Raw genomic sequence first — 72,089 nt, 5'->3', positions numbered from 1 at the left:
GCTGAGTGCAGGGGTTTAGTAGTTATAAGGTGGCTAGCCTGGGATTCAGTGGGAAAGGCTTTGCTACTTATTCCCTGGTTGGTCTTAAGCAAACTGTTTAACTTCTATCTCAATTTTCTCATCTGTCAAGTGGGGCTACCAATAGAACCAACCTCAAAGTTGTTGAGAGGACTAATGAGGGCATGTAGGCAGTGCCTCACCTGATGAGCTATACAGCTGAATAAAGCAGAATTTTTGTGTTTGTTTTTAAATAATGGTGATGAATAAAACTATGTTATAGTCTATCTAGAAGAGAAAAAAACTAGATTAAAATCACCATTACAAAGCGCAGTTGACATTTAGCTGTTTAGGAGCTAATGATCAAGTTGGTGAAAATAGGGTCAAGTATGCCTGAGGGTAAGCAATGATTCTTAATAGAGTGCACCTCAAACCCACTGTGTTCAAAAACATCAGTCTAACCTCGTCCCTGCCACCCCCATCCTGTTGAACTGTAATCTCTAGTGAGGAGGTATCTGCATTTAGAGAAAGAAAAAGAAAGACTTCCTATGATAAGAATCAAGTGAGAGCACTTGTAGAAATTACATGTTTCCCGACCTCTCCTGGAGATTTTGCTTCAGGGCATTGAGGATGGGTTGTGGAATTTGCATTTTTTAAACCGGGGCTTCTGTTTAAAGCAAGTTTGACCTTCTCTAGCAGAGAGAATTTTGGGGTCATCTGACTAGTCTGGAGTCTCTTCCTTTACTACCCACATTGTGATGGTCCCACCCCCAGCCAGGACTCCAGCAACACTGTTTGTGGAGTGGAGACCTAAGAGTTGTCTGGAGGTTACAAATCAAAAACCTAAGTGCAAGTATGTGTTTATAGAAACTAGTGCACACTCACACACACTTAGGAAAACTACCTAAGGAAACTACCTTAGGAAAACTACCTTTTTCTACCTACATTAGAAAAAGGAATTGGCTAAAATCATTGAATTAGGGCACAGAGACTGTGCTCAGATGAATATTATGTCTAATAAATGAAAACAAAAGGATGAAGGGATATTCTTATGGATAGTTGGGGAGAATTTGGGTCTCAGTCCTGAATGGAGGCTCTTGCCACTGAAACCCAATAGTCCCCACTTCTGTCACCTACCAAGATAGTGCAGCTTCACAGACTGTTCCCACCTGGGAATTCTGGGAGGGCTAACACCTGTGTGCTTTATGCCTAGAAAATACTAGAACCAGTCCTGCTAATGGTGGAACAAGGAAAGTCTTCCTAGCCAACCTCTCAGTGAGACATGAGCCAGGAGAGGCTAAGGCTCTTGCTCCCTTCTTCCCCATTGTAGAGGCCACTTTTAGGCAACAGGCTTGAGCAATAGAAACTAGCAAAGCAAAAGGGCCAACAGTGACCACTGAGCTGAATGCAAACAGGTTCACTGAGTGACCCACCTTGAAATAGCCATAGGCCCTAACTAACCAATGGGCTACTTATAACTAGGCACAGACCCTAAGATTACCATAAAATGAAAATTCCATACGTCCCCATACTTCCTCACTCTGCCCTAAAACTGTGGCCCCTCACCACCGACTCGTGGCAGACAGTCTCTCCTTTGCTGTCCTGCCTGCTGCTCCCGTGCAGTGTATTCACTAAACTTCTAACTCTTTTGTTCTGCCTTGGGTGAATTCTTTTACAGCCTGAACCCCCGCCTCTGGCAGGCCCCCACCCACCTGACTGGAACTTCCTACACCCACCTCTAAGGAACACTCTTCCCTGGGGAGCTATATGTGAGATTCCTCAGGCACTCCTGGCTGCCCAAGAACAAAGGAAAGGGGAAAACAACTGGTTGAAACTAATGGTCTTCATCAGTTTACTACCTTACTTATTTACTATCTTACTGTTATTGCTTTGCTAGAGGGAAAAACAACCTCACCTTGACAATAGCTAGGCCTCCAGTAATCTGTAAACCCTCTTTAGCATATGGAAATCCCTTTAAGAAACTTCCTCTTGGGGCGCCTGGGTGGCGCAGTCGGTTAAGCGTCCGACTTCAGCCAGGTCACGATCTCGCGGTCCGTGAGTTCGAGCCCCGCGTCGGGCTCTGGGCTGATGGCTCAGAGCCTGGAGCCTGTTTCCGATTCTGTGTCTCCCTCTCTCTCTGCCCCTCCCCCGTTCATGCTCTGTCTCTCTCTGTCCCAAAAATAAATAAATGCTGAAAAAAAAAAAATTTGAAAAAAAAAAAATAATAAAATAAAATCTTTAAAAAGAAACTTCCTCTTGACTTTACCTCCCCCAGCTCTACAGTATTTAAGCAACCACTCCTCACCGCCCCCCCCCCCCCCCCCACCGCGGTTCTCACTGCTCACAGGTCCTGTCCTCTGTGCTTTAACAAAATCACTTTTTTGCACCAAAGACATCCTCAAGAATTCTTTCTTGGCCGTTGGTTCTGAACCCCAAAGCCTCTTCAGTAGGGTTCGTAGTATCTGCATTTCACACATGAGAAAACTGAAGCACAGTTTCAGGAAACTGCCCAAAGTCACTCAGCTGGTAAATGGCTGGCCACAGTTCAGCCTCAGGTTCTAAACTTTGTTGCACATTGGAAACATCTGGAGAGCCTTGTAATTCACTGGTGCCTGGTTCCTGTCCCTGGAGGTTCTAATTTTATTGATTTGGGGTGTGGCCTGAGCATCAGACTTTTTTTGGTTTTGTTTATAGCACACCAGGTGATTTTTTAATTTTATTTTATTTTAGGATACAAGTGGGGTAGAGGGGCAGAGAGAGAGAGAGAGACAGAGACAGAGACAGAGAATCATAAGCAGGCCCACATTCAGCACGGAGCCCCACATGGGGCTTGATCCCACCACCCTGGGATCATGACCTGAGCAGAAATTAAGAGCCGGACCCTCAACCGACTGAGCCGCCCAGGTGCCCCTATAGCACACCAGGTGATTCTAATAAGAACCTATCTCCAGAGTCTAAGGTCTACAAGATCAAGGCTGTTCACTCCTTGCAGGCACCACGCCCATGGCTTGGGCAGCTGTTACTGATAGTATGGCTGAATTCCTCCATTTGGGGTGAATACAGGGAAGAATACGAGTTTCAGGACAGTGACCATGTTTGCAGGCTCTGCATGATTTGTCAGGCTTTGTTTGATCCTTGACCTTTGTTAGCATCCCCTCCCCACAGCTGAAGACCATGATCTCACCCTGAAGTCCAGCCCCACTCTACCCCAAGCCCTCGGCCCTAGTCTGGGCCCTAGGTGGGGCGGGCAACTCTTCAGTTCAAGAGTGTGTATCAACAACAAGAATTCGTGATTGTTAACCCACCTAACCGTGTGCTAAGTTCCTATGAGCAGCTTCTGGACTCTGTCCCTGGTCTGCCCTTATAACCTAGTTAAGGCAACTGTGCATCTGCCCAGCTTCCTGCAAATGAATTCTGTGTTCCCTTATATATATGTGGCCTTTGCATTTCACCTAGCAAGAAGCAGGTCTCTCTTCAGCCTTTGACCCCGTAGCTGGCCCCTTTGCAATTACAGTCCTGAGTCCCTATCCTGTCTCCATTCCTGAGTGGATCTCCCTCTGTCTACTTTTGTGCTGGCTTCCTTCGGAGTCCTGGCAGGCAGCTGCCTAGGAAGTCGTCCTTTTTTTTTTTTTTTAATGTTTATTTTTGAGAGAGAGACAGACAGAGCACAAACAGGGGAGGGGTGGAGAGAGAGAGGGAGACACAGAATCCGAAGCAGGCTCCAGGCTCTGAGCTGTCAGCACAGAACCTGATGTGGGGCTCAAACTCACTGTGAGATCATGACTTGAGCCGAAGTTGGACGCTCAACCTACTGAGCCACCCAGGTGCCCCTGAAATGGTCCTCTTAAAGACCCACACATTTGCCCAGGATTTACATTTTCAATTGTTTATCAATCTGCCCTTCAAAAATAGAGATGTAGAGCCCTCTAAAGTTAGTATGGAAATTAAGTTAGAAACACATGATGAAATACTCGAGAAGACCAAGTGGGAAAGGAGCCTCAGAAAATGGTGACCCACCTCAGGACTTCTCTGCCCAGAGTGGGGTGGGGGACTCCTCCCCACCCCAACCCCATGCCTGGACTGGCCCTGGCTGCAGGAGGGGCAGTTTCCCTACCCAGCCCTCCAAACTCAAGGTGACTTCCTGCCCACCTTTACCATTAGAAGGCAGCTGCTGCAAGGAAACTGAGTCTCTAAATTTGACATGTTCAGCAGGAAACCTGCTGAACTCAACTGAAAAATGTGAGACCTGGGGCACCTGGGTGGCTCAGTAGGTTGAGCGTCTGACTTCAGCTCAGGTCATGATCTCTCCGTCTGTGAGTTTGAGCTCTGCGTTGGGCTCTGTGCTGACAGCTCAGAGCCTGGAGCCTGCTTTGGATTCTGTGTCTCCCTCTCTCCCTGCCCCTCCCCCACTCATGCTCTGTCTCTCTCTCTCTCTCTCTGTCAAAAATAAATAAACATTAAAAAAATTAAAAAAGAAAAGAAAAATGTGAGACCCTTGACTCTTATTGTTACTCTTTGTCCTGAATATGGACCCTCTTGTGGTCAACCACATGATGCTCTGACAGGCCAGCTCTACGTCTTCTCACTGCTGAGCTCCCTCTCTCGGCTTTCAGGTTTGACTTTTAGAAACACTTCCTTAATGACACCCCACCCCCTCATGGCTTCTAGCTCTTTGCAGAACCTCCCTCCCCCTCCTCCTCACTTCAGCTAAGGAACACAACTGCCTAGAGCTCTTGTGAGTGGAGGCTGTTTGTTCTCACACCTCCAATTTACATTAGGCCTCGAAGCCACTGTTGACATTCTTGTAACTTCTTATTGCTGTTTATAGGCAAATAAGGTTCCGTCCTTTGAGAACTATGCCATCCTCCTACACCATCTGTAATATTTAGGCTTAGTTCTTCTGCTGACAGAAAACTAAAGTAGCAGTGTCTCAAACACATAAGACTTTATTTTTTAAGTTAGAGAAGTCTCAAAGGTAGATAGCCCAGAGCAATTAAGTTGGCTTCGTGAGGTCCTCAGGGAACCGGTCTTCTTCCTGCTCACTTCTCTGCCATTCCTAGTTTGAGACCCTCGTCCTCATGGCCCAAGACACAGCTCAAGCTTCAGTTGTTACACAGGACATCCAGGTTGGCCACGGAGGGAAAGAGATAAGAAGGCTTATAGAAGTACCAGAGAGCAGTCACCTGGCCACCCCAAGATGCCAGCTAGGTTGGGAAATGTGCTTTTAAAGAGCCTGGGTGATGGTGGTTCCAGCCAAAAATCAAACTCCTTATTGCAGAGGAAGAAAGGTCAGGTGGGTATTTGGCAGCAACTTTCAGTCTCTTCCATGCTCTTCTCTGCCATCCTTGTTGTGTCCTCCAGCTACTGCTTGGTTCTTCTTCACAAGCTCTGAGGACTTTAGTGCTTGCATCATCCTGGGAGACCTCAGCACCCCTGTCAACGACCGACTCTTTGACCTTCCTGTGCCAACAATCATTACCTCCATCCAGCCTTTCATCCCCATGGCCACAGCGTGGAGCTAGTTGCCCCACCTCAGAGAGGGGTGGGGTGTTGTCTGACCACAACCGCTTATCCTTCAAGCTCCCTCCTCCCTCCTACTGAGGGATTCTGTTCTGAGACCTTCTTAGATCTTGAGTTCCTTGACTCCTGCATTTAGCATCCTCAGTTCACTCCCCAGGGCACATGATGTCCTGCCAGTCTCTTCCCCACACCCCCAGCTCCCTCCCTCCCTGACTAACCCAGCCCATGCCTCTATCTGCAAAGCCCACTCCTACAGATGCCATACAGCCCAGACTCATGGTGTCCAATGGCAGCTGCCTCCACACACTACTTTTAATGTCTCTTACGTGGACTTTGTCAGCTCCTTCTCCCAATTCTCTCTGCAGAGATTTCAAACCCTAATGCCTCCCTTAAGCCCTCCCTGCCCCCCAGTAATGACCCTGCTTCTGCTTTAGCAAAAGGGTCCTCCACCTCCTTCCCCCCACTTGCAAGCTTCTTCAGTTTAGCCTTTTCCTTCTGCCCCTACCTCCAAGGAGGATCGGTCTCCTCACTGTGCCAAGGTTGAACCAGCTTCAGGCAATTATGCTTCTACTCTTCCTTTGAGTAGTCCCTCAATTCTTCTGTTCCTTCAACCTGTCTTCCTTGGCTTCTTCCTGTCTGAATAAGAATATGAAAAAGGCCTCGTGGGGGCTCCTGGCTGGCTCAGTCGGTTATGATCTCACGGTTCATGGGTTTGAGCCCGGCATGGGGCCCTGTGCTGACAGCTCAGAGCCTGGAGCCTGCTTTGGATTCTGTGTCTCTCTCTGTCCTTCCTTGGCTCACGTTCTCTGTCTCTCTCTCAAAATAAATAAACACTGAAAAAAAAAAAAAAAAAGCCCTCATGGATCTCACTCAATTGGCCTATAGAGATCCTTTCAGCCCAGTTTGCAGAAGAGTTGCCTACCTTCCCTTTCTCCACTTTCTCACCCCCTTCAGACTTCCACTCTTTCCTGTCTGGCTCCTACTCTTACTATTTGCTGGAAACTGGGCCAAGGTGCCTCTTCTTGGTGAGTCCCCTGGGGCAGGACTATCAGCCACTCCCTCCCTCCTTGGAAGTTCTCAGTCCCCTCACAGCTTTCCTGGCAACACCTTCTCTAGTTACCCTTTAAGGATCTCCTGTGTCAACTCCTTTTCCTCTGGCGTAGATAGGAGTAATTCATACACCCTGTGATATGGAGGCTGCCCCCATGGCCTGAACCACATCACAAATCTAAATCAGCCCAACTGATGGAAATGCCTCACTGTTAAGAAGAGCTAACATGGACCAATCACAATCCTCTAACTCAGCTTTAGCTTACCTTTCCCTAGAAAATCGGACCTGATGGCCTTATAGGGAAATTCCTGACTTTGGCAATCACACTCTGTTCCCCAGTTGCTGCTTCTAAAGCTCTATATAACTTGCTATTGCCCAAACATCTCTCTGGAAGAGCGCTCCACTGCTTGAGGGGTACTGTATTCCCCATTCCACGGATTGTTTTCCCTTGCACAAAGGACATCAGGCTCCTGTTTTTGTCACCCGACAGAGTCTTGAGATGGTTGGGTTCTCCCCCCGTTCCTCAGGCCCACTGCTCTTCTCAGGGTCCATATCCCCTGTGATCTCCTTCTTACCTGCATCCTGGCAGGACTCTCTGGTTTGAACTGAACTAAGTCCCCTGGCTCTCAGGCATGTTTGGGCATGTCTGGAGGCCAGTTGGATGGGATTGGCCCAGGTCTGTTGAGTACTTCCTCCATCACAGATCAACAGATTGATCACAGAGTTAATCCAGTACACATTAACACTCATCTAGACACTGGCGGAGGGCACTGGGGGCTGGTCAGCAGGGAACAAAAAAGACAAAATCTTGTCTTCACGGAGACAGGCATAAACAGCAAAATAAGGAAGATACATTGTGAGAAGTGCTAAGGAGAATAATTACACAAGGTGAAGGGATAGGAAGGGATAGGTGAAAGGATCGGAAGTGTGTGTGTACGTGTGTGTGTGCGCGTGCATGTGTCGGCATTTGATATAGCATACTGAGATGGTGAGCCAAGACTGAAGGGGCAATGTGTGGCTGTATGAAGGGAGAGTACTCCAGGTGGAGGGAACAGGAAGTATGAACGTCCTGAGAGGACAGAAAAGGTCCTTTGCTTGAAGACCAAAGGGAGCCAAGTGAATAAGGAAGAGCAGCTTAGAGATCAGGTCAGAACATTATGAGATGTGTGTGTGTGCGCGTGGTGGTGGGGCAGAAGGGGGCTGTGTTCAGGGCTTTGTAAACACTTGGGTTTTATTTTGAGGTGAGAGGACAGGGGACGGTTTTGAGCAGAGGAGCTACATGGTCTGATGGGTTTAAAAGTTCACTCAGATTGCCGTGTTAGGAATGGGTTAAAGGGCAGAAACAGGAAGACTAGTGAGGAGGCTGTTGCAATAATCCAAGTAAGACATAATGGTGTCTGGGTCTGGGCTGAGAACAATGGAGGTGGTTAAGTGGTTAGAATTTGGGTAGGCTTTGAGAGTAGTGCCGACAGAATTTGCTAATGGTGGACCCATAGACGATATTTAAGAATGAACAATCCAGACTCTGGGTTACTGATTATGGCCCACATGGACTATGCCTTCGGATTACACCATGTGAATGGGGTTAGGGATTTTTTTTTTCCCCCTGAAGCAAATTGATGTTTCCAACATCGATCATTGTGGAAAGGTGCCAATCCTGGGGTGGGAAGGAAGCCAGGCTTGGACTGGGGCCAGGCTGTGGAGATGCTAGGAGCATTCCTAGTGATGGTGGTGGTGGCAGTGTGCGCTGAGTTAGTCCTGACCTAGGTGGGACCTGGCCTGCTAAGGGACTAGGGTATAATTGGGTTCTGTTGGTTTTCAGAGTAGCCACTTACAACAATGGTCATACTTGATTTACTTGTTGCACATTTGTTCCTTTTTTTTCTTTCTTTTTTTCTCTTTTTCTTTTGGTTTTTGTTTTTGTTTGAGAGACAGAGAGAGAGCGAGAGGGAGAGAGAGAGAGAGAGAGAGCACGTGAGCAGGCATATGTTCTAGCAGGGGAGGGGCAGGGAAGAGAATTTTAAAATGGCTCTGCACCTAGCGCTAGAGCTCACAGCGGGCCTTGTTCTCAAGACTGTGAGATCATGACCTGAGCTGAAATCAAGAGTTGGATGCTTAACTGACTGAACCACCCAGGAGCCCCTCATTGGTTCCTTTTCATTGTAGACATCAGGGCCCTGGATGGAGGACACTGGCTCCAGCTGGGTCACGGCTAGTGTCATGGCTCTTAGAGAGCACTGGGCCCTAGGCATGGCTGAGCCCAGGTGGCCCTCAGTGAGCAGAACAGGGCAGGGGATGGGGGGAAACCATGGCTACCATGTGGCAGCAGAGGACTAGTTCATGAAGTAAGTTCATGTAACATACACCCTCTTCACACAGCCAGAGGTCCCCAGATTTCCCTGGGATGTGTGTGAGAGGGGCTGGACTTTCCTAGGAGCAGGAGGAGATCCAGGCACAGAAAGACCATATTGGGTGACTCACTGTCATGCTATTTTCCATGCCAGGCTTCTGTTGTCTGGGAAATGTGCCTTCTCCTAGCTGGCTGACTCCTGGTCTCTGGGTCCAGGCTTGCTTTCTCTCCTGGTATCCATACCTCCCGGGCATCTTGGCTCTGGATATTCAGGAGCTCAAGCCCAACATGTCCCATAGTGAGCTCTTCTTCCTCTGCCAACCTCTCTCTGTCCTTTCAGTCTCCAGAACAATACCATCACCCAGCCAGCTGCTGGCCAGACCCTGGAGTGAAACTTGACTCCCTCTTTCCTTTTGTCTGTCACACCCAATTAATCATCTGGCTCTATGTGCCACCTCCCAAACACCTCGATTCCCTCTCCTTGTTTCCATCCTTGCTGCCCGGGCAGAGTTCTAGGGTGACCCCTGGCAGATTACCCTCCTACCCTCCTCACTCCACAGTGCCCAGAGTGAACTTCCTAGTCTTCCTAGTGCTATCACCGCCCTGTTCACCATTTTTCAGTGGCTCCCCATCACCTTCAGGGATGAAGCTCTCCCTCGCTGCACACCATATGAGGCCTTGTGTGGCCAGTGTGGCCTCCCTCTGCAGCACTTCCCATGGCAGCCACTCTGAACACTATTGGGATGGGGTGGGCTGGAGTGGGGGCAGTTATTCCCAAGGTCTTCTGTTTCTATAGACTGGAAGGAGTTTCAGACTCCCCAGAGGGAATGGTTTAGAAGACTTACAGCCCTCCCCTCTGTTCTTCTGGGGCTGGGGGTGGGCCATTTGTTGACTTGGGAGAAAAACAACACTTTCAGCCAGGCATCTTCCCTTTCCTGTCCTGCAGAAAGGTGCATGTGGGCATGTTTTCCAATGTTTGTTGACTGAGGTGGGCTTTGCTTTGGGAAGGGGGAGGCCTGTGGTTTGGGGTGGGAGGAATTCACTTTATGGAGGACCCTTAGAAAGCCTACTCATTCCAGAGTGCTATTTATTATTCCCCTAAAACCCTTGCTAAATTAGGCACTCTCAAACCCTCATGCTTCAGCCTCTGCCCTTCCCTCCCTGAAAGGTCCTGTCCTTCTTCACTGTGAATTTCTTTCTTGTGTGTAATCTCACTCAGGTTCTGCATGAGCTGTGGTGGTCACCCCCAACCCCTTTCTCCAGGCCAACTCCAGGATCCTTCCTCTTGTTTCCACCATACTTTGTTAATCCTTCCATGCTTACAAGTTCCTAGTTCTACTGCAATGTCTGTATGTCTAATGCAAGTTTTTAAAATTTCTTTGTTACCTCTTTTTCTTTTTTTTAAAAATTTTTTTTTTTCAACGTTTATTTATTTTGGGGACAGAGAGAGACAGAGCATGAACGGGGGAGGGGCAGAGAGAGAGGGAGACACAGAATCGGAAACAGGCTCCAGGCTCTGAGCTATCAGCCCAGAGCCCGACGCGGGGCTCGAACTCACGGACCGCGAGATCGTGACCTGGCTGAAGTCGGACGCTTAACCGACTGCGCCACCCAGGCGCCCCATGTTACCTCTTTTTCATCTTTGTAGCTCTTGTTCCTAGCACAAGCAAGGTCTGGCGCGTTGTATTTTGCTTGGTGAAAGTTTGCTGAATAATTTAGTTCAATATTTGGTATAAATTACGTTCTAGGCAATCTAAGCATTGGGATACAAGAATGAATAAGATGGGGGCCCCTGGAGGTGTATGGTTCAGTGGAAAAGGCACTCATACTTGCAATTAAATAATTATCAAATATGCTAAATCCTAAACCAAATCTATGAAAGATGCAGTTCCTATATGGTTAAGTACTGGATCTGGAGTTATGACCCAGGTTTTTCTTTCTTTCTTTTTTTTTAATTTTACATATTTGTTTTTAAGAGGGAGAGCACAAGAACAAGAGCATGCACACAGGGGATGGGCAGAGAGAGAGAGGGAGACACAGAATCTGAAGCAGGCTCCATAAGCACAGAGCCCAACAGGGGGCTCAAACCCAGGAACCATGAGATCATGACCTGAGCCAAAGTCAGATGCTTAACTGAGCTACCCAGGTGCCCCAGGACTCAGATTTAAATCCTAGCTCCACAACCTCTGTTTTCACAGCTGTGAAATGGGAGCAACAGTACCTCTCTCAATAGACTAAGGATAAAAGGAGATAAAATATGCAGAAACATCCTGAGGGGTTCCTGGGCCCATAACGGATGTCCAGTTAGAGTTTGCAGAATTGTCTCTGCTGCATCATGTGGGAGCCTAGTGTTGGGCAGACTTCATGGAGGAGTGACACTGGCACTGGTCTCAGAGACAGCGCTCTAAGTTGCATTTCTAGAGAGAAGTGTCTCTGTGAGGGGGCCTGTCACTCTGTGAAGCCTCAGGCAAGGCAGTTTCCAGGGGAGAAGTGAGTGCACAGGAACAGTAATGAGATCTGGGGCAATGTGTCCCCAGCCTGCCTCTGAAGTTGCTGAGTTAGGCCCAGGCCCAAAGGGCTCTGTTTTGCTCCGAGGGAACTTGTGGCTGAAGGGACAGGCCTGGGCAAGGCCGGGTGAAGGGACTTTGTGCCCAGTTGTTTCCTGGGAGCAGCTCAAAGCCCTGCCCTGCTGGGCCCCTCCCCTTCCTCCCACCCCTGCAGGCAGCAGCCTCCTCCCTCCCCCCCACCCCGGGAGCCTCAGCCCAGATTCCTAAAGTGAGTTCCAGCTAGGACTTACGGTGGGGATGTTTTTGGCCTGGTTTTTTTTTTTTTTTTTTTTTTTTTGATCCAGCCCCCAAAGCAAAGAATTCCTGACTGGAAAGGTGGTTTCAGCCCGGGGTGAAATCCCAGGTCTTTGAGTTTGTAGCCTCGAGCGAGTAGTCTCGCCTCGCCTCGTTAAGCCCAGGCACTCGTCTGTAAAATGGAGAGACTACCACCAACCTCCCAGGATTGTTACCAGAATTAAGTAAGAAAAGCTGTGTTTTCTTACTTTGCACAAAGACCTTCATACCGAACATTTATTATTCTCAGGGGTCATTTGTGAGAGTGAAAGAAATGAACTAGAGACTCACCTCTGATCTAATCAAGCTTGGAGTTGCACAGAAATCAGTTTCCCAAACGTTCATGCCTCCCAGAGATCTGCACTATGGATTCTGATCCTGCAGGCCTGGGGTGGGAGCCATATGTCTGTTTTTCTAACAAACTCCCAGCTAACAAGGGCTTCTCACCTCCTTCAGGGTTCCCTACCCTCTTCTCCTCATTGGCCTGGCTGTCTCCAGCCTTCCCCAACGCCCAAGTGGACCACTCATGGTTGCCAGACAAATCTTACTGAGGCGAAGGAGGAAATTTCTGATGCACAGCCATGAACGATGGCAGAATTAGGGCATCTTTGTCTCAGGAGTGGATGGGCTTTTATCTAGCAAAACATTTCGGAGGCTGCTGGGGCGTGGGAGGTGAATCACCCAGGGCTTGTTTTTAAGGAGACCTTAAGTGGTGTGAGGCAGAGCAAGAAAGGTGGCTATTTTTTTTTAATGTTTTATTTTTGAGAGGGGGTTGCGGACAGAGGATCTGAAGTGGGCTCTGTGCTGATAGCGGAGAGCCTGATGCAGGGCTGGAACTCATGAAACTCAAGATTATGACCTGAGCCGGAGTCAGATGCTTAGCCAACCAAGCCGCCCAGGTACCCTGAAAGGTGGCTATTTCAAATGTGACCTTTCTCCAAGTGGGGGATGGTTGCTGTTAGGCTTTTTGCTGGGACTCAGTTTCTCTGAGAAAAAGGCTGAACAGGTTTCTGGAATTCCTGGATGATTGGCAGTGAGGAAAACCTGTTCTAGGAGAAAGGCCAGATGCAAGGCCCAGAGTCAAATCTTTCTGCCCCCTGCCTGTTGAACTCCAGTGCCTCGAGGTGGGAGGAGGAGGAGAAGGCTTGGTTTCGTTCCTTAGCCTTTCAGAAACGATGATCACATAGGCATTCACACAGATCAAGGCCTGCATTAAAAAGCTGGCGGCCGTATCCACAGTGTGCTTGGAGATACTCTGGAGAAAAGAAGAAAATGGGCAGACAGGTGCTGGGGAATAGCGTAGGTGTCTCTGTGGTGTGGTTCCCAGCATTGCCAGGTTCTGGATCCCACACAGGCCTTCCCCTCAGCTGGGACGACTTCCCTGTTTTCTGATAGCTGTAGTGTCACCTAACAAGAAGAACTGTGCTGCCTTCACATAGTTCAAATGTCAAGAAATATAAAATTGAGATTTAGTAAACTGCACAACACTGAAGGAGGAGTTGTGCCTGGGCAAGGAGGGGGGTGGCGCCTGGAGTTGTAGCCAAAGATTCCGCCACCAGGGGTTGGAGTGGTTGATTTCTAAGGTCAGATTCTAAGAGCAGATCCGGAGGAACGTAATTTTCTAGCTGACGAATGAGAAAATGCAGATGGCAATTACTGCATATAAACTGCATTCAGGACACTGGGGCCCCTGTGAAGCTTTATGCACTTTTTTGGTCTCCTTGCATAAAAGAGATGATTGGCGTGAGCCTGGCTGGTCTGTTAGCTAAACACAGATGTGTGCTTGCAGCTGCAGCTAGACTTCCCGGGGCCGTCAGGAAGAAATTGCGTATTGTGCATTAGTGAGAGACTAATCAAGGAGAGGAAGCTGACGGTCCACCAGTGGTGGCTCTGATTCCACTCTAACAACATGGACATAAGATAAGGAAATGCTTTAAAACACGGGAGGGCCTGGAGTTAATCTGGCAAATTATTTTACACCCATGGTGGCTCTGTGAAAAAAACAAACGAACAAAAAACCAATACAAAACCCAACCAAACCCATTTCACAATCTTCTTCTTCCATTTATTTATTAATTTACTTCCAGAAAGTAATGGAGGCAACTTATAATTAAAAACACATATATAGCGGTGCCTGGGTGGCCCAGGTTTAGCATCCGACTTCGGCTCAGGTCATGATCTTATGGTCTGTGAGTGCAAGCCTCGTGTCGGGCTCTGTTCTGACAGCTCAGAGCCTGGAGCCTGTTTCAGATCCTGTGCCTCCCTCTCTCTCTCTGCCCCTCTCCTGCTTATACTCTTTCTCTCTCTCAAAAATAAAATAAACATTAAAAAAAAAAATATATGAACTGGATAGCTTAAATAGAGAGGAAACAGGGAGAAAATTCTGCCCAGAACCTAAGGTAACGATTTTAGGCATTACTTGCTTGTTTTCTCCACCTTCTTATATATGTGACCCTGAAGAAGTTGCATTTCCCATGGCTCCCTCCCAAAAGAAGTTACAAAAAATTTCTCAAGGAGTTCAAAGCTGGAGCCTGGATCAGCTCTCAGGAGCTTTCAGAGCCCAGGGAGAGAGTTCAGGACCATCCTTTTTGATTCTGTGGCCCAATGCTGTGCTGTCTTCTTCTTTCCCGGAAAGGTCACTGCCCCATGTTTGTTCTTGACCACAGACCCTGTGAAAGTCCCTGTCCTGGTCTCAGCTCACAAGATGGAAGTCCATTTGAGAGGCAGCCTTGGCACGTACAGGGAGAACAGGTGCTGCACCTGACAACAGGTCTCGAGGACAGGCCCTTGGCTGGTGCTTGCACCTGGACCAATTCCCCTCTGAATGCTCATCTCAGTTGGGGGTGTAACACTAGCAGTGCAGGGAGAAGCCAAGGGTGGGAGAGACAGGAGCTGGAGAGTGGACAGGGCACTGAAGGTCATGGTGAACATGGAACTCTGTGTTTTAAGCAGGGAATTGACCTGGGCAGATTTGATCCTCATACTCACATAGCACTGGGTCCCCAGGTACTGTGATGGATGACAGTCCTCAATGCTCCCGTGGTCCCTGTCATTCCTCAGGCCTGCTCTCTGAGCTTCTGTCACATTGTAAATCTTTAAGTTCCTCTAAGGGGCTTCATTCTTTCCCATCCCTAGGCATTTCCATGGGTTTCCCCTCCTATGAATATGAACCCACAACCTTCACTTGGCTGATGCCTGCTCCTTCCTTAGGGAACATGTCCTTGATGCTTTACCCTAGGACAGGTGACCCATGGCACCTTGTAGTTTCCCTTTGAAATATTCTCCTTACTTGAATTACATGGATAGGGTGGATAGTGCCTATTTTTGTGGTCTAGCAGCCTATTTTGCATGTGTAGCTACTGTACCTTTGTTTTATTTTGGGGTACCAACTCACCTTCACTCTCAACCTATGTGCTTTGGGTAATGTTGACCCCTACCCTGGGCTCTGAGAGTGGAGCATTTGACCTAGACTAGACCAATCAGTATAGTCCATCCCCCTTGGTTTCAGTGATTGGCTCAGGAATGGGCAGGTGACCTAAAGAAGCCAATCGGGGCTAAGGGCACTCAATCCCCGAATATTTGAGTTTTGGGGATCATTGACTCACTCACTTCTAATGGCCTAAGGTGGTAATCATATGAACCTCAGGTTGTCTGGGCCACCATTAGTTGTCTGAGAATTGAACCAACTGAGAGGGAGCAGAGCCAAGATGGCTCCTAGTGACATCATTTAAGCTCTGAATCAAGCTGTTCCTAAAGCCAACTCTATCCAACTAGGCTTCAGGTATAGGAGTCGGTCAATTCTCTTTTTAAACATAAACCTGTTTGGGTTGGATTTACTGTCAGTTGCAGTTGAAATAATATAAATGAAAACTTTGGTCTATGTTGTCTTCTTTTTGCCCTGAGTGCAGGGACTACATCTGTGTCTCCAGGGCCTAGTTTAGTGTTTGGCCCATAGGAATGTTCAACAAATGAATCAAAGAATAAAGAAAGGGGTCTCAGAACTTCTCCAACTCCACCTCTCTTCCTTTCAGACTTGAAAATGAGGCAGTAGGTTGTGGTTCTCTCTGGGTGATGATCTTATTACAGACTCCCATTGGAACTAATTTTCATTAGAGCAGGGAACATGGACTACAAGAAAGCAGCTGCTTATAAGTCATGTCCAAAGCGGTTTTGGGGAAGATCTGTTGCTCAATGAGATTTTTAGAATGTGTCAAGTTCTACTGTCAAGATTTCTCTGGATTACAATTCTGAGAATTCTTTTAAGAATTCTCCGTTAACACATATCTGTATCTGCTTATATGAGTACAAAGAAACTCTGAAAAGGTATAGAAATGGTTATCTGCAGAGTTGAGATGGGAATTGGCTCAATGGAAAGTAGGCATAGGAATGAAAATTTTTATATTGTTTGAATTTGAGCCATATGAATTGAGCCTTTCCAAAAATTAAGTAAAAAAAAAAAAAAAAAAAAAAAAAAAAAGAATATCCATGAGTGCAGAACCACTAGGAGCCATTATCAGCTTTTAACAGCTGGGATGGGCAGCATTTATTTATCACTTGTTTTTCAAGTGGGAGAGCTGGTTTCGGTGGAGGAGGCCATGATAGTCTGGATAGGAGTGGTTTGTCTTGGTTGAGGGAGGGGAGGTAGAAAGAGGGATGAAGAACCTGGGGAACCATCTGGTGAGGTCCAACCTAAGCAGGCCGCCCATCTGACTAGGTGAGAGTTAGGAGAATTAGGTCAAAGGGAGGGGTAGGGCATCAAAAATACTCTTTCCTAGGGGCCTACCTGCCTCTGGCTGGACTTGATAATTTCCAAGACTCCTCTTATCTAAAAAGTTCCTGATGCTATTATCTGTATGTCTGTAGGCATGTCCTCTCAACTTTCTGAGATTGTTAACTTACCTATAAAATGAAGGGGCTGGATGTCTGATGTCCTTTTCAGTTCTGATGCTCTCATTCTAAAATGCTGTCTTCTCTTCTAGCAATCTGTTCTAAAGCCCTGCCCCATCCAGAAAAGACACAGGTTATAATCAGGGAATAATACATGTATCTTCAGGACATGCTTATAAAGTGTTTTTTTAGCGTTTATTTATTTTGAGAGAGAGAGTGAGCTGGGGGAGGAGCAGAGAGCAAGGGAGAGAGAGAGTCCCAAGCAGGCTCTGCTCAAACTCACAAACGATGAGATCATGCATGACCTGAGCTGAAATCAAGAGTTGGACCCTTAAGTGACTGAGCCACCCAGGCAACCCTAGGACATGCCAAGCTTAACCACTGAAGAGAGTTTGGGATTTATAGTATCTAGCAAAGACATTCACAGTTCCTTCCTGTATGTAAATGTTGCTCATGGAGGTTAAGTGGATAAGTGAGCATGTGAGCTGACTGTGCTGTTGACACGCTGCCCGCCATGCTCACCCTGCACCTCTGAGTTTCGCTTGCAGACCCTCTAATGCCCTCCTGATGCAGCAGACTCCTTCACTGGCTAGCGGACTTTTGCAGAGCCAAAAACCTGTGCTGGTGACCATAACCCTAGAGAGGCTGCTGTCCCTCACCTCTGAGAGAATGGAGAAGGCCCTTACCTTAGAAGCGTAGCAGAGGTAGTTGCTGTGGTTGTCTGTCAGCGGCCAGGGGGCACCAAAGAGGGTACAGGTAGCATTTGGGGATGACTGGAACAACATAGACCTGATGTAGGGTGATGGTGAAGAACCCAGGCTGGTTTGTGAGACTGGAAGATGGATGTGGACCCTTTGGCACAAGGTCTGTTAAGGGATGGAAAGACAGGAGGCCCAGAGGGCACATTCACCAAGTGCTCAGGTTTATATTTCGATATTACAGCAATAAATATAGGCACAGAGATATAGGGACAGGACTGGAAGGTGTCTGGCAGCTTCTGGCCTCCAGCTCTTATGGTAAAGCAAGAACAGCAGCAGCTGTTCACAGGTAGGAGAACAGAGCAGGGGTAAAGATGTCAATCAAGGCATGTAGGATCTACTGCCTATAATGTGCTGTTAAAAATAAAAGGAGGGGGTGCACCTGGGTCTCTCAGTTGGTTAAGCATCTGACTTCAGCTCAGGTCATGATCTCATAGTTCACGGGTTCGAGCCCTGTGTCAGGCTCCGACAGCTCAGAGCTCAGAGCCTGCTTCAGATTCTGTGTCTTCCTCTCTCTCTCCCCTCTCCTGTTCGTGCTTTGTCTCTCTCTGTTTCTCAAAAATAAGTAAACGTTAAAAAATATTTAAAAAAATTAAGAATCTGCAACTTACACTAAAAAATTAAATAAAAAACATAATTAAAAAGTATATACACACATACATTTTATATATCATATATAATATATATGTGATTAAATTCTGTAATAATCTTGTGTGGCTTGTACTTTTGTGTTAATATAGTAATTTGCTCAATGTAATAATTTAAATGATATCAGAATTTTTGTGACCTTGTTTTGAGCGTTCATTTTCTGACTGACTGGGAAGCATAGCATATACAGGCAGGCCAGGCTCTTCTCTGCCAGGAGGCCCTGTGGGGGAAACCGCTGTCCCCGCTGAGACCTCCTCTGCAGATGGTGGGCTTGAGTTTGCCCAGTCTGCTAATAGGACTCCATGTTTGTCTTTGTAAAAAAAAAAAAAAAAAAAAAAAAATCAGTAAATATCCCTAATCATCCATCCATCCAGGAGGATGGGCACCAGATGAACAATGTTTACCTGTTGGAATAGTGGAGGCATGTCTGCATTTTTATACATTGTATTTCAATACCCAAAAACGTGAGAGTTACAAGTGATTTTTTTTTCTTTTTTGTTTTTCTGTACATTTAAATAAGCAAAATTAAAAATAAAGCCAGATCCCGGTATTCTGGGAATATTTGTGCTGAATAATCATGCTCTAAGGTCATGAAGATAATGGTTTCCCGGTCTCAGAAGGCTAGTCAGCACAAACTTGTTCACCCCTGCAGTCTCCTCAATGGCCTCTGCCAAGCCTGTCATCTGGATTTCCCATCTTTTGTTGGTGGTGAGGAATCATTTCATTGCTCCTGTCTAACTTTCAACCCACTTAGATTCCTTGAAGTACTTAAGGAGTCTTTTTTTTAATTAAAAAAAATTTTTTAATGTTTATTTATTTTTGAGAGAGAGAGAGAGAGAGAGCGCACACAAGTGGGGGAGGGACAGAGAGAGAGGGAGACACAGAATCTGAAGCAGGCTCCAGGCTCTGAGCCCCAAGCTGTCAGCACAGAGCCTGACGTGGGGCTTGAACCCATGAACCTTGAGATCATAACCTGAGCTGAAGTTGGATGCTTAACTGACTGAGCCACCCAGATGCCCCAGGGAGTCAATTTTTTGAAGTGAATTATTTACATTGTTCCAATTTTCTCCTAGAGGTGGGGCCACAAGTTCAAGATGACAAGGGCTTCCATGTAGAGAGGGCTGTTAAACTTCCTTGGTAAAACATCTAGTGTTTAGTGCCCACTCTTTTCTCCTAAAAACAGACAGATGGTTTAGACTACAGAGGATTTCTAAATTCGGCCAGAGAAAAAACACTGAACTCCACCACTGCAGGATATCATTAACAACAGCAGGCAGACTGATGAAAAATGGAACGGATGATGTTTTAGAACAGTATTATGGGTGCTTTTTCCAGACCACAGCCCAACAAAGAAATTTTATCCCATTCTCAGTGCAGGTCTGCCCCCTATTGGCTAGATTCTCAATTATTAGTTTCATGGCTTTTCTTCAATCCCTAAGTCCCCAGAGTAAAATTTGTGTCTTTCTTCTCCACTGTAACTAGCTGTAGCTCCATAAAGACTTCTTCAGGACCGACCTCCTTCCTTTGCTGGGTTCTTCAGGTCTCAGGCATGGCCAGAGTTGGGTTCAGGATGTGACCCTATGACTCAACAGCTGACCTGATATTACAGTAAGAATTTTAGACTATAAAAGGGGAAGTTTAAGCAAAGTGCTTTCCTTTCTCCTTGCCTGGGAGAAGTGTATGTTTCTAGAACAATTACTGGCACATAGATTAGCAGTTTCCATTTGGTCACATTATAACCAATGATGAACAAATGGCAGGGGGTGTCCTGTGCTGAATTTCACTAGGTTGTGAAATTGTCTATGTGTACCAAGTCTGCGTGTAGATGTCTGTATTTTGATGTTTGGTATTCACCAGTCAGACACTGAACATAAAAGAACTCATTATTACAGTTCCTTAAGAAATAACCCACTTTGGGGGCGCCTGGGTGGATCAGTTGGTTAAGCGTCCAACTTCGGCTCAGGTCATGATCTCACGGTCCGTGAGTTTGAGCCCTGCGTCGGGCTCTGTGCTGACAGCTCAGAGCCTGGAGCCTGTTTCAGATTCTGTGTCTCCCTCTCTCTGACCCTCCCCTGTTCATGCTCTGTCTCTCTCTGTCTCAAAAATAAATAAACGTTAAAAAAAAAAAAAAGAAATAACCCACTTTTTACCAACTCTACTCCTGGATATACCAGCAACTCTGGGCCTGCTTGCTGCTAACCCAGCATAGTGCAGGTGGGCACTTTAAGTTAAACACACCTGTGATTTGAGGCTTCCTTTAAGTGGGTCATTGTGGGTTTCCGTATAAGAGGAAGCTTGGTGGTGGTGATACATGTTTAAGGCAAAATAGGAAGAATGCCGAAGGAAAAATACCTATCTAGAATTGTGGCAGAAAGTAGTGTTTAAGGTATGCACTTTTACATTGACAAAACTCAGCAAAGAATTCACACTTACTAAGCACTTACTATGCGCCAGGTGCTAAAAGCTAAAAGTTTTCCATTGATTATTTCATTCGTTTCCTCCCACTAATTCTGTGAGGTAAGCGTTCTTACAACCTCTGTTCCACTAGTCAGGAAGAACAGTCTCAGGGAGGATAAGTGACCTGCAGAACATCACATGCCCTGAAATTGCACGTGACAAGATTCAAATCCAGGCAGTCTGACTACGGGTCTGTGCTCCTAACCTCACCTACTATAGCAGCTTATTTAGGGTTCAAGCTCCTGATTATCGGGGGCAAAGGCATAAGGGGCATCTGGCTCCTTCACCGAGGACATGGTGCATAGCTCCGTTCGTGGACACATCTATGCCTTTACAGGTGGGGTCATGAAAATCCTTTCCTTCTCAGTCCTGGCATATTTCTGAATAAATTTGTGCTTGTAATTAGATTAAATATCCAACATTCTTCCATAAAAGCCGAGTGCAAAGTAAGCGGTTGAGGGAAACCAAGGCCAGAGATAAGGGACTTGGAAGACATTTGCTGGATCCTTCCGGGCACCAGATGTTGAGGCTGAAAATGATCATAATATGATATGCCTCAATCTACTGGGAAAAACCTTGTTTAATCACCCATCCCTCAATAAAAATGTAAAAATAAGGCAGTACATTCTTTGAGAGCAGATCTTTTATAATTCTCCCCACACATCTTGTGGATGTCAATTAAAAAAATCTTCAGTGTAAGAACTTACGATGGCTTCTAAGTTATGTAAAATTTCTCTATTGACTTAAAATTCTTTGCTATCTACTTTCTAGAGTCCCAGTTTCTACTTAATATTAGTAGCAAGGGCTGCTCTTTGCAGTGGAAGATGGTGCCAGTGACTCACTTTCTGGAGGACCACATGCTGGAGTGGCTTCTCCTCGTGGGAAGGATTTGCATCCTTTACATTTGGAGGTTGACGTTCTTCCCCATGTAAGGTGAATAGGTCATCGTGGGACTCAAACCTTAAACTCAGCATTGACACCACACTTTCCATGGACTAAGAAAAACACTAATGACAATATATGTTGAACCCTAAATGAAATACCTATTTTAGAATGATTATACCATGAAAAAGATTCACGAACATTTAATCCCAGAAGGGATGTTGAAAATCACCTACTGTAATCACCAGGGGCACCCAGGTGGCTCAGTTGGTTGAGCATTTGACTTCAGCTCAGGTCATGATCTCGTGGGTTCGTGAGTTTGAGCCCCACTTCGGGCCCGCTGCTCTCAGCCTGTCAGGGCAAAGCCTCTGTCCCCCTCACTCTGCCTCTCCCCTGCTTGTACTCTCCCCCCAAATAAATAAATATTAAAAAAAAATCACCTACTGTAAGCTTATATTTTTATACTGGCAGTAAGAGCTTTTAACAAATAACTCTTTTTTAATTTATTTACTTAAGGATTTTTTTTAAAACATTTATTCATTTTTGAGGGACTGAGACAGAGCACGAGTGGGAGAGGGGCAGAGAGAGAGAGGGAGACACAGAATCTGAAGCAGGTTCCAGGCTCCATGCTGTCAGCACAGAGCCCAACATGGGGCTCGAACTTGTGAACCGTGAGATCATGACCTGAGCTGAAGTCGGACACTCAACTGACTGAGCCACCCAAATACTCCTTTTTTTTTTTTTTTTTTTTTTAATGGGTGAGAACAATAAGCACCCAGAGGAATGTGATGTGCCCAAGATCCTATTGCTACTAGTAATCAACCCTGACTGCACAATGGAGTAACTGGGAGAGTTCTTTAAAAATACTGATGCTTGGGCCACACTGTAGACAGATGAATCAGAATTTCTGGGCCTCCACCCTGGGTACTGGCACTTTTTAAAAAGCTCCCAGGTGTCTTACTCTGAAGCCAAGAGTTGAGAACCACTGAGCTAGGCAAGAACCTAGAGTAATCAAATCCACTGTAGTCTGTCATTCCTCATCCCTGAGCCCATGACAGACTTGCCTAGTGGATCATGGAATGCTTTCCTGCTGTGCCTCACCTGGCCTCCTCCTCATACTGTTCCTGGAAGCTACCACCTGCCCATCGGCATTGGGTGACAACCTGAGACCTAGCTATTTCTGGGCACTCACGGTATCTTGCTTCCTCTAAACAAAATTCTAGAAAATATCTGAAGGTATTATTCTGGTCAAACCAGGATCGTATATTCTCATAGCCCAGCGTGTTCATCTGTTTGTCCATCAGGGCTCCGCTAGGGCATACCAGGGTGAAGGCCCTGGATTACTCAACTAAGGTTCTGCTCTAGCTCATCCTGTGGAAAGCAATTTTCCCTTTCCCTCCACACACAGATGCAGTTGGGTTGATCTAGGTTTTTAAAAAATTATTTATTTTTTATTTATTTTAGGGAGAGAGAGAGAGAGCACGAGTCGGGGGGACGTGCAGGGGGGAGAGAGAATCCTAAGCAGGCTCCATGCTCAGTGCAGAGCCCAATGCAAGGCTTGATTCCCATGACCCTGGAACCATGACCTGAGCAGAAATCAACAGTTGGATGTTCAATCGACTGAGCCACACAGGCACCCCTGGTTGATCGAGGTTTGAATCCTACTCTGCTATTTACAACCCATATGATTTTGGGCAAGTTCTTTATGTGTCAGTTTCCTCAACCCTTAGTAAGAATAATGATGAAACTGTCTCATGGGTTCATTCTTCTTGCCTCTCTTCTGGTATTGGTCTCTAGCAAATTGAGGCCTTCTTTATCTATCTGAACCCTCTGGGCTCCTTGATAACAGCTTGTTCTGATGAACAAATTCTTGACAAGAAAGGATTGGTGCTTAGGCCTCACTCCCTAGTACTCCAAGAGCCTATAATGGCCTTCTGAAGACAATGACTATGTTTCAACACATTTTTTTTTCTTGGGGACTTTGTACTCCCCTAGCCAGAGATAAGCTTCGAAATTTCCTAACAATCTGGATTATTCGAATCGATTCTATTCAAAACTGAGAGCAAAGGATGCAGACTTTTGATCCGGATGAAGGAAACAGCAGTCCAGCAGCCTGGGTCACCACTCAGGGCCATGAGAGAGTCATGCAGACACTGCCTTGTTTCTAATTGGAACCAGAGTTTCATTTAGATCCTTGAGGCAGGCCAATCCCCCAGAGCTCTGATCCCTATTGTTTTTTGGTTGAAGTGTGAAGTTCCTTCCAGCCTCTGCTTTCAACACTGCTCCATTCTTGGCCAACTCTGTTCACCACGAGTTCTGGAACTCCCGTTCTATGGTAAACTCCACATGCTCTCCCTCTGCCTTCACTGAACATAGCTTTCCTGGGAATGCCTCCTTAAGGTTCTTTCATTGTCAGGGTGTGGGATATCATTCTTAACCCTCTGAGCTCAACAGGTGAGGATGTGCAGTCCTCTTGGAGGGAGGGGAAAGAGTAATTGTGAACGAGAGCACCACACACACTCATGTCCCTCAGAAAAAGTGTTTGTCAGCTTTCTCTCTCAGCTGCTTCTCCCTGTTAGTTCAATTTCTATTCCATGGGACTGTAATGGACAGGTTTCCTCATTCAACCCTACTTGCCTGGGTAGCCTCAGATCTTACTGCTGCATTCCTCCACCCACATTCACTACAAAAAATCAAACCGTATCAATTTACTTGTAATTCTTCAAACACGTCAAGACAGCTTGAGAATAATCTTCTCCAAGGAGGAAGAACCTTCTCTCCCAACCTGATTTAAATGCCTGTCCTCTGTAAGGACCCTGTTTACTTCTGAGAGCAGTCATGGTCTCTGTAGTAAGTGGTTCACTTGTTTCCCCCACTGACTAAAGGCTCTAAGAGGATGCATAGTGTCTTTTTGAAACCCATGTTTCTCTGACCCTAGAATCTGGGTACTTCTCCACTACAAGTACTGCACCTCTCAGTGTATGGATGGTACAACACTGGGTCCCCAAGTCCTTTTAAGAGGAACAGTATTCATACCATTTTCAAGCCAAAAGGAAACATGTTATTAAATCCAACTCTTATTTTATACATGGGCCAAAGACACAGTGGCTTTCCCATGGTGCCCCAGGAAGTTAGTGGCACAGCTGTCTCAGACAGCTCCTCATATACCAGTGAGAGATCATTCAAGACTTTAAAGAACTTGAAATCTAATCTTCAGGATGACTACAGTAAGCCACAAAAAATACAAGGTATTATATGAGAAAAAGAAAGTTTGAAAGCAGATGAAAGGGGGAGAAATCATATCTTCAGGCTGGCATGGGGTGTGGGTAAGGAGGATACAAAGGATTTGTAGAACAGCTCTCAACCTTTTTGGTCTCAAGACCCTTTTACACTCTTAAAAATTATGTGAACCCCAAAGAGCTTGTTTTTTGCAGTTATATCTATTGATATTTATATTAGAAATTAAAACTGAGAACATTATTAAAAACTATTTAAAAGTAATGAACAATTATGTTGTTATATTTTTATGAAAATAACTATATTTTACAAAACAAATATAGTTAGAAGAGTGGAAATTTGGATTACCGGATGGTTCAGTTGGTTAAGCATTCGACTCTTAATTTTGGCTCAGGTCATGATCTCACAGTCATGGGTTCAAGCCCAGTGTCGGGCTCTGCACTGATAGTGCAAAGTCTACTTGGGATTCTGTCTCCCTCTCTCTTTTTCTCAAGATAAATAAACTTAAAAAAAAAAAAAGTGGCATTTAATGTTTCTGCCAATCCCTTTAACTCTGACTTACTAGAAGACAGCTAGGGTCTCATATCTACCACTGCCTTCAGTCTCTTGAGATCTTGTTTTGGTTGAAGACTTAGACGAAAATTCAGCCTCATGTAGACACGTATTCGGAAAAGGGAAGAGTATTTTAAGAGCCTTTTCAGGTAACTGTGGCTCTTCTTCAATACTACAGCAAAACTCGAAAAGTGCTAGTTTCTTAAAAGCCAGTTACCCTGTGGAAACGGAAATCCTATCGAACTTTTAGTACTCTCTTACATTAAAATCCATTGGTCTATCTTGTATCTTATTTGTATGTATGTATGTATGTATGTATGTATGTATGTATGTGTGTGTGTATATTTATCTTTGAGACAGAGAGACAGAGCATGAGCAGGGGAGGGGCAGAGAGAGAGGGAGACAGAATCCGAAGCAGGCTCCAGGCTCTGAGCTGTCAGCACAGAGCCCGACGCGGAGCTCAAACCTACTGTGAGATCATGACCTGAACCAAAGTCGGAGGCTTAACTGACTGAGCCACCCAGATGCCCCATATCTTTCATTTTAAATGCATAGTTTTGTGATATCATGCATTGGCCATTTAGCAATGTTGATTTGCTGAATTATACAGATTTTCCAAATATTTTCACATTTCATTACATAGCATGGAAAAAAAATCACTTGTCTATATCACCACTAGTCTCGTCAGGAAAGTCTTTTTTTTTTTTTTTTTTTTTTTAACGTTTATTTATTTTTGGGACAGAGAGAGACAGAGCATGAACAGGGGAGGGGCAGAGAGAGAGGGAGACACAGAATCGGAAACAGGCTCCAGGCTCTGAGCCATCAGCCCAGAGCGCGACGCGGGGCTCGAACTCACGGACCGCGAGATCGTGACCTGGCTGAAGTCGGACGCTTAACCGACTGCGCCACCCAGGCGCCCCAGGAAAGTCTTTAAGTATTCAGGATGATGTCATACAGTGCTCAATACCTTTTCCAGAATTCTTATTTTTGCTTTGAAGACTTCAATTTTATCATTGGCAACAAACACTGTCAGTTATTTTTTGGAGGTGACTCACTCAGTTTATTTTTGAGAAAACATATGCCAAATATTCAAGTCTGATTTTGCAGTGTTCTTTCACGCAAAAATGAATTCGATGGAAAAAGTGGTTTGTTCAGCTCACAACTCAATTGCACCAGTGCTTTTGGTGAACTCCCCATTTAGTCACACAGTGTATTAAAAAGATACGTTCTTGAAGACCAAGATTAATAATTTTTACTGCCTTTACCAAGGACATTCTTAAGTAAAACTGGCTTTTTCTACTGCATATGCCTGTGCCACTCACTACTTTATATCACGCTCAATAAGGTGTCAGGAGGTGGGCCTACATTTGCACCGTCAGTATGTCAACACAGGGAAAAGGGAAGTTAATGTCTTCACGTTATGAAAATAGGTTTGACCGTGTGGACTCTCCCCTGAGAGTGGACAAGGCTCTGACAACTATAAAAGGTACAGACTTTGAAAAATGAGTCAGATTTTGATAGGATAAGATGAAGGAGAGTAGGAACATCAAGAGGCTGTAAAACATGAGGCGTATCTAAGGAATAGTGGGTAGGATATATGTCTGGTTGGAAGAGGAGGGAAGCAGAGGCAGATAAGCTGAGGAGACACCCTGAAAGGCCCAGATGCCTTCATGACAGTTATTTAGGTTTAAACCAGACAGGAAGCGGAGGCTAGGGTGAGTGGTTTTTTTCTTTTGTTTTGTTTCTGAAAGCTTTAGTTTCAAGCTATGTAAAAATAAAGCTTGCCATGTTTACATTTGCTAGTTATGAAATAAAAATGAAAGCATAGTTGTTTTCCTCATAAGTAATGTTAGGGAATGAAAAATAAACATGTGGTCAAATGCTTTGCTGTACAAAACATGCTGCACTATTTGATTTAGACAGTATTATTTTCAGAAGGAAAGAGAATGAGAACATTTATTAAGCACTTATTGTGAACTAAACACAATGCTAGTCACTTTTTGTATAATTTAATCCTTACAACAAGCTTATAAAAGAGAGATCATTTATACAGATGAGGCAGAAAAACCCCAGAGAGTTGAGTAACTTTCCAAGGGACATGACTCAACTCTGATTTAGTAACATTTCATATTGTCACCTATTATTTCAACACATTTGGGGAGAGTTTGAAAACAAATTAACAACCACATACACATCAATATATCCATATATCCATTCAATCTTTCAAAATAGGGTATAAAATGGTGTCACAAACCCAAATAAATACATTAAATCTTTAAAAAGATGCATATTTTGAATTTTTCTTCCCTTCAAAAACTATTTTTTAAACAATAGGTAAAGCTGTATTACTAGTAGTGTGTTGGCTGACGGAAGTTTTGTTAAAATGTAGCATACGAGGGGTGCCTGGCTGGTCAGTTGGTAGAGCATGCGACTCTTGACTCTTGACCCCTCGACTCTTGATCTCAGAGTTGTGAGTTTGAGCCCCATAGTGGGTGTGGAGATTGCTTAAAAATAAAATCTTAAAAAAATAAAAAAGTAACAACAGAGAAAAGTCAGCATTTGAAAGTTACTGCTAAGCTTTACCACAGGACTTACTGGATGCAAACACCTTTTTATTCCATATTTTAAAATATCACAGAGAAAAGGAGGGAAAGCAATTCAAAATCATAGTCTGATGCAATCTTCTTTGGCCCAAGAGAAAAAAGACGCCGAGTTCACAGACGTCAACAAGGGTGTAGATGTATACCACCATACCAACATGGCTCGTTCTTGTACTTGGACCTGCTCCTTTGAATGTCAATGCTCCAGAAGCTCCCCACACAATGTGGTTGTGTTTGCAGCCTGTGTGAGGAGGCACTTTGGAACCAGTCTCCTGGTGAGCAGCACACAGAAACCTGGAGCCGGTGGAGCCCACACCTAACCTGGAGCCCAGAAGGCCATGAAGACAGTACCATTTCCTCAGTGGTGGACTGCTGCAGTAAGAATGTCTTTCCCCTCTCATTTGAGCTGCCCTCCCATGGGAATCCCAGCACTCCCATCAGGGATCCCGCCCCTACAGTTCCTGGCTTTCCTCCCCCTGTACCTCCAGGGACTCCAATGAGTCCTGTACCAATGAACATTATGGCTGCTGCTGCTCCAAAGGTCTTAGTACCCACTGTGTCTATGGTTGGAAAGCATTTGGGAATAAGAAAGGATTATCCAGGCTTAAAGACTAAAGAAGATGATGAAAACTGTGATCCCACCACTACAGTTTTTTTGGTAACACTTCTGAGTAAGCCTTGGACATGCTTATAAGACAACTCCTTGCTAAATGTGGCTTGGTTTTGAGCTGGAAGAGAGTACAAGGTGAATCTGGAAAACTTCAAGCCTTCAGATTCTGTGAGTATAAGGAGCCTGAATCTATCCCTATGGCATTCAGGTTATGGCATGATCTGCAGATTGGATGGTAGAAGCTACCTGTTAAAGCAGATGCAAAGACAAAGGCACAACTGGATAAGTGGAAAACAAAGAAGAAAGCTTCTGATGGAAATGCCAGGCCAGAAACTCACTAACGATAAGAAGCCTCAGATGAAGAAGCAAAGAGATCAAATGGGCCTTTGGGCCTTTGAACTTTTAATACTGAATACTCCAGTGAACTCAATGCCCCCCTCACAAGAATTTGACTCTCACCCCATGAAGAAGAAAAGAAGCACATTTTCCTCAGACTTCCAGCGGCTCCGCTAATCCCTTACCCACTCACCACTAAGGAGGATATAAATGCTATAGAAATGTTAGAAGACAAGAGACCTGAGATCAGTAAATTCAGACACACACACAAGAAACTGGGAGAAAGGAAAAAAGGAAATGGAGAGACAGGAAATTGACAAAGGACAGAGAGAAGGAGAGAAGGAATGTGAAGGGGAGCAAGAAAGGTGAGAGTGGGCATGAAAAAGGGAGAGAACGTGAATGAGGAGAGGAGAAGGAATGGGCGAACGGGATAGGGACCGTGACTATGATTGGGAGAGGAGCTCACATAGGAATAAGCATTGGAGTTGATCAGGAGAAAAGAGCAGAGATCCTGAAAGGGAATGGGGAGAAAGACTGTAGAGAGAGAAAGGAAGTGGGAGTGCAGGGGGAGAAGACAAGAAGCAGGACTGTGAAGAGGGTGAAGATGCAGATGAATGAAGAAAACCTGAAAACTTTGAGAGAAAGAAGCTTCTTACCAAGAGTGCCTTAAGAATTGGGAATGCAGAGACTGGAAGAAAACCCAGGAGTATGAGAAAGAGGCTGAAAGAGAAGAGAGAAGAGAAATGGCAAAAGAAACTGAATGCCTAACGGAATTCTTGGAAGATTATGATGGTAAAGATGACCGAGTATTACAGAGGAGCTTCCTTCAGAAAAGGGTGCATGATAGGGAAAAGGAAATGGAAGCAGATGAACGGGATTGAGGAGAGAGAAGGAAGAACTAGAGGAAATCAAGCAGGGCCTTCTGGCTGAAGGCTGCCAGGATCCAGATGCAGAGCTCCAGAGGACGCAATAGGAGGGTGAGAGGGTGCAGACAAGTACAAGAAAAGCAAGAACCAGAACCAGAGGAAGGAGAAAAGCAAGAAAAAGAAAAATGAGAAGAACCCATGAAAGAGGAAGAGCCAGAGCAAAAGCCTGGTCTCAAACTCACTCTGAGGCCATCAATTCTGCCCCATCTGTTCCCTCTGCCAGTGGCAATGCAACCCCCAAAAGTCTTGGGGATGAGTCTCCCTGTGATATTATTATTGCTCATGAAGACTCCCCAGATCAACAACAACCTGAAGACCATAGGCCAAACAATAGGGCTAAGTCTTTTTTTTTTTTTTTTTTTTAATATTAATGTTTACTTATTTTTTTTGGGGGGGGGAGGGGCAGAGAGAGAGGGAGACACAGAATCCAAAGCAGGTTCCAGGCTCTGAGCGGTCAGCACAGAGCCCCACGTGGGGCTCAAACTCACAAACCATGAGATAATGAAATGAGCTGAAGTCGGATGCCTACACAACTGAGCCAGACAGGTACCCATGAGGAGGGCTAAGTCTTAAATGGGGTACTTCCAACAGTCCTGGTCAGTCTAATTCTGTGAAGGGAGAGAAACTCCCCATAGATGGTGTCTTAAACAAATTTGAGGATGAAGTCAGTGATGATATACTATGAAAAAGGAAACTTGGGTTATCGTGAGGATGACAAAATGCTGCCCAAAGGCATGGTAAACACTGAAGAAAAGCACAAACGTATAAGAGTCTCACTGAGAAGATCCTTACAACCAAACCTGAGCTCTCTGCGTATCTCCCAGGTTGGTCTATTGTGGATTCTCTATTGACAGAAGGACAGATTAGACCATTGATTAATAAGAAAATCATAGAAGGGGCACCTGGGTGGTTCAATCAGTTGAGTGTCTGGCTCTTGGTTTCGCCCCAGGTCATGATCCCAGTGTTGTAAGATCGAGTCCCGTGTTGGGCTCCTTGCCGAGCATGGAGCCTGCTTAAGATTCTCTCTCTCCCTCTGCCTCTCTCCCCTGATCACTCTTTCTCTCTTAAAAATAAATAAATAAATAAATGAAAATCATAGAATACATAGGTGAAAAAGGAGCTACATGAGTTGTTTTTGTCTGTTCCAAGGTTATGGCTCACAGTTTACCTCAAAGTATTTTCGATGATGTTGCCATGGCACTTGATAAAGAAACAGGAAGTTTTTATATCAAAACGTGGAGATTACTGATATATGAAACAAAAAAATTGGTCTTGTGAAGTGAGACTCTTTTTCACATTAGAAAAAAATACCACTGCTCTTTTATCATACATGTACACACACACACTTAAACTTACGGCATGTTTCTCTTCTCCAATGTAAATAAATAAATTCTCTGCTCAACTGGATGGTTTGAAACTCTTGTTATCATTTTATTTTTTTTATTAAAAAAAATTTTTTTTTCAACGTTTATTTATTTTTGGGACAGAGAGAGACAGAGCATGAACGGGGGAGGGGCAGAGAGAGAGGGAGACACAGAATTGGAAACAGGCTCCAGGCTCTGAGCCATCAGCCCAGAGCCTGACGTGGGGCTCGAACTCACGGACCACGAGATCGTGACCTGGCTGAAGTCGGACGCTTAACCGACTGCGCAACCCAGGCGCCCCACTCTTGTTATCATTTTAAAAGAAATTACCGAAATTATTTCAAATTAATCCTCATATGAATATTTTACTATAAAATAAAACAACTAAATATAGAATAAAGCTATTTATTATTTATAGGCAGGATTTATTATTTATTTATTATTCTAGGCAGGATAAGGATCTGAGAGTATAATACAGCTCAAGGAAAGTAGCTACCTAGCTTGACAAAAAATAGGTAATTGCTAAAGTAGAAAATGAGAAATATTGAAAACAAATAGGCAAAACATCTTGAAAGTTTTATAGACTTTGCATTTTAAAATTATAACTTATCAGAAACTATACTTTTCTTATGCATTGTTACTAAAATAGTTGCATTTTGGCTTAAATTATTTATCCATCAGTATACAAACATAATATTCTTTCTACATTTTAGATTACAGATTGTACAACTGCCAACAACAATGTGAGCTCATATATACATTTCTGACATTGGGGAATTATGTCATGGAATGCCAAACATGAGCAATGTATCTAGGATATAGAATAGGTATGAAACAATAAAAAAGAAAAAAATTTTCAAATTAATGATTTAGTAAATTTGCCCATTTGAATATAAAGAAAACGTCATCATTATGACCAATGGTTTCTCAATCAAATCCCCTTGTTTCTCATATAATTACACACAGATAAAATTTTAGGGAGTAAAAACTTTTTATTCAAAAATAAAGTAAGTAAGGTCTGTATACATTGTCAATACAAAAATGTAAGCATCTGCCACTATGAGTTCACTATGTGTTCCGTTGCAATGCTAGACCTACTAGAGTAAGTTTTACAGGTAAGCAAATGTGTCACGGCTAGGAAAAGGATTTTAATGGCTGATCTTTCTTCTTACTTGAATCAGGTGACTGGAATGGATTCAGCTTAAGACTAAGCAATCACAACTTTGCTTCAATTACTCTCTTTCAGCATACCTTGTGTCATACATTTGAATGATATCTTAGACACATGCAATAAAGAGCTTATGGTAGATTGGAAAGCCCCCAAAATTTCTTGATGGTGCTGGGAACTGATAGTTTTTAGGTAACTGACTTCCTGAATGGGCTGCTATTGTAGGGTTTCTCAAGTCTTAGTGATGTAAAGGAGAAACCTAACAGATCACCTGTTGGTTCAATTATGCTTTATTTCTCTTTCATGAACTCCTGTAGTAAATAATATATTAACCTGATCCTACCAAAAAATCAACAGGCTGCCTGAGAAAATATCTTACTTGATGTTCACTTGATGGAATTTTAGGCACTGAAGGCTAGAAAGTACTTGGAAAAAATCTAACAATGATCTATCTGTATTAGGATTTTTCCTTGTGATTTTAGGTGCATCAAAAAAAATTTTTTTTTATATATAAATGGATTGTTTGTTAAAATAGCAAACTAAGTAACTTTTGATATCTAAATCAACAAAAGAAGAAATAAGTTAAAACTAGTAATACATATTTATCATTATTATGCATATCACTGTGAGTTGTTGAGGTAAGGTCAGATATAGGCAGTGTTTTCATTTACAGCATACCAGTACTCCTAAAAATCCTTCAGTGAGCCACTGATCACATGGTTTCTGCCATGTATAAATTATGATTTTTGGCAACAATAGATTTGACCAGAGGAGATGATGTATACACCCCTCAGTGACCTCTCTACACTGGCTGGCTTTATCCCCTTTAAATATTATACGTGAGGAATATTTAGCTAAATGTATTAGCAGTGACTAATACTGCTAATAGTTGCTAATGAATGGCTATATGTTTGTATAAAACGTCATAATTAAACTTCCATTTAACAGCAAAGAATTTGGATGAACTGCTATCTTATTTACTAAGTAAAATGCCCATATATCGAAAAGAAATAATTCCAAAATTATTGGACACATTATCTTCTAAGTCCATTTGGTCTTTGAAAATCTATGCTGTATAGCCATTAAATGAAATTTCCTGTCTTTTTCCAAAGGGCATGATACTGCTGTGTACCTTTACCTAAATATGATGATGATTAGTGGAGATTGCTCTCACGGATACATTTGTTTAAACACAAAAAGTTTGCATTCTTAATGTTTACCACAAACCCAACGAAGCTGATGATCGGTCTGAAGGTCAGTCAGTTCTTCAATAGTTCTCCAGCTGCACTGGCAGGCATATGCCCGTGTTCCTTTCTTCTTTACCAACTTTGTTCTTAATTTGTGGAATTCTGGCATGTTGTTCCTATTAACAAAAAAGGAAGATTTTAGCATAGTGGCTTTGTCTTATCAGAGATGACATGATATGAGAAGAGAGTAGGAGGGATGGTGGTTCATCTCCTACCTCAAATACTCACCTATACCATATTTTTAAAAGCCTGCAATATGGTCAGTGGAAGGCACATAAGAGGCATAAAGACAATAGGCTTCTGATGGGTTAACTATAGCAATTTCTCATTAATAGAGAAAAAGTGCCTGTTTTTTCTATTTGTTGAACTAATACTGTATCTTTCATTTATTAGCAAGATATACTATTAGCAACAGAATAAATGTCTATGCTGCATTAACATTTATTCATTTTTGAGAGAGACAGAGAGACAGAGCATGAGCTGGGGGAGGAGCAGAGAGAGAGGGAGACACAGAACCTGAAGCAGGCTCCAGGCTCTGAGCTGTCAGCACAGAGCCTGACATGGGGCTCGAACTCACAAATTGTGAGATCATGACTTGAGCCAAAGTCGCATGCTTAACTGACTGAGCCATCCAGGAGCCCCTGTCAGTAATGTTAAAACAATTAAGTCAATGGGCAGGACCATTATAAAAAATGATAACTATTTGACTTGATGCTACTATAAAAAAAAAAAGAAGTTAATTTAAGTTTAATTAACTGAAAATCAATTATGGTTTTCATGATAATCAATGTATCAAATTTATGTAACAGAAAAAAAGGAAAAATTCAAAATGAAGTGATGAAAAAGTACAAAGCAAAATTATGAAACACAGTATAAATATTAAAAAAAGAGACAAAAAAAATTTAAAAAAAAATAAAAAAAGAGACAAAAAGTGCTATTACTTTTGAGGTCACTGCAATGGAAGGCAGGCTACAAAGTGCCCTCTGGTGGCCAGTGGGCACCATACTCAGTACTGTATTGTACTAAACCCAGGCATAATTTAGGTTTGAACCTAACAAAATCTCAGAGATTTTCCTGGCCAACTTTGTTTTCAGGAAACTGGCACTTTGACTAGGTAAGTGTTACAGCAAACTAGGGGAAGAAATGAATAATCTAAGTTTTATCAGAAAGGAAAAAACTCCACAAAACTGTGTTTAATGAAAACTAAGTGGTTAAATGAAGAAAAAAAAGTTCTTTATTCAAGGTGTAATATATTGTGACAAATTTAACATTTGATACTTGACTGAATCCTTAATTGGAGATTTTATGAGCAGGAATCATGAATAGCCAGGAAACTAATTAATGTATTCCGAATTTTTTTAAGGAAGCACATATCTTAAAAGCTTAGAGGGGTCCCTGTGGGGGGGCTCAGTCAGTTAAGCATTGACTTTGGCTCAGGTCATGATCTCATGGTTTGCGAGTTTGAGCCCTACGTTGGGCTCTCTGCTGTCAGCACAGAGCCTGCTTTGGATCCTCTGTCTCCTTCTCTCTCTGCTCCTCCTCCACTTGTTCTCTCTCTCTCTTTATCAAAGTAAACAAATAAAAAAAGCTTAGAAATATAATTTTGTGTAAAGAAAATGATTTAGTAGAAAAACAAAAGCATTTTATTTAGCTATTATGGCAGGATGATCAAGTAGAGCCTATACTTCTCTTTGAAAATTCCAGAACTTGTCAAAGCTAGAATACACTATTTCTCTCATCTATAAAATAAGGACAATAAAACAAACCAAGGTACAGACTGACACCACTATAAATGGTTCCCTGTGTTGTCAGGCAATTAACGGCATCCTGCAAACGTTTTAACTTGCCTTCTTTGGTGACCACCTACTTGTGCTTTTCTTCAGCTGTGATTCCCTACCCTCCTCAAATGTTCCATCTTCCCTCCAGTCCTTTACTTTCTGTAGATCACATCCTCATTCAGACAGCTAGGCCATCAAATGTGAAAAATCTTCCATTTCCTAGCTTTCCCCCTGAATACATCACTATTTTACCTCCCTCTACTCAGTCACAGAGGGCTCATCTCAGCATTGATACTACATGCATTCTATTATTCTACACTAGTTTTATAAAAAATTTATGGTTTATACTGGTGACATATGGGGGTTACTGACCACTCATTACATTAACCGGAAATTAGTATAGAGCAGAGGATTGAGAAAAGTCAGAAATGGCAAAACGGATCTGAAATCACAAGCTAAGTTTTCCAACTCTAGAATTAACAAGTGGGCTAACCTGATCTGGGATTTGGGGACTTCACTAGGCTTTATTTGGGTTTGGAAATGTGAAACCTCTCAAACTGTAATTTTTCCATGTACTTGTATATTTGAAGTTTTGTGAAGCGGATTCAAAGTTTTCATAAGATTTTGAAAGCGGTTTGAATAATTCAAGTAGAGAAGATTCCTATGGATTTAAAAATAATTCAAGTAGAGAAGATTCCTATGGATTTACGTGAGAATGGCTGCCAAAAGAGGTGCAGAAGAAACTCTCACCTTTTTCCTTCTCTTCACTACTGGAGACAGCTGCAATATATTCTGATTACTTGTATCAGAAAATACAATTCTTATTCAGGCCCAGGTTTGGGCGGGGGAGGGGGGTGCAAAATGCATGCTTTATGAGCTTTTATTAGTTTTTAGCTCTTAATTTTTATTTGAAAATGTGATGTACAATTCAGATACATTTTTATAACTTACATCATCTTAAAAATGTTAGGTATGGTGTAAGTATTCAAGAATTTACACACTGTGGGGCACCTGGGTGGCTCAGTCGGTTAAGGGTTTGACTCTTGATTTCAGCTCAGGTCATGATTTCATGGTTCATGAGTTTGAGCCCCGTATCAGGCTCTGCGCTGACAGCGAGGAGCCTGCTTGGGATTCTCTCTCTCTGCCCTTCTGCCACTCACACCAGTGCACTCTCTCTCTCTGAAAAGAGTCTGCCACTCGCACCAGTGCACTCTCTCTCTGAAAAGTAAATAAACATAAAAAAAAAAAAGAATGTGCAAACTGAAAAATATGAGTAAGACACTATCCTGAGCACAAGGAGGAAGGCAGACGTATACCAACTAAGATTTTCAATCTTCTATTCCAGTGAGTGCTATGATAGGTACAAAGTGCTGTGGAGACACAGGAAAAAACGAAATTACTTCCAAGTTGACAGGAGTGGTGAGGGAATCATGGAAGACACGCAATGAACTGTACCCTGACGGGCAGTTCAGGTTTAAGTAGATAAATGGTGGGATGGTGGGAAGGGGTCCCAGGACGGGAAGAGCTTCCACTGTCCGAAGAAATGGCAGTACTGAGTACTCTGACGCAGCAAAAATCTTGTGAAGGTGAGAAGTAAACTGGGGAAGGGCAAGGTGGATGACAGACAGATGGGGGCTGGCTTGTGAAGGGTCTTGCTCTGTACTAAGAAACCTGGACATGCTTCCATAAGCAGAAGACTTTTGGGCAAGAGAATGGCACACTCAGAGTTGTGCTTTAATTCTCAGCAAGGAAAGGGTGGTCAGAAAGAAGAGAAGGTAGGCAGAAAAATCAGTGAGGAGGCTCTTTCTACACTCCTGCCAGAAGTAACAAATCGTCACATAGCCTGACAGCAGATGGAGAGATGAAATGGTCAAGAGGTGGAGGCTACATGATCTTGCCAAGTCCACCAAGAGACGTTAGAGCAAAATAAGAAATAAAAAGGTATACTGGTACGTTTTTTCACAGAGGGAAGTTCTCTGGAAACATACCTGAAAAACAGATAATCGCATGATTTGTCCCACATAAAGTCGTCGTAGCTTACTACCCAGAAATCACATGCTACACAACGCAGATGGTCACAAGCTCTGTTCAGAGAAAAAGAACAGTACATTAAAGATTACTGGTAAAATTAAATAGGGAATTCTGGTGATTTATTAATAGGATACACCACATATTAGAGATGACTGAGTAAACAACAGAAAAGTAAAGATTAATGTGATTACATCTTATTTTTTAACTAAAGGACTGATTATTTTTCAGGTAAAAATTTTCAGGTTAAATTTCTGCACAAACTTGCAGGTTTGATTTCTCTACAAACCTACATATTTTACTAAGATCTTACATACTGATACACACACATGCATACTGTACAGATATAAGACAGACAAAAGGGATGTGCAGATCTTTTAGTTCAGTGGTTTTCAAATTGTGTCTGAGGGAGATCTTCACCTAGGATAACTTCTTTAAGTTGCTTCCCTTCCTATTGAAAATTCCAGGGGCGCCCCTATCACAGAATTTGCCACATTATATGGAAATGAATCTATCACCCCATAAGCTACTTAAATGCTGGGACAGTATCTTACTTGCTTCAGTTGCCCCACTATTTGGCATTAATGTATTCATTCAGTCACTTAAAAGATATTTACCCAAAGAATACTATGTGCTGGTAACACTCTGTCTTCATGGAGCTTAGATTCTAATGAGAGAAGAAATAAACGATACTCATAATAACTAAATAATATAGTATGTTAGAAGGTGAAAAGTGCTTCCAGTTTTTGAAATGATAAGTAGAGTAAATAAAATTGGGAGTATCGGGAGGGAGTGGATTGCAATTTTAAGTAGAGTAGTCTGCACAGGCCTCACTGAGAAATACATCTGAGCAGGTTCTTTAAAGGGAGTGAGAGGTGGTTAAGAAAACGGGTTAAGAGAAGGTTATATTTAAGAAGCCAGGACAAAAAGCATATTTTTATGTTGATGGTAAAGATGCAGAGAAAAGAAAAACACTGATGATACAGGAGAAAGAGGGTAGAATGACTGGAATGACGCTTACCAGGTACTAGGTACTTCCTGAAAATGTGAGGAATTGAAATGTCACATGTTTCTCAAAACTCATACTACACAGTAAGTTTAGGAGTAAAATGACAATATGTGGAAATACTTATGAACTGCTGTTGCAAACAATTTGATTTGTATAGTGACTGTGATTTACTTTAAAAAAGAAGACATTTCCTCTACTGTTTGAAGTATTTAAAAACTAGAATCAATGTACGGGGTGCCTGTGTGGTTAGTTAAGCACCGTATTTCAGCTCAGGGCATGATCTCATGCCTTTGTGGGTTTGAGCCCCGAGTAGGGCTCTATGCTGACAGCTTGGAGCCTGGAGCTTTGGATTCTGTGTCTCCCTCTCTCTCTGCCCCTCCCCGGCTCATTCATCCTCTCTCTCTCTCTCTTAAAAATAAATAAACATTAAAAAAAATTAAACAAACTAGAATCAATGTAGATACACATTTGATCATCTAAAAATTAAAAGGAAATAAAAAGAGGCTTTAAGATACCAAAAACAAAGTGAAAAGACCGGTGGTGATAGAGTGGAACAAAATATTTTCAACACATTGCTGAATATTTAACGCTATAAAAGAGTGCTTACAAGTGACAACAACAACAAAAAACCCTTAGAAATATATTTAATCTCTCTAATACAGGCATCATAGTATAGACGTGGAGGTAGACTGCCTAGCTTCAAATGTGATTCTACTATTTACTAGCTGTAGTCAAAAAACTTCATTGTGACTCAGTTTCCCATCTATAAAATGGGGGTAATAAGAATACTTCTATACCTCCTACAATTATTATTAGGACCTAATGAGTTAATACCGGTAAAGTGCTAATAACAGTGCCTGGCATAGTGTTTGTTAAATAGTTAAAAAATAACATAATTAAAATTTAAAGCAACCACAAATAAATGTTTTAATCTAGCACTTTCAGACATTCCTGGTGGGTATGTAAATTGCTATAACCTTTTGGGAAAAATCTTAGCACTATCTTAAAATCAAAATTATCGCTAGCTGTTGCACTAGCAATCCCATTTTTGGGCACCTATTGCATATAAACAAAAACATCAGTATATAAACATTTATCAAGAATCTGTACTGAACTGCAGCACTGCTGAAGTGGCAAAAACAGGATAGCACCTGGATACTTATTAAAAAGGGAAAAGACTGAACAACATGAAATATATTTATACTATGGAATATTAGGTAGCTGGATGATAAAGAGAATTAGATTTATCTATTGACCTAGAGGGATGTCTAAAGTAAGGTGCACAGTTAACATATATGGCATGATCCTATTTTTGTAAAAACAACTGAAAAAAATTCCTATATAGGTGTTTGCAGGTTTGGAAGAACATGGAGAAAAGTGTGGAAGGTTATATACTATGAGACTAACACTGGCTGCATCAGGGGTAGTGGGAATGGAGGGGAGAGAAGATTATTACCTTTCTCTTCATACATTTTTAAATTTCGTTTTTATTTTTTAAAATAAGCATTCAAGATGTCTGCAATTAAAAAATAATAAAAAAAATCCATCATCATATATTTTTTTCACTTCTCTCTAAAATTCAGATATGGTAACTTCAAAATTGCGAATATGTTTTGTGCTGACAATTTCTTTGAAAATAAATGCTTTTATTTTGAAAATGATTACTCATAAAAAAATAAACACTCAAAATCTATACAAGTTTCATAAACAATTCTCTATTTTCTTTCAAACTGTTAACAATTTATAGGGTTGTATTTGTACATATGGAAATTTAACACAATTACATTCGTACGTATTTGAACTTGGAGTTTGAACGTACAAGTCAGGAAATGCAAAATGATGATTCCCAAAGCTGCCGTAACTTGCTTTCTTATGCATATGTAGTTTATTACATGATTGCACAGAGTGTTAACTTTAATGCCTTAATACATATGTGCAATTTGGCTAAATTATTGCTGTTGCGGGAACTATAATTTAGAATCTCCTGACATTTTGTATGTGTAAAATCTCAACCATAATGTTAAATATAGCTTTTTAATTTAATTTAAAATTTAGTAGTTTATTCAAATCTACTCACACTACCACATTTTCCTACAAACACTGCCCTGTGAGAAAAATAAAACTAACTTGCAGCTAAGAAATCATTCTGCTGCTACGATTCACTCTATTAGATCATAATTAGTAGCAGCCTATGAAATAATCCAGTCTTACAAGTAGTTTAAAAAATAGGAGAGTAAAATTCGATCTGGCTTGAAAATAACACTTTGGTTTTATCTATACTTTACTAATGCCACCATGCTTCCTGCTACTACTCTTTCTCCTTTCCACCAACTGGGTAAAAGACTCAAATCTTTACACTCTAAATTCATTCAGCATTACTCCCAAACCAGAGCTTCAGCTAGAAATCAGACAAATAAAACATATGGAAAATTAGACTCAATTTCCTTTATGCCCTTGGCATGTAAATAAGTGCTTATTTTTAGGGCTTAAATACATTTCTCTCTCATAACTATGTACATATTAGAGCACCTCTAAAAAAAAAAAAAAAAAAGGCATGATTCTAATGAAAGATAAATTGTCAGGATTCTTCCTCCAAAATGTGGAGGGAACTCAAATACCAAGTTGTCACCATCAGCTTTGTCCTTTTGTCCAGCTAGTAAGTATAATCTTTACAATTTTAAAGATGTTCATGATGGGAATACCCAACATACAGTCCAATATAGTCTTCTGCTTAGACTCTGGTTCTCAGTTAAATCCTGTCAGATATGCACAGTGGACTAGGAAGCCTTGATGTTTGGCAGTTGGAAAATGACAGTAGCAGCAATAGAAAAAACATCTAAGATTCATCCCTTTTGCACATATTACATGGTCTTCTGCAAACTGGTATACTAGAAAGCATCATAGGTCAAGAACACATTACATATTTGAGTCCTTGATTTGTAATAATTTTTGTGACCTTGGCAAGGCACATTACTTGGGGTGTCATTCTTGACAATGTTCTCTCTTACTTCCCATAGCCATTTAAACACTGAGTTCTGTCAGTTCTAGATTCTAAATAGCATAGACATGACACCTTTTCCCTACAGCTACTGTCACCACTCAGGTTACAGCTACCATCACTGTCTCTTTCCTGGAGCACCATAACTACTACCTGCTGACTGGTCTCCCTGTGTCCTCACCAGTCTTGTCCCTCCAACTTCTTATCAATGTTCCATTCAGCAGCCAAAATGACTTCCTTTAGCAATACAAATATGATTGTCACTCCATCTGCTAAAAACAAAATCCAGTACCCCCTTCCTCAAACAAACAAAACAACTAATGGCTTCCACTGCATGTATCAATACATTTTCTAAAATCCTCCAGAGGGCTACAGGACCCCAAACAAAAATGTCCCTCAACTACCTTGCCAGCCCCATCAAGAACCATTCTCTCCCCCACTCACTATGCTCCAGCTCACCTGGCTGTCCTGTGCTACTCCAAAACTCCTTCCCAGCTCAGGGATCATCTAACACCATGTGCCCTCTGGCTCTAATGGTCTCCTCTCTTTGGTAATTCATTTTTCATACTCTAGTCTGGTTAAATGTTATTTGCTTAGGGAAGCATTCTCTAACCCTTCCTATTAAATGGGTGCTAATTATCTATGCTTATAGTACCCTGCACTTTCCCTTCAAATTATGTATTATATGGAAATTAAATACTTATTTGTGGAATTACCTATTTAAAGTCTCTCTTCTTATCTAGACTGATAACTCACTGAGGGCAGAGAAGTGTGCATTTATTTATCACTGACAACCTAGGACCTAGTAAACAGGTGGCTAATATGTGTTCAATGAATTTGACACCAGTGTCTCAACTTCCTTATTTATAAAATGGGGTTAAAAAATCTTGCTCTATTTGCATCCTGGTTTTTTTCCTGTGGAGTTAAACCAATAAGCATATTTAAAACAGTGCTCTGGACAGCATAAAGTACTTCACACATAAAATGTTTTACATGCATATGAACAGATCTATCCTTACCCTCCCGTGGGTATAGATCTGTGTTATGAAGAGGATGGTCTATGAGGGTATCTTTGTAATGGTAAGGAAGAAAAGATCCATGAATATAAACATTTATCTATGCATATATATGCTAACAGTATGTGTTTTTTCCTTTTGTAGCTGTGCAGAAAGTAGGAAGGGGTTTGATGGATATTGGCATGCTCATGGGTCAATATTATCTAATAGGATCCTCCAGGTATAAAAATAGGCTGTTCTTTTGTCTACTTAAATTCCATCTGGAGCAAGACTCTTCTGTGCTAGAACCAAAGTACATGTAAAAAACACTATATAAAAGAAAATCTTCATGAAATATTTACTTTTTGGAAGTGAACCAGAATGTATTATCTTAGAGACCATTTGTAAAGTCAGAAGACACCTGTAAGTAAACACTGATACATATTTCCTGAGATAAAATGGAAAAGTAGTAGGAGAATATAGGATAGCAGCACTGCCATTTGAGAAAGACCCACAAATAATTGCAAACTATTACTCAAAGTATCTTAGCTATGTTTTGCACCATCGGCATACTCTAATGTACCATTGCATTTAATCCTCACGATATCTCCATGGAGTATGTTCAGTTTTTACAGGTGAGGAAAATGAAGTTTTAGAAGATAGATCCCTTCTCTCAAGGCTTCCCATCTCGCAAGTGGCACAGTGAAGGATCTGAACTCAGGCATTCTGCCATCAGGGCCCTTTCTCTTCATGCTCTGGAGGGGTCATCATTTGCTTCTTTACCAGTTCCTCTCCTGGATAGGGTTGTATGTATGTATGTATGTATGTATGTATGTATGTATGTATTTATTATTTTTGGCATCTAGTATTTAGCATAAGGGCTGGGACATGCTGGGCATTTTAAGAATATCATATAAAGAAAAGAAAAAAGAAACTCAAATAGAATGAGAAAAAAATTTGTAGATAAGCAAAGACAGCAAGGACATACATTAGAAAGGACAGTCATTCTAGAAAAAGGAATAAATGTGAAAAACATTCAGAGGCAGAAAAATGTAAGTGGAAAGTAGAGGATAACAGATGTTCTGGTGGAAGTGAAGTATCCTAACCCGGCTTTCACTGGAGGTGAAGCCAGGAAGAACACGATCTGGCAAAGCAAATAATGACTCTAGAGTTAATGTGAGATGAATGGTAGCTTTCATTTTCCCTCTGAACAGGGGAGATGTGCTCAAAAGAATATGTTAGGGATATTATCCTTCATGTTATATATGGGCTAAGCTAGAGAAGGAGGAGTGGGTGGTAACGGGGAAACTACTGCAGTTCCTAGGTGATCTGAGAGAAGCTGGGGTTGGAGGGGGTGTGGTCTGGAAACACGGAGACAAGTCCCAGTGGCTCCACATGGGTAAGTAAGGACTGCCAGCAAGCAGACTGTACTCTTCTGTGAGGGCCAGCTTGTGTTTCTAATTCTTTGAATAGATGGCCCTCAACGCACAATGATTCAAGTGCTATTAATTGTTATTTACAGCCCTTACAGCAGACAGCACCCTGGGGGACTTCTAGTAGCCCATCTGAGCCATTCTATTGCCTGGTGTTTCCAATGCAGGGTTCCCCACACTCCCAACCTCCCTTCAGTCCCATGGCCTTTCTTTCTAGGCTTCCTAGGATCTAGGCCAGCACCACTACAAACCCTCCTACAATGACGTTTTAGATCCCACTTCTATTATTCAATATAACCATTATTCCTCCTAAAATGTGGTCAGCATGCAATTATATATCTCATTCTTTTCTTTCTTAAAAAATTAACAGAAAGTAGAAAAGTGTTTTAGAAATGACTAGACAAAATATAATAATCTAGACAAACAGGCCTCTGCAAAAACAGAATCAACAGTCTCAGGACAACAGAAAGATATGCTTAAACCAATTTGTTTCCCTACATTATGACAATGATAATGGACTATGCTAGCAGTAATGGGGTGGGTGGTATCAGGACCATAAGACTGTCCTGAAAGAAGTAATGAATGAGACAGTGTGTGTAAGGGGTGGGGAAGAGACAAAGAAAGGAGGGTTTCTGCTTTTTAAGCATGTAAAATCAAGCGACTATGTTTGAGAACTTTCTGGGTACTGAAGACCCAGCTTTCTTATGCTGTTTGGCCAAGACAGTGGGTAACACATCATGTAGCTGCAAGGCCACATTTGCCTGTCTCATCCACTGGCTTCTACCGCCCAGAAGGCAAAAATGGCAAGGCAGAAGCTCTCTCTTGGTGTCCCGTGGAAAGCAGACTTGGATGGGAATGAACCAGGCACTTCAAGTGGGGCTTAGAAATGGGCATCAACACAATGAACAGCACACACCCAACATCACAGCTTTCAACAGATATCGCCCAGAATAACAAACATTTCAGTACAGTGTTCTTAACCTGGCTAATAAAATACACCTCTCATTACAAAACAGATGGATGCCAAGATGATAAGAGCTACATTTTAAGGACAGGGTATCAACTGGGAAAAACCTACTTAAGAAAGATAATCTATTTCTGACCTCCTACCTCTGTGAAGTATTTGTTCCAATTCCACATGGAGCAGTGCTTCCACCAAGGTACACTGGGCTGCAGCTAGATGTGTTCAATAGATGGGAGAAAAAATTACAATAAAAAAACATGAGAAGTGAGTTTGGCCTCATTGACTCTATATACTTGTAATCATATTTTCCTGATCAGGCTAACTTTCAAAGAAGAGGTATTTATTCCAGGATCATTGTGTTATTGGATATAACCTGTACATTCTGGAACACTCAAGGAGTTAAAATGAGTCACAGAAAAATGTGTTTGCCAAATAATATAAGGGACAAAGTAAACACTGAAGAATATAACAGAACATTAATTTTGAGGAACTGTTCACACTTATTTTTTTTTTTTTTCATGTGGCAGAAAATTATTTACAATGCAATAATCTTCCATTCAAGTTCTTTTACACTGTGGGGTCACAGACCGTAAGAACACCGAAGATATTGCTATTGGTCTTTCTCTTGAAAACCAACCAGTGCTTTGTTGTTCAATGTCACTGTTGTTTAAATGGTTACAAAATCTACTAGACTATGCTCATAGTGTTTGCTCACTAGTGTGTATAATTCACTAAAGCAATCTCAACTTACCTTTTACCAAGGCCTTGAATGGGAGCTCTGACAGATGTGTTACCTGAAGATTTAGATTTTAATTTCTGTTAAAAAAACAAGACAATAAAGGCCAAGGGTAACTTGAAGAATTCTAACATAAAATCTAATATTCTTTATTTTATAACAAGAATATTTTTTAAATGACTTAAATAAAAATTTTGTATAATTTTAAAGTTACTGAAATAAAAACAATGATCAAAACCTTTTAAAGGCAAAAGGGAAGTAGACCTCCCTAAGGAATTTGTAAATTACTCAGCTTTTAGTCTAGGAAACTGATATACTGCCATTATTAGCATGCTAAGATTTAGAGTCACTTTATAACTCTTCAGTTAATACTAAGTTCAATGATTTAATATGAAGGACCTGCTATTTAAAACTTCATCCTGGAAAAATTCAATTGAGGAGGAAAAAAAACCTCAGACTCATTTTTAAAGGCTGTAAATGGTACTCACCTGAACTGAAAATAAACTAACCAAACTCCTGGGTAACTTCAGAAATATTAATTTTGATCAAATGGAATGGTACCAACCAATAGACATTCAAGGAAATTGTAGAACTACCTAGTTACAACCATACAGTAGTTCCTATATGGTTACATAACATCATCATTATTAGCAAGCATTTATTAAGTGTTAACTGGTATATGGTACCAAACAACATAAACCAACCACATACCAGGACCACCGCCAAGGAAAGGAAGTAAGATGGAGAAAATGCAATTTAAACTATGCAGAGACATGCCTTTATTTTACCTAGTAGGTGAGGAAATTTAACGGAGGCAGAAGTATTTTGTTTCACTATTTCTTTTTTATTTGATGTTAAACAGAACTGGAAAAATTTTTGATGCATGCCTAAAAGATAAAAACGTGGATGAGTCTTTTTTTTTTTTTTTTATTTGGGGGAACATGTTTCATGTACCATCCAGGCTTGCATGCACAGCATTTGTCGTTCTTTGGCTTTCTTGTGTGGGTATGAGAGCGGTTCAGAAATTCAACAGGAGTGAGCAATGGGGGAGGAAGCAGTGCTCTCTTCTCTGGAAGATGAGCTGCTAAGAATAAGGTGGGCACAGATACCTCTTCAAAGACACCTCTCTTCCTCACCCAATCCATGTTTTACATAGATCTGCTCTCCTCCAGAAGTTTATTTAGATTGTTTTTTCCCCTCAGGATCTGGAGAACTGGATACAATAACTAAAAAAAGGGAGTATCAGAAAGAATGCAAAGAAGTTCACCTACCCACAATTGTAGAAATTATTATTTCAATTTAGTGTATTTTAAAGCCAAAGCAGAGAAGTATTTCCGTCTCCTTCTGAACTGTCTTGAACTAAAGAGATAGTACCTTACATACAGATACATGCCCTATGGTACTTAGTAACAAATTGTTCAGATGATCCTTGAATAACAAGATCATGCAGTTTTATCCTACTATTGATTAAATTAGCATTGCTATTTGGCATTTATGATGCATTCTTGTTTGCAGAGTACTCATCATTCTTACTATGTTGATATGTTAATCAACTAGGTCATCAGCCTATTAATTTACCATCTGCTTATGAACAGAAAATGTTAAATTTAGAGAAATAAAGATCTTAAGCTCTATACTAGTCATTTGATTTTTAGTCTGGCTACCAACAATAAAAGTGGCTCTTATCTGTATCCTTACCACCACCACTGCCTAGTAATTTTCCCCCTTAAAAAAAAGCCTCTTTGAGGGGCACTTGGGTGGCTCAGTTGGTTGAACGTCTGACTTTGACTTTGGCCTGGGTCATGATCTCACAGTTTGTGAGTTCGAGCTCTGCGCTGACAGCTCAGCGCCTGGAGCTGCTTCAGATTCTGTCTCCCTTTCTCTTCCTTCCTCAGCTTGTGCTCTCTCAAAAATAAATAAACATTAAAAAAGCTCTCTATGATAATATATTTTTCTTTCTTTTTTTTATGTTTATTTTTTGAGAGCAAGCAAGTGAGCGTGAGCACACAAGCAAGGGAATGGCAGAGAGAGGGACAGAAGATGTGAAGTGGACTCTGTGACTGATAGCAGAGAGCCTGATGTGGGGCTCCAACTTATGAACTATGAGATCATGACCTGAGCTGAAATCAGGAGTCAGATGCTTAACTGAGCCACCCAAGCGCCCCTGATATTATATTTATCTCTTAGATTTTTTTTCCCTTCGTGGTCCCCGTAATTTAGACTTCCATCTGGCCTCCTTCTCTTAAATTTCACAAATGTATTTTCACCAAACCAGTAAAAATTAATGTATACAGACTCTCATCCACTGCTGGCCACAATAGAAATGGTATAGTCACTTTAGAAAACGTTTTGGCAATGGGTAGAAAAGTTGAAGATAAGCACACCTTATGACCTAGCAATTCCTCCTCTAGGTTTGTACACCCTAGAGAAACTCTCGTACGTGGATAAAAGAAGCCATGCAAAGAATATTTGAAGAAGCAATGTTCCTAAATGCAACAACTGGTCACAATCTAAAGGTCTATTACCAGGGAAGTGGGTAAACAAACTGTGGCAGAATTACATAATGGACTATTGTACATCAGTTAAAATGGTTTAGGATTATATAAGTATGTAATTAAAATATAAAAGTATAGATGGAAAGGATAGGCTACCTGTGGGAAGGAAGGCAGTAGAGTAGGATTTGGAGTTCTTAAACTATAATTTTTATTTCTTTAAAATAAATCCAGAGAAGCGAATATGACAAAACATTAAGGTATGTTCACTATGGGTGATAAATATATAGCTGGCTGTTATATTATTTTATAAGCTTTTTATAAAGTTGATAGATACAAAAGCACTTAAACATTAAAATACAAACAATGTACTCATTGGTTCATGGGATAACAGCAATGTCATTGCATCTGAAACATTAAGCATATTTCTATAATTAAAGCTGTTTTCAATCTTTTATTTATTTTTATTTTGTTTTTAGAGAGACAGAGCACGGATAGGGGAGAGGGGCAGGGAGACAGGGGTAGAGGGAGAGAGACAGACAATCTTAAGTGGGCTCCATGTGGGGCTCAATCCCACAACCCCGGATCATGACCTGAGCAGAAATCAAGGATCTGATGCCCAGGTACCCGTTTTCAGTCTTTTAGAAAAGCGTTCTTAGAGTATACAAATAAATTCAAGAAACCTATTTCATCTGTGAGCTGACTTCTGCTCTAACAGCTTTTCTAGTTTCATTCTTGCTGAGAAATGAACAGCAAAACACATACTGAGAGTTTTTAATATTTTATTTTTTCTATAACTCTGAGTAGAATAATTCCTTTAAAATAATTGTATTTCTCAGAATTCAAAGGACTACAGATACTTGTGCATTCTATACATTTACAGACTATTCTAAACATGTCTTGAAATAATGAAAGAATTACTGCACATTTATAATACTTGACTTACAAAAGGTTTTTTGTCAAAGTTGGGCTCTTCAAATATTTCACTAATAAGACTGTCAAGATCATCTTCTTTTGCAAATGTTTCTGTGGATCTGAAAACAAAACAGCTGAAGCTTAAGTGCAGATAAAGTCAGTCAGTATCAGAAGAATTTTGTCTAATTGTTTTAGTATTAGAGTTGATAACAGGAGGATAAATGTGATGTTAATTATTTTCCTTCTATAGACATAGTTGAAGACTATTGACACAAAGATGCAGTTTATCAGGTACAAATTCACATATGTACTTTACTATTTCACACTTAAAATAAGACATTTAAAGCTATATTCAAGAGAAAGCTGGGCATTACCTTTCTAAATTACACCAACCACTTATTTAAAGAACACAAGATATGTACAATTATAAGTAGAACCTGAGAATTATAAACAAAGATAATTTTAATTAGTCTTTCTAATTGTTTCCCTAAGAGTTCCATTGTAAGTCAATAACCATATCTCTTAACTACAGGAGCTGAATGTTATATAATCAAATGATCTATCTATCTATCTATCTATCTATCTATCTATCTATCTATCTGTCAAGAGCATTCACTTGACAGAATATCTCAACTACCTTTCTACTTTGTGCAGGGAAAGCCATCACAGGACTATTGATATGAACTGTTACTGCACAAAACTCTTTAACGGCTAACTAACATTTACTGAATACTTACTATATAGATGAAGAAGCAGGGACTGAGAGATTCAGAAACTCACCCAAGATCATACAACTAGTGGGAAGAGAGGTTTGGAATTCAATCTAGGGCAGTCCGCACACCTAATGCTAAACAAGAGGAACTCTTTTTAGAGTTTGTTACAGATGCTTTATATCAACTTCATAACTTCATTAGACTATTAAAGTATATATTTTAGAAGATAAGTTTAGTCAGACTGATTTCAGAAATGTGTCTACTCTGAAAATTCTTTTATTTATTTATTTATTTATTTATTTATTTACTTTAGAGAGAGAATCTTCAGCAGGTTTCACACTCAGCACAGAGCCTGATGTGGGGCTCGATCACATGACCTTGGGATCATGACCTGAGCTGAAATCAGGAGTTGGATGCTCAACCAACTGAGCTACCCAAGTGCTCCTGAAAATTCTTAACTTCAGGATTATAATCCTTCTTTGTTATTGCCTGGAGTAATTAACCCAATGTAAGAAAATCCAGACAGTGAATGTCTGATTCCATCTATCTCCAGGCTTTGCCTCTTCAGTTGTTCCCTCTATAACTTTTACCCTTAAATTCTTCCACTCTATATTGGCTTGTTCCCTTGACTTACAAGTATATACAGGACTCCAAAAATTCTCTTGAGCTGCCACCCTCTCACTCACTCCTGAAGTCTATATCCATTATTTCTACTCTCTCACAAATATATGGGATGGTGATCTGGGTGAGGGTTTCTCAAACATAGAACTACTGACATTTGGGATCACATCATTCTTTGGTGTGTGTGTGTGTGTGTGTGTGTGGTGGTGGTGGTGGTAGAAGCAGGGCTGTTGTGCACTGCAGGATGTTTTACAGCATCCCTAACTTCTACTCAATAGATGCCAGTAGCATACCCCTCCCCAGTTGTGACAAATATGCCAAGACATTGCCAAATGCCCTTGAGTGGTAAAATCATCACTGGTTGAGAGCTACTGACCTAGTTTAAACTTTTTAACCTCTCTGAACCTCAGATATTTTACCTGTAAAAATGAGATCTAGATAACTATTTAAGACTTTTTCCAGGTTTAATATACTATCTCTGGCCTCTACATCCCTCAACTGTAGTGAAACTTTTCTCTCAAATGTCAACACTGCCTACATCACTAAATTTAATGGCTGCTTTCAGTTCCACCCCCCTTTAATCTTTCAAAAATGCCCAAGGCTGTGAGGCACCAATTCCTTCAATTTCTTTTATGACAGCAGGTTGCTAAGTTGTTCTCCTGAAATTCTCTCCTCCTTTAGTTTTTAGGATATTCACAATTTCAAGAATCAGATGCACTCAAACTTTATGAACCCAATAGAACTATTAGGGATCCACACTTACATAAGATTCTGGTCTGTTATACCATTTCATGATGCATACAATTGCCTATGCTTTATTATAGAAATGAAAAAAAGAAGAAAAGAATGCCATTATTTCAGTGAGAACTCATACAAATTTTAATGGACCCTATAATACTTTTTTTTGGTCTTTTGATGCTATAATACAGTAATCTTTTTTTTAGTTCATTTACTTATTTTTTTAGTAATCTCTACATCCAACATGGGGCTCGAATTCATGACCCCAAGATCAAGAGTGGCATGCTTTTCCAACTGAGCCACGAGGCATTCCTATAATACAATAATCTTAATCAAAGGTTAATAAACACTTATTGGTCCCCCCCAACTTGGCTTCTTATATTCTAATCTTGATTAAAGATACAGTTTTTGTCAAAAGTAGAAGGCATACTCTAAAATATATATACATATATATTTATATATAGTATATATTTATATATATATGTATATATATATATAGTATATATATAAAGTATATATATATATATATATATATATATATATATATATATATATACACACACACACATATAAACAGTTGAGACCCAAATGAAATGTAAATGGTATGTATAAAAGCTTAAATCTAGATCTACAATATCCTGGTAGACCTGGAAATATGACCTTGGGCAAGTAACTTTTACTTAGTTTGGTCAGTGAAATGGGGATAATAATATTATTTACCTCACAGGGTTGTGGATATTAAATGATATGACACATACAAAGCACTCAGCATATAGAAATGACTCAATAAATGTTGGCTATTATTATAGCTATCATCTAGGAGGTTATGATATTATCTGTAAATATTCCCATCTGTATCATCCTGAACCACTTTAGTCCTATTGCAGTTCAACCCAGTTTTTTTTTTTAAACTAACCAGTCCTTCTCTTTATCATTTTGAATACTTCAACAAATTGTATAGGTTTTGACCTCTTACATAAGCAGTTGTTCCTGGTATCCAGATGTAGCATGGTCATTTATTATTTGTGGAGCTATCATTTTAAGAGACAATTTCAGTATTTTAACTCTTATAAGGGGAATAGATAGTGGCTACATTGCTATACAATTGACAGGTAGTCTGTTAACAAATTCATAATATAAATAGGTTCCTAATTTTTTTTAAACATTTAAAAAAAATTTTATTTATTTTTGAGAGAGTGAGAGACAGAGTGAGAGCAGGAGAGGAACAGAGAGAGAGGGAGACACAGAATCTGAAGCAGGCTCCAGGCTCTGAGCGGTCAGCACAGAGCCTGACATGGGGCTCAAACTCACGGACTGTGAGATCATGACCTGAGCTGAAGTCGGACGCTCAACGACTGAGCCACCCAGGTGCCCCGGTTCCTAATTTTTAGTATCAGTTTTGGCTCATGACAAAATTTTAATGTTTGACCACATATACCAGGTAGGGACTGTATTTGGTTTTAGGTTTAGGGCCTTTGCTGCTGTTTTTTGCATAATTTACCTTTACAAGTACATGGCCAAATGAAAAGTTTTAACACATAAATAACAGCAGTACTGGTTTGCTACAGCTTTTATAAAAGTATTACTTAAAAATCTGATGTAGTAAGATGGGATGGGATGCTAGAAACATTATGGATGGATTTTAGTAGTGCAAGAACAGGCCATGGAGAGGCATAAAGGACCCGTTTTTTTTTTTTTTTTTTTTAAATTAAAAAAAAAAAATTTTTTTTTTCAACGTTTATTTATTTTTGGGACAGAGAGAGACAGAGCATGAACGGGGGAGGGGCAGAGAGAGAGGGAGACACAGAATCGGAAACAGGCTCCAGGCTCTGAGCCATCAGCCCAGAGCCCGACGCGGGGCTCGAACTCACGGACCCCGAGATCGTGACCTGGCTGAAGTCGGACGCTTAACCGACTGCGCCACCCAGGCGCCCCAAGGACCCGTTTTTAAAGAGGATCCACCTCAGCAGCCCCTTCTATTTTGAGCAGCATGCTCCAAGACATCCTATCCATCCGCATGCTAGCTCTCCTAAGATGAAGGCTTTGGAAAGCTCTTTGATAAATTCTCTCCATCCCCCAAAGGAATGAATAAAAAGAACCAAATAAATTGTAAAATAACATTGCTGTGGAATGTGGACGGTGGGATGTACTGGGAATGAGTACATAAGACCTCCAGCATACAAGGCAAAAATATATAAATTAATGAGTGATATTTGCATAACTGTTCAGTCAAATAAGTATTAGCCCCTTCAAAGTAGTCATTTTAGTTGGCTCTACATTTGTTTTTTTAGAATACTGCCCAGTACTTAACTAATTTTTAGAATTTGTTTCTGAACTTTAGAATCTTTTCAATGTTTTTTATCTTCTGAGGGTCAATTTTTATAAACAAATGTCACTAGAGGTTAGGTCGGGTAATTTGGGTACCAATGTTGGGTAAATACTTCTGGGAAATCATGCACTTGTACATCAAGGCCAAACAAAACCAAACTACAGACTCAGTCATAAATTGACAAGAACGACTTTCTTGAGTTGTTCCAAAGCTGCCTCTGTGTAATTACACAAACATTTCCAACATAGTCACTACAGAGATTCCCAGGTCATCACTTTGAAGGGCAATATTCATTCTGACACAAAAATTTTGACTTTTTGGGATTGAGGAAAAAGAAGTCTTATTATTTCATGATTATGCAGAATCAAAAAGATGGACAAATTTGAAAGGTAGTTTTTAGGATCAAAACCCAGAATACTTAAGAAGTCTCCTGAAATTTCAATTTGGATGCCTGAGATTCCCTGAGACCCTTGGGGGCCACTGGGAGAAGACAGGTGGCTGTACTAACATTGTATTCACAATAATTAACTATCCAAAATTTAATATTACTCACTTCTCTGAGTTTAAAAAAAAAATTAGCTAATGATGACACAGTATAGAACGGAATCGTTTTCTCGAACAACCGGCCCAAGGATTATTCTGCCTGGGGAATTGGGTCAGAGGCGATAGGCTGAGGTTCTCTGTGCGAACGAATCTTACAGTGGGATGAGGACTCACGCTACGGCAAAGACCCTGGTCAGAGTGGCCCTCTAGGGCGGGTCTCAGGAGAGGACCCCAAAGCTGCACCTCGCACTCCCCCGCTCCATTTGGGCCCCCGGGACCTGTCTAGGTGAAAGAGACTGGCTGAGGGCTCTCACGGGCGGATCGCTGGTCCTTGCTAAGAAATGCCCAAATCCTCCCGGACAGGGAATTGACGTGTATACTGCCTTAGGAGTGGGAGCTGAGGATCTCGGCCCGACTAGGGAGAGGAGCTGGAGATCGTGGGCAGCGGGCGGCTTTAGGGCGTGTAGCAGGCTTTACCAGGACAGCTCACCCCTCCCGCCTGTTAACCTGAGATTCTCTTTCGCTTCGGCTTGGTTCCGGTCGTTGCTGAGGATGCCGCCGACGCAGCCTCTGGGCCGCTCGACCGTGCCCAGTCTGAGTGGGTCTGGTCTGCAAAACTTGGACTCGACTTCATCCAAGAGCTCGTCCAGGTCCTTCGCCATCTTGAATCGTTACGTCTTTCTCCCGTTCCCGGCGCAACAGCGCCGGGTGGTTTCCAGGGGCAACGCGAGGATATTACAGATCGCGGCCACTCCCGCGCATGCGCTTGTCGTCCCAAGGCAGCCCAGGCGTCCGAGAGGCCCGGACGCTGACGTGCTCGCGCAAAAGGGCGCAGGGGGTCCGCGAGTCCTGGCGGAGCTGGCCAGCCCGCGGGGCCGGAGGTCGGAGCTGTCCCTTTTTGCGCGACCTCGCGACGCTTTGCTTTTCTTCGCTCCATATTGGCGTGTTTTGTTCCGTCTCCCCCTCCTGGGCTCAGGTTGTAACCACAATCACGCGACACCCTAGCTCCCTCACGCGCTCCTTTTACGGTCCCACTGGGGTCCCCATTGTATTCCAACCGTTCAAAATTCCTTAAATAATCTGCGGGAAACACTGGGAAGAACTCTCCGAAACGAAAACAAGTATCGGCAGCAAAAGTTTACCATCCCGTAGTCGGCAGGATTCGAACCTGCGCGGGGAGACCCCAATGGATTTCTAGTCCATCGCCTTAACCACTCGGCCACGACTACTGCTGCTGTTAATTTTGGCAGTGAGATCTATGTAGACTCTTCACACGAGTGTGTACAGTGTAACAGGTATGTTTGGATCGGGGAGAAAAACCATTCAAAGCTGTTCTGTCAGATAAAAGCGTATTTGAATGCTATGGTTCTAATTTATCTTTTTGAGGGATTCTTAGAGGATATCCCGTCCAACTCTTTTCTATCAGAAAAAACTGAGCTCTAGTCTGACTTCTTAAGTTAGAGTCAGAAAACAGGAGGGAGCTAGGAAAGCCTGGTACTAACGTACACCTGCTTTCTCAGTAATGGAGCCGTTTCCGGGACGGAATCTGGAACCTAGGGGCTCTGGCCAGCTCTAGGCTTCCTTGCCTGGCTCCCAGTTCCTTCCTTACACTTCTGTCTTGTACGGATAGCTCCTAGGAATTTCTTTTCATGCACCAGACACTAAAATGCTATTATTACTCACCGATTTAAATTCACTACGCAGGATCAGACTGTCCCATCGTGCCCTAAACTTGAAGAGTGTAACGCGTGATACAAATGTAAGGTGTTGTCATTTAATGGTATCCCTGTAAATACTACCCACAGTGTAACCCTTGGAATCCCTGAAAATAGTTTGATCCAGGTGATTTAGTAGCTTCATTTATTTGGTTTGTTGTTTGTTTAAAATGTCTTTAATGTCCCTGAAGAACAAAATGCAGTGGTGTGCTGGAGCCAATGGTACCTGCTCACTAGAGCCCACCTTTATATTTTTATGAATTTTGGGAGCCAATTGTTAAATGCAACCATTAATTAGAACTAAATTATATAAACTTACAATTAAAATAACGACACTAAAAACAACAGTAATGCTCAAAATTCATCATAGTCTAGTTATTTCCCCACATTTTATTATAATTTATGCTGTTGAGATTAGTTATGTCTTTGTGTCTGAAATATACAGAGGTTGTTACGGTGAATCTCATGCAGGGATATCACTTTGGGTAGTTTGAAATTAGCCTTCATGGGTGTAATAACACCAGGGAAATTGCAAATGCTATAAAACATGGCTTTTTCTCCATAAGAGCTGATTGTCAAGCATCTACCAGCAACTACTAATGTTACTATCAGACCAACTGAATATTCCCAGCAAGGCAACACTCCTCTTATCCGTAGGGCTGCCCTGCTTATTCTCCCTGCAGCTTTGTTTTAGCCATAAGAATCCTGACATACTGTCTGATTTCCTACTCAGTTCTTTAAAGTTCCCCTCCCTTGCCCCCCTTCCAAGTTGCCTTACTAGGTGATTGTACTCGGAAATGGCCTCCAGCAGAAAGACAGGAGTAAGCCATTTGATACTGAAGTTGCCCTTGCAACGTGGGTTCCAGGGGGAGTAATGCACAGTCGCCATCCAGTTTAACAGGCTTAAATTAATGATTTGATTTTTCTCTAGAAATGATGACATCTGAGGTGGTATGGCCAATAGTTGAAAGAATCTATTAGTTGGGGCGCCTGGGTGGCGCAGTCGGTTAAGCGTCCGACTTCATCCAGGTCACGATCTCGCGGTCCGTGAGTTCGAGCCCTGCGTCAGGCTCTGGGCTGATGGCTCAGAGCCTGGAGCCTGTTTCTGATTCTGTGTCTCCCTCTCTCTCTGCCCCTCCCCCGTTCATGCTCTGTCTCTCTCTGTCCCAAAAATAAATAAACGTTGAAAAAAAAAATTAAAAAAAAAAAAAAGAATCTATTAGCATGTAGAAGATTTGCATGAAGGACCGTGAAAAGTTAAAAGTGGAAATGCTTGTAGTTGTGTGTTTTGTTATGAATATTAGAAAAAATTGGAGCTTGTTTCCATCTTCTTCCACTCACATCCTCATTTTAATAAAATACCACGTATGGATAGATCATCCAGAGGTTGGTGCTTTCAGAATTTTGCTTACAGCTCATTCAACTCTCCATTGGGTCTCTTGACTTTAGTCATGTTGTCTTTCTGGTTTGCCTTAGAGAAAAGTTCAGTGTTTACAAGGAGAAATGTCACATGTCACATATGTGTGTGGCTATGTGATAAACTGTAAATCATAGAGAGTAGACTATTAAAAATCTCTAGGTGTCAGGAGTGATACCGGGTGTGCTTCAGTGGACTGTAAACAATGGAAGTGGATGTACATGATGAATGTATACGTAATTTTAGAAGATTCTACATTCATGCAAATCATATTAGATTAAAAAAACTATTATATATATATTTTTGGTATTTTCTTTTTGTTTTCCAAAGTGAGGAATCTTATTTATTATTTCTATAGTTGTTAATATGTGTAGACAGTTATGTAAATCCTTGTCCCCTAAGTCTTTCCCAGTTTTGGGAAGCGTAGGGTCAGATGTGTCGTAAGGGAGAATAGCCAAGTGTCTTCAGATGATACAATTATTAAACATGGTAAAAGGAGCATGCTGTGTATTATTACATTACTTAGTATTCCAAGGAAGTATTTTAGGAAAAAAGTGTCCAAAATAAGAAAATAAAGCCCTGTTGGCTTTTCCAAGTAACTGAAGAAAGCTCTGAGCCTGCCTTCTTGCTAGCACTGTTCTAAATGAGTTAGGGGTGGTGATACAGCTGGTTCTGTTGTCCCACACAGCTCCAGGCCAACCTCTTCAGTTACAAGGTGTTTTATAATCCTCCTGGCCATTCACATAATGAATTGCAAGGCCTCTTTAAATTCCCATGTACTTGAGTTTAATTTCCCCAGCCCTGCTTTTCACCCACACACCCCAGACCTTCTAAATGAACATCCACTGTTGCCCAATGACAGTGGTGCGAGGGGAGGCATCCTCCCAGAACATTTGCCAGCCCCCCAGCAGCTGATGCTGTGGAAGAAACAGAACAGCACTGAGGCAGTTCCGGTTCTTTTAAGTGGTCCCTGAGTTAGGCCTCGATGTCGTGTAGGTAAATTCAGTCCAGAACACGCAGGATCTTTATTGGAATTTGCCCATTCTACTCTCACAGCTGTGGAGAGTTTAGACTAATCACAACCCTCACTGGGATACTATCATCTTCATAATTTGAAAAAGGATCAGGAGCCTGCAGGCTTGGAACATCTTGAGAAAACTCTGGCCCCAAAATACATCATCACACGTGGGGGACACCACTCACAGCATCATCGCAGAGGGCTTAAAAATGCTGAAATCAAGTATTTCTCTGGCGTGATTTCAAATGGCCTGAGAAATCTGAGAACTGCTTTTTTTTTTTTTTTTATCTTTAAATCTTTTTTTACTGCAAAACAGATTCTTTCCTCTTCCATCAACCCTGTTGCTGTCAATGTGTCCGATGTTAGGTGCCAGAAATGAGCATAGCCTCTTAATGATAACAATGCCAAGGTTAACATGGCCGCCAGGGGCTGTCTCAGAAATCTGTTAGGGTGTATTTTGATCCACAGACACGTTCGGAAGGCGTGCACCTCCTTAGTCTTTCCAGTCTCAGTACATTTCTCTTCAGCAGCCTGGATAAAACCTGTCACTTTTTGCCAGACCTTCTCATGCTTGGGGGCCCTTGGACACTATTTTTCATTGACCCCATGTGTCCATATGGCAGAGCTAGGTTCAAAGTTGGTATTTGGGAAGCAGCCTCTGACAGCACAGAAGCCTGGTGAACTATGGTCATTTGTTCAAAAGGCCAGTATTCACAGATGTGCTCTAAGAGTGTAATACAATTTTTGACCCTACCCAAATAGATATTTTATCACCCTCCATATAGCAACCAACCAACAGATCAGTCTGAGGAGGCCAGTGCTAATGTATGTGGCTCAAACCACTTAGCCCTCTGAGGAGTCAGTGGTCCAGCCTTTCTTTTGAGGCTTAAACATTAAAATGTTCCTTTCAGTTCTACAGTTCTCTGAGTACAGCTCCCTTTCCCCCAATTCCTTGTTTCATATTAGTTTTTTCTTTATGATTTTCAACCTTCAAAAAGTTAAACCTGACTCGAGAAAAAAAAAAAGGATCGATTGGGGAACTATGTGGGAGGGGGAGTAGGAATTACAGCTGGGTGTTAGAATGAAAGCAAAGTGAGAACCAAACTGACCGAGGCAATCAGAAATGTCTCAAGGCCAGGGCTTAAGTTTTGTGTCTATCAGTCTTCCATTCCCTGATTGGCCATATTGCCTTTTAGGGAGGAACCCAGAGTTTTAAGCAGACCTGTCTGCTCTATTTTCTCAGTCACATTTCCACATGTCAGCCATTCTATGGCCTTAAAAAAAGATGTCTATAGGTTTCTGAAAATCCAAAAGTTCTCCACATCCACAAAAAACTCGTGGGAGTCCCTAAGGATAAAGCCAACAGGGCTATCTCTCTTATGGTAAACTGCCCAAAGAATATTTGGAAGCTGGAAAAGACTTTGGTGATTATGTATAAAACTCCTCCATTTTATAGAAGGAGCAATCAAGGCCAGAGAATTGAAACAATCAAAAAAAATTTTTTTGATTAAAATTTTGATTTTTTTTAATGTTTATTTATTTTTGAGACAGAGACAGAGCATGAATGGGGGGAGGGTCAGAGAGAGAGGGAGACACATAGAGTCTGGAGCAGGCTCCAGGCTCTGAGCTGTCAGCCCAGAACCCGACGTGGGGCTTGAACTCATGGACCAAGAGATCATGACCTGAGCTGAAGTCAGACACTTAACTGACTGAGCCACCCAGGCGCCCCTTAAATTTTTTTTTTTAACATTTATTTATTTTTTTGAGAGACAGATAGAGGCAGAGCATGAGCAGGGGAGGGGGAGAGAGATACAGAATCTGAAGCAGGTTCCAGGCTCTGAGCTGTTTGTTAGCACAGAGACCGACATGGGGCTCAAATTCATGAACTGCAAGACCGTGACCTGAGCTGAAGTTGGACACTCAACCGACTGAGCCACCCAGGCACCCCGAGAATTGAAATAATTTAGAAATTCTTTGATTATTAAGAGCTTTTCATTGCAGCCATTACATTGTCTTATTTTTTTTTTTTTTTTAATTTTTTTTTTTTCAACGTTTATTTATTTTTAGGACAGTTAGAGACAGAGCATGAACGGGGGAGGGGCAGAGAGAGAGGGAGACACAGAATCGGAAACAGGCTCCAGGCTCTGAGCCATCAGCCCAGAGCCCGACGCGGGGCTCGAACTCACGGACCGCGAGATCGTGACCTGGCTGAAGTCGGACGCCCAACCGACTGCGCCACCCAGGCGCCCCTACATTGTCTTATTTCATTATCATGCTGGGTTATTCTGGATAAGACTCTTTCTGGTGGCCATGAATGATGATACAAGTTTAATATCAGATTGCCACATTTAGGAACTCTTTCATGCCTGCATTGATATATCAATAAAAACATCTCTTATCCCTTCAAGTTCTTTAATCTCTGATTGTCTGTGTCACTCTAATGTACCCACTGCTTTATAGTTTAGTGGTTATGTGTAGACCTCATATTACATATGAGAGCACAGGCTCCTTGAAGTACAGGGACTGTAACTGATGCATATCTGTTTCTTTTGTAGTGCCTAGGAGGGAGAAGTATGGCTTTTGAGAAAATCTAAGCTGAAATCCTATTATCATGGTACTTTTAGGGGTCAGGGAATCCTGCTGTCTTCTAACAATAAGACAGATTCTGTGACTTGTGACTTGGAAGCCTATAGAGATGGTCAGTTCTTCCTTTCCCTGATTCTTCTTTGTTGCTAACATGGGCATGAAATGCCACAGAAACTTTTGGCTGACTGAAGGAGAATGAGTCTTGTCGCACATGCAGGGAGGTCTTGTTCTAAGAGAGACTGTGGGGGCTACAGGGGGGGACAGACCGGAGGTGGAGCTCTAGGAAGGCAAAGCCTGGCCTCAGCTCTGTGCCTCTAGTGCTGACATGTGCCTAGCATGTGACTTCTCCATTGTAGGAGAAGCATGTTTTGTGGCTTTTTTATCCCTCCGCCGAAACCAACTCATCTTAGACTGCATATGACCGGGTTCTACAAGATATTTATCATTTATTAGTAGAACATCACTGATTGCTCTGTCCGTTCCTGTTTGCCTACTCTACCGTGGGTACTGAAATATCTCACCTGAAGGATGAACTCCACCAGCCTCTGAGTCAGCTCAGCACTTGCTCACTCTTCTCCATCAGGGTTCAATCTGGAATTGGTCTGGATAGCCTAACTCTGGTATCTGGTAAGTGAAAGGCCATGCTGCTGTCTGCCCCATGAACTCCTGTGTGATGGACTTCTCTTCTACCATTAGATTGAACTCTGTTTCTATTCTTGGGCTTGAACTTCACCCAAACCTCAAACCACTGTCCAGGGCTGCAGTAGTTTGCTAGTGCTGCCAATAACAAATTGCCACAAACTTGGTGGTTTAAAAGAACAGAAATTATTTTTTCAGTTCTGGAGGCCAGATGTCTGAAATCAAGTTGTGGGCAAGACCACACTCCGTCTGAAGGTTCAAGGAACAATCTATTCCTTGCCTCTTCCAGCTTCCCATGGCTATTAGCATTCCTTGGCTTATAGGCTCATCACTCCAATCTCTGCCTCTGTCTTCACACTGCCTTCTCCTCTGTGTGTCTTCTCCTGTGTGTCAGTTTTAAAGGAGACATGTGATTGCCTTTAGGCACTCCCAGATAATCCAGGATGAGCTCCTCCTTTCAGGATCCTTGGCTTAATTACATCTGCAGAGACCCCCCCCCCCCTTTTCTAAATAAGGTAACATTTATAGAGTCCAGGGGTTTAACATGAATAGGTTTTTGGGGGCCATTTCTTTTTTTTTTAATTTTAAAAAATGTTTTTATTTATTTTTGAGACAGAGAGAGACAGAGAATGAGCAGGGGAGGGGCAGAGAGAGAGGGAGACACAGAATCCGAAGCAGGCTCCAGGCTCTGAGCTGTCAGCACAGAGCCTGACGTGGGGCTCGAACTCACGGACTGTGAGATAATGACCTGAGCCGAAGTTGGATGCTTAACCGACTGAGCCACCCAGGCACCCCTTTGGGGGCCATTTCTTAGCTTACCACAAGGACCCTGACAAACTCCTGGCCCATGCTGACCTCTTGTCTCTTGTGGTTATGACATTCAACATGAATGAGTCTGTCTGGAATCAAATTCTGTCATCCACTTAACTATGAATATCTCCACAGCTCACACATTCTTACTGCCTTTCCAGGCCTCCACTTCCATCCTCTTGGGTATCAGTGTCAGGCTGGATCAGATCCAAGCTTGCCTTTGAATACTATGATTTTTTCCTGGTGGACTCCTTTCCTACAAATAAGTCCAGAGTCAGGTCAGTTCTTTTAGCTTCAGCCAAACTGCAATGGTTTTTATCCTCTTGTCAGCCTAGCAGTGAGGTGTCCACATGCCTCAGGGCAGTGATCATTTGGGTGTAGTAGTCTCATGTCTATAATATAATTTATTGTATGCACACTTACCATTTTCTGATGTCTTTCTATAACTTATTTTATTTAATTGTCACAGCTGAAGAACTAGGGACAGAGAGGTAGAGTTACTTGCCCAAAGTCATATAGCTTGGGTTTTGAAATTGGGTCTAAGTCATGTTCATTTTACCATGTCATACTATAGTTTACATGTTTTCATTATTTATTTTAAGGTTATTTTTTCTCCTCCCCATTAAAAAAAGAAACTGAGGCAAGGGTAGGAATTTGCTTTCTTTTTTTGTTTTTAAAGTTTATTTATTTATTTTGAGAGTGAGAGAGAGAGACCATGCATGTGCCAGTGAGGGAAAGGGCAAAGAGAGAAAATCCCAGGCAGACTCTGAACTGACAGTGGGGCTTGAACTCACAAACCATGAGATCATGACCTGAGCCAAAATCAAGAATCAGATGTGTAACTGACAAAGCCACCCAGGTGCTCCAGATAACTTAATTCTTAAAAAAATTTTTTTTTTAACATTTATTTATTTTTGAGAGAGAGAGAGACAGAGCGCAAACAGGGAAGAGGCAGACAGAGAGGGAGACAGAGAATCCAAAGCAGGCTCCAGGCTCCGAACTGTCAGCACAGAGCCTGACGTGGAGCTCAAACTCATGAACTGAGAAATCATGACCTGAGCTGAAGTCAGACGCTTACCTGACTGAGCCACCCAGGCGCCCCAGACAACTTAATTCTTAAATTTTGTCTGTGGGAGATCTTTTTAGTTCAGGGTCTTTGAGTGTATATAAGTTCATACGTCTCTTCCTAGTTGACATTATTCCACAGTTATTGCGATTCCCCACTGTGTGTAGAGTCTGTCTGTACCCTCTTAACATTCTCCAGCAACCATCCTGTGTACACGGAGAGGATGAGATGTAGTGTGAAGGAAAATGCTAACAAGTTCAATCAGCCAGAAAGAGTTTAAAAGTGTATTTCAGGGAAGAAGTTGTGCAATGAATTTACACACTGGCTTCTGACAAATTCAGACCAATGTCTATGCTCTGAGTACAGTTAGATTAAAATTCTTTGAACCAACAGCTCTTTGTCACTTAGCCTTGCTAGCCTTGGTCTTGGATCTAGCTCTGTCACTGGCTTCTGTCTTAGACGAGACATTGAAACTTCTTGTTTTTTAGTCTTCCGATTGAATACCCGATATGCTTCCATACCTTAGCTTTCTGTGGTATAGTACAATAAAATCAATCTTAAAAAATTTAAGCTTTCCTAATATAAAGGAAACATAATCTAATGAAAGGCAGTGTGTCAATGGTGGTAAACACGTGACCTTAGAAGTCACATGGACCTGGGTTGCAATCTCATTTCTCCTCTTTACTAGCTGAGGGTGGTGGGTACTTGAAGACATTGCTTATCTTCTCTGTCAGTTTCTTCATCTGTTAAAAAATGGAGTTACTAATATAGTACTTATGTGGCAAGGATGCTGTGAGGGCCGAATGGGAGCCCAGGGTGGAGGCAACAGAAGTGCAGAGCTACTGAGAGAGTCAGGAAGGCCTCTAATGATGAGCCCAAGAGGAAAAGACCATCTTCAGGGCCATCCACCTCTCTGGGTTTGTCTAATGTTTTCTCCCCAAAGCCAGGATATATTTTGTAACAGACAGGTTACTGGACCAACGAGAGAGGAGTTACTTTCATTATTTTAGTATATGTGCTGCCGAAGCGAGCACATACTTTCATTATTTTAAAACAACCCTACACGTCAGTGACTGCTTTGCTTGAGCTCTGGGGAGGGGTGCAATGTGGAAGTTAAGTCTTCTGCTAGGAAATAGACAGGCAAGTCAGAAGGGCCTTCAAAGGACCCCTGTAGAGGGCACAGAGAACAGGAGAATGAGGTCGAGTGTAGATGAAGTCAGAGAAAACATGCATGTATTACACAAAACCCTTTCTGTTGAATCCAGCTGCTATCACCCAATTCAGTCTTCTCCATGACTAAAATATCTACAAAAATCCTCTCACTGGTTTCCCTGCCCTCAGACACTCTTCCTCTAATCAGATCAGTATGCTTGCACTCCTGGCAATCTTCTTAGAGGTGATGGCTTCCCACTTTTGGACCCTGACCTACAGTAAGAAGGATGGATCTATCTATCCATCCATCCATTCATCCATCCATCCATCCATCCATCCATCCATCTAATCACTTACTTACTTACCTGTATGTTACCTATCTAAAGTGAGACAGAAGTTTTATAAAATTGTATTTTAGTCAACAAGAGATGCATTCTAATATTTTCTATTTCAATCTGTTCTTTTTATTAAAAAAAGGTGCTAGTTAAAACCCACTTAAATAGATCCCATGATGTACTAATAAATAGTAACCCACAGTTTGAAGTATTCTGTTCTTAGAGCATTGCTCTGATTATGTCCTTAGTTTCTTACTAAATCTTTGATGTCCTTACTTTGCCTGCCATATGAAGTCCAGGCATCTAGTACCCCCTCAGATCCATTTCCCATTACCCCTGGCAGGTGACATTAGAGTGTAGTGGGGCCTTTAGAGTCAGATGGGCCACAACTGAAGGCTGGTCAGTGACACTTACCAGTGCTGTGGCCTTGAACAAGTTAAGTTAATTTTTTATATCCTTAATTTTTATGTACCCTTACCTGTAATTATATCCATAATTTTTATGTACCCTTACCTGTAAGGGAATAATGGTGTCTACCTCGTCAGGCTGTTGTGAGGATCAGATGAGAATGTACACACTAAATACTGAGTAAATGTTAATGATGTCGTTATTCTGCTCAGTATATGCTCCAGTTTCTAACATACTCCATTATTGGCTATTTTCCAGAAGCATTTGGTGTTTTCCATGACTCCTTCCCTGACCATACTGTCTTTTTTGGGAAATCTTATCAATCTTTTATTATTCAGCTAAAAGAGACCACTACTTTAGTCTTCCCTGACCAGTCGATGAGAAGTATTTCACTCCTCTCTTGAGTATCTGTACCCCTATAACTACATTGTGGCACTTATTATTGTTGTCTGTCATCGTTATTTCTTTTTTTTTTTTAATGTTTATTTTTGAGAGAGACAGAATGTGAGTGGGGGAGGGGCAGAGAGAGAGGGAGACACAGACTCTGAAGCAGGCTCCAGCCCGATACAGGGCTCCAACCCTCGAACCGTGAAATCATGACCTGAGCCAAAGTCAGACGCTTAACCAACTGAGCCATCCAGGCACCCCTGTCATTGTTACTTCTGTTGTCACAGGGATGTGAGATCCATGAGAATGGGGAATGTTTTCATCCCATGTGTGCTTCCCTAGTGTACACCCCCTCAAAACAGCTAGTACAGATAATATGGTGAACGATCATATAGAATTGCCACTTGCTATAGGAGGCTGAGGTGAGCATGGCTCCAAGTTTTCCAGTTTAAATAGAATGTCTGATACTGTGTATCTGAGGATGTCTTGCTTACCCTGTATTTTTAATTCCACTAGAAATAAAGTAAAAATAATCTTTGGTTGTCTGAACTTTTCATATAGATACAAACTACCCAGGTAAATGACCAGCTTGTGGCTGGTTTTATATCAATGATATCAATACTGTCAATTCTGATTGTCATTCCTAGAACTGTCTTGTGTGCATGTGTATATACGTGCTCTAACTCTTGTAACAATGCATGGTGGGGGAAATGAGTTAGCAAAACAACAGAATGGCACAGTTCTGGAATGAATCCTGGCTTAAGAACACAGGGTGGTGGTTATGGGTTAGGCTCTGGGTCTAAACCTCCTGAATTTAAACCCTATTTTAAGGGACATCTGGGTGGCTCAGTCCCTTCAGCATCTGACTTTGGCTCAGGTCCTGATCTCATCATGGTTTGTGGGTTTGAGCCTGTGTTGGGCTCTGCCTGGAGTCTGGAGCCTGCTTCGGATTCTCTGTCTCCTTCTCTCTCTGCCCTTCCCCCACTTGTGTGTGTGCGCTCCCTCTCTCTCTCAAATAGGTAAACATTTAAAAAATAAACCATATTTAAATAGAATTCATCTATTTACTGGCTGTGTTATTTAACCTATTTAATTTTCAGTGCTTCTATTTCCGCTTCTGTAAAAATGGGGACCAATGATATCATTCTCACTGTTAGGACTGTTACGAGGATTCAGTGAATTAATACATGTGAAGCACTTAAACCGTATTTGGTTATTGTCTGCTAGTGGAACAATGCATATCGTATGTCCTGGCAATTCCACTTCTAGGTGTATATATAATATATATGAATACATGTATTTACCAAAAGACATGTTCTAGAATGTTCACAGTTGCAGGATTTATAATAGCCTCAAACTGGAAGCTACCAAATGCCCATCAACAGTGGAATGGATAAATAAATGGCAGTGTATTTATGTAATAGAATATTATATAGCAACAATAATGAATAAACTGTATGTACTTGCGAAAAAATAAATGAATCTTGGGGTACCTGGGTGGCTCAGTCGGTTAAGCATCTGACTCTGGATTTCGGCTCAGGTCATGATCTCATGTTTAATGAGTTTGAGCCCTGAGTCAGGCTCTGTGCTGACAGTGCAGATCCTGCTTGGGATTTTCTCTCTCTCTCCCTCTTTCTCTGCCCCTCCCTGGCTTGTGCTCTTTCTCTCTCTCAAAATAAATAAATAAACAAAAAAATATAAAATAAAAAACATGGATGAATCTCACAAATGTATTGTAGAATAAAAGAAACCAAGAAACCAGATACAAAAGGTAAATGCAGTGTGATTTTATTTATATAAAGATCAGAAACAGGCAAAACTAGAAAATAGGATAGTGACTGCCCTAGTTGGGGAGAATGACTAGCTAGTGGCATGAGGAGGGTTTCTGGGGGTGCTAGAAATGTTGTGTTCCCTGTTGTGGTACTGACTATGTGGGTGTGCTCAGTTTTTGAAAATTCACCAAGCCGCATATTTGTGATTTGTGTACTTTTCTGTATGTACATTAATTAAAAAAATTTTTTTTAAATACATGGTGATATAAAGTGCTTAATGCACATTAGATATTATTATTATCAGCCAAAAAGCCCAAGTTTCGAGTGCTGACTTTGTGGTTATTGAGATGGCCCAATTTTTTATTTAAATTTAAATTAAATTAAATTTAATTTTTAAATATAATTTATTGTCAAGTTAGCTAACATACAGTGTATACAGTGTGTTCTTGGTTTCGGGAGTAGATTTCCATGATTCATCGCTTACATATAATACCCAGGGCTCATCCCAACAAGTGCCCTCCTCAATGCCCATCATCCATTTTCTCTCCCCAACCCCCCCACCCCCCGCCTCGTTATACGAATCTCTTATGGTTTGATTCCCTCTCTGTTTCAAACTATTTTCTCCCCTTCCCTTCCCCCATGGTCTTCTGTTAAGTTTCTCAACTTCCACATATGAATGAAAACATTTGATATCTTTCTCTGACTGACTTATTTCACTTAGCATAATACCCTCCAGTTCCATCCACATTGCTGCAAATGGCAAGATTTCATTCTTTCTCATTGCCAAGTAGTATTTCATTGTATCTATAAACCACATCTTTATCTATTCATCAGTTGATGGACATTTGGAGACAGCCCCATGTTTTAATTCTTCCTTTTTAAAACTCCTCCTTTAAAATTCTTTTAAATTCTTCCCTTCTAAAACAATAAACAGAAATCATGATGCCTGTCTTGAGGAGATTTAGGTGCTATTGAAAACTAGTGAGATGAGATTTTTACACACTTTAAAAAAAAGTTTTATTTGAGAGAGAGAGCGAGAGCGAGAGGGAAAGAGAGAGCTATTAAGCACACATGCAAGCAGGGGAGGGGTAGAGAGAGAGAGAGAGAGAGGGAGAGAGAGAATCCCAAGCAGGCTCTGCACTATCAGTGCAGAATCCAACAGGTGGGGCTCAAGCTCATGAACGGAGAGATCATGACCTGAGCTGAAATCAAGAGTCAGACCTGTAATCGACTGAACCACCAAGGTGCCCTGGTGAGATGAAATTTTTAAAATGGAACCAGCCTCTAACGTCCACCAGCAGCCGTAGAGCCAATTTTTATTATAATAGGAAAAGTCATGTGAGTGCCTCCCTTAGTTGTGAAAAAGTAAGGCCAGTAACCTCTTACCCCTGAGGTAATATTATTAAGGGATTTTTGTTTATGGTTTGACAAAGGTAGCCCCTCACCATAGAACTTGGTAAATAGAACTGATCTTGAGTAGAAGTTGGTGATTTTGCCAATGTTTAGTATGCCCATAATGTAGCCACGAAAGCAATGGTACCTGGTGAGCTAGTAGAACATTCTAGTTATTTCTCTCATCTGGCATTTGGAAGTATGATTGACCTTTTATTTTACTTATTTTATTTATTTTAAATGTTTATTATTTATTTATTTATTTATTTAACGTTTATTTTTATTTTTGAGACAGAGAGAGACAGAGCATGAATGGCAGAGGGTCAGAGAGAGAGGGAGACACAGAATCCAAAACAGGCTCCAGGCTCTGAGCGGTCAGCACAGAGCCGGACACGGGGCTCAAACTCACGGACCGAGAGATCATGACCTGAGCTGAAGTCAGACGCTTAACCAACTGAGCCACCCAGGTGCCCCTAAATGTTTATTTTTGAGAGAGACAGAGACAGAGTGGGGGAGGGGCAGGGGGAGGGGGAGGGGCAGAGAGAGAGGGAGACACAGAATCCCAAGCAGCCTCCAGGCTGTCAGCACAGAGCCCGAAGCAGGGCTTGAATTCATGAATGGTGAGATCATGACCTGAGCTGAAGTCAGACACTCAAACAACTGAACCAACCAGATGCCGCTGATTGACCTTTTAAAACTGAAAAAGGCCCTAGGATGTTGGGCCGTGTAAGGATGGAGGAATGGGGAAGGCCCTAAGGAAGGAGTTCCAGACTTCCTGCTGATCTCAAGCAGTTCTTTGGGTCTCCAGCAGTTCACTAGAAGGGTAAAATGTATTCTGAGCTAGTAAAGCATACATACTGGTTAAGAATAATAGCTGTGGGGCACCTGGATGGCTCAGTGGGTTAAGCATCTGACTTTGGCTCAGGTCATGATCTTGTGGTCCATGAGTTCAAGCCCTGTATTGGGTTCTGTGCTGACACCTCAGAGCCTGGAACCTGTTTTGAGTTCTGTGTCTCCCCATCTCTGCCCTTCCCTGCTCGCTGTCTGTCTCAAAAATAAGTGAACATTAAAAAAAATAATTATAGCTCTACTAAAAGCTATCATTTATTGGACACTTACTGTGTGTCCAGCATGGAGACTGATTTTTGTTCACCACAATTTGTCCTCTCCTCCTTCCTAGACATGCGACTAGACTAACTTTCTCAACATCCTTTGAATTACCTGTCATTCTGTGACTAATTTCAGAGGAGCAACATTGTATAGTACTTCTGGTGTTAGACCTCAGGGCAATTGAAGGTTCTCCTCTGGTGTTCTCTTCTCCTGCTGCTGTTTGGACTCCATAGTTATCCAGGCAGTAGTTAGCAATGTCCTAGGGATGACAGAGCAACATAAAGGAAAGAAGCTGGGTCCCTGAATGACTGTGTGGAGTTAGGCTTCCCTGCTACTCTGCACAGGAACTGTTATGAGAGGAAAAATAAATTTCTTTGATTTCTGAGCTTGCATTTCCCAGCTTTAAGGGGCACAAGAATCACTTGGGGATCTTGTTAAAGTGCAAATCCTGATTCAGTAGGTCTTGACTGGGGGTTTGAGTGGGGCTTGAGAGTCTGCATTTCTAATGAGTTCCTAAGTGATATTAGTGATATTAATGATGTTGGTAGTCCATGTGTACTTTAAATCCTTCCCCTAGGAATTCGGATTTACTTCGCTGGGGTGGGGTTCAGTGACATATGGTACTAATCGCCTTCCACCCCCACCCCTCCCCAGGTGATTCTAATTTACAGACAGGATTACAACCCACTGGATGGGAGGAATATTTTCTGAGGGTTCAGGAATCCTTTTCCTTTCCTGGTGCCCTTCAGAGGAGGAGATTATTCCTTATAGCTCTTCTAAGCAACCTTGTTATCCTACCTTTTTATTAACCACTTATGGGTAATGCTTCTGGTTACTTGTCTGCACTGTTGGGAGTACTTGTCTTCCTAAACTTCATTTCAGCCAGAAACTTCTTTTTTTTGACATCTTCTTGTTTGACATCTTGTTTTGGATGCTCAGCCTTGTCTTTGAACAAAATAATTCAAGATGGTGATGTACAGAGAAACTGATTGTTGGCTCTTCCCAAAACCTGCCTTTAGGGACCACATATTGAGCACTGAGTCTTAAACCCTGCAGCAACAGTCTAACCTGGGATCTCAGTGCTGAGACAGACACTCTCCATTACGGAGATGGATGATGTAATAATTAAACTACTATTTTGTGCAATCAGTTTCACCTGAAGGTTCTAAAGCCTTAAGAACATCTGGTGGCAATTTGTAGTTAACACAACATTATTTTGCATTTATTAAGTGTTGATAATGCCCTAGGTGTTGTTACAGAATACAATCCCTGTTCAGAGGTCAAGACAGAGGGCAAATATGTCCCATAAGAAAGGAGGTGAGGCTCATAATAGTTAAGGACTTTTCCTAAAAACCTATCTATCTAGGTTAGTTGAAACTTTATAATTTTGGAAAAGGCTGCCATTTGTATAGATTTTCTACAGTTTATAAAATGTTTTTACATAGATTATCTAATTTTAGGTAATGTCTATTTCATAGGGGAGTGGGAGGGTGGAGGGGTGACCTACAGTGACAGGCTTGGGTGCCTGAACCAATTACTGGCAAGGAAGGATGGGATTATTATGATTGGCATAGGCTATTCAGGATCCACTCTTGGAGCTGAGCATGGAGTTCATTACCCTTGGGTCACATGGAGTGGGGGAGATGAATGAATAAAGTCAGGGTACTGATAGGAAATAAGCAGGGGGGAATGGTTGCTGGTAACTCTCAATGGGGTGTAGTCCAAGTATTTGGTGTCACTTTATAGAGGAAAAACACCTGGGGTTATGGAAGTTGAGTGACTGCCTAAGTTAGGTGGGTGGCAGAACAGAGACTTATTGCAAACTGTTGTCCACCTTAATGGTAGAACCAACACAAGGTGCTCCTCAAAGCGGAGGTTTGTCTGAAGTGCCTCCTTTCCTCCTACTCTATCAACCTGTTTCCCTTACAGTTTAGGGGGAAAAAGCATTTACTGGCATTGTTGTGTCCTCCCAGCCTATACAGTGATGCTCTCAGCTAAAAATGCCTGAGGCATTTGCCAAGCCCAGCTGGTATTATTTGTAGGAAGCCCCTGCAGACATTTCCCTAGCCTGGGCCAATGTTGTGGCTGTACTGGCCCTTGTGGTTTTTATTATGATTATGGCATGCACTCAGCAAAACCATCAGGGAATTTTGAGGATCAGGGTTTATTACTCATGAGTCCTGAAGGGTACACGGCACACCCAAAGGCCACAGTGAAGTGAAAAGCAAGAGGGTGAGGTGGAGAGAGAGAGAGAGAGAGAGAGAGAGGGTGGCGGGGGTGCAGGGAGGGGAGAGGAAATGAACCTGGGATTTTGTTTTGGTTAGGTCTGAGGGTAGGATGTCCAAGGTTTGCAAGTTCACTTTTTATTGGCTAATTTAGAGCACAAGAGCAGGAATTAGGGTGTGGGAAGGATGAAGCAAGGTCAATCGGGTGGTCAGTTATTTGGGTTACCCAGGGCTTTCTGAAAGATCAAACTTCATGGTGGGGGCAGCCTAATTCTTTATCTGGTTGTTTTGCTGGTACCTGTTTCACACAGCTGACAATATATTTATTTAAGATG

The 72,089-nt window shown here is 41.9% G+C and overlaps 1 protein-coding gene and 1 non-coding gene across 3 annotated transcripts; both read right to left on the bottom strand.

Moving 5' to 3' along the window:
- Positions 1 to 31,407: 31,407 nt before the first annotated feature.
- Positions 31,408 to 54,449, bottom strand: CFAP418 (cilia and flagella associated protein 418). Of its 2 annotated transcripts, XM_045454166.1 has the most exons (6): positions 54,230 to 54,426; positions 48,810 to 48,897; positions 45,387 to 45,451; positions 44,782 to 44,847; positions 37,197 to 37,292; positions 31,408 to 33,546 (listed from the first exon to the last, which is right to left on the bottom strand). In XM_045454166.1, exons 1-6 carry the CDS (start codon positions 54,382 to 54,384, stop codon positions 33,393 to 33,395), a joined length of 624 nt encoding a protein of 207 aa, XP_045310122.1. In that variant the 5' UTR covers positions 54,385 to 54,426; the 3' UTR covers positions 31,408 to 33,392. The 2 variants fall into 2 exon arrangements, with proteins under 2 accessions (XP_045310122.1, XP_045310123.1); XM_045454167.1 differs by lacking the exon at positions 37,197 to 37,292 and having other exon boundaries at positions 54,230 to 54,449.
- A 420-nt stretch (positions 54,450 to 54,869) lies between these two features.
- Positions 54,870 to 54,951, bottom strand: TRNAS-AGA. The gene has a single exon. It is a non-coding gene; the product is annotated as a tRNA-Ser (tRNA).
- Positions 54,952 to 72,089: the final 17,138 nt, after the last annotated feature.

The sequence above is a fragment of the Leopardus geoffroyi genome, chromosome C3 (genome assembly GCF_018350155.1).
Source record: "Leopardus geoffroyi isolate Oge1 chromosome C3, O.geoffroyi_Oge1_pat1.0, whole genome shotgun sequence".
Lineage (NCBI taxonomy): Eukaryota > Metazoa > Chordata > Mammalia > Carnivora > Felidae > Leopardus > Leopardus geoffroyi.
The sequence above is the reverse complement of the archived record's forward strand: the minus strand, read 5'-3'. Positions and strand labels throughout refer to the sequence as shown.

What these genes read in the sequence shown, in the direction of transcription:
- CFAP418 (XM_045454166.1), bottom strand. Translation starts at nt 54,384, where the DNA reads ATGGCGAAGGACCTGGACGAGCTCTTGGATGAAGTCGAGTCCAAGTTT. An exon ending in GGAACAAATACTTCACAGAG is followed by an intron (nt 37,293 to 44,781) that starts GTAGGAGGTCAG and finishes TTCTCTGAACAG; the next exon opens with AGCTTGTGACCATCTGCGTT. An exon ending in TGCGATTATCTGTTTTTCAG is followed by an intron (nt 33,547 to 37,196) that starts GTATGTTTCCAG and finishes TTTTGTTAATAG; the next exon opens with GAACAACATGCCAGAATTCC.